This window comes from Drosophila grimshawi, unplaced genomic scaffold, assembly GCF_018153295.1.
Source record: "Drosophila grimshawi isolate 15287-2541.00 unplaced genomic scaffold, ASM1815329v1 contig_44, whole genome shotgun sequence".
NCBI lineage: Eukaryota > Metazoa > Arthropoda > Insecta > Diptera > Drosophilidae > Drosophila > Drosophila grimshawi.
The window spans coordinates 1,188,472-1,241,845 of NW_025063240.1; the positions used below are offsets into that span (position 1 = coordinate 1,188,472).

Here is a 53,374-nt window from a genome sequence, read left to right on the forward strand (position 1 = left end):
TTTAATAATGTGAGTTATTGATTAAAATATTTGTTTGATCATAAAATTCGTCATCGCTCTCTCTCTCTCGCTCTCTCGCTCTCTCTCTCTCATAAAAACTTCAAATTTCAAAAAGAAATGTTATATTTTGTAAACAAATTACATACTTTAGTTTATATACACTTTTTTATTTTATTATGTCTTTTGCTTAATTGCTTGTTTGTTTAGTATTGCCGTATTACCGGATTGAACTAGCGGAAGTCGGAAAAACATTAATATCTTAAGGTAACCAGCTCATTATACATTTTGCCAAAATGTAAAAAAATGATCTGCTGTATGTTAGAGCTCCTCTTTAAAAACTGAGCGCTTAATAACAATCTCTATTAAATATTAGATGCCGGTTAGGGTATTTAAGCTGCGACATTGTAACGGACAACTCTTATTTCATGCTTTTTATTTTTTTATATACGACCTCGTCGCAGCCGTCATTAAAAACGGAAATGTAATGCGTAATTTGTGCGCCGCGGTGTATGCTATACAACAAATATTTGAATAGAGCCAAGCGAAGCGAATTGATAAGGGCTCAACAAAAGGTTCGATGGCTGAAGGAGATGCATCCCTTAATCAGTATGAGCTGGTCTGCTGGGCAAGGCTTCAAGCACTTCTTGAAGCATTTCGTGTTGCAAGCTATCCTCTAAGAAGGACAAGAATTTATTAGTTTCCCTACAGCTGTCTTAGTCAACAGCTCGAATCTTGCAGTAGTAGGTATTTTTGGTATGCAAAGTCATAACATAAATTAGCTGTGCCTTTTCCTGTCGCTCGCCGATGGGCTCGAAGTAAAAGTTTCTCATTAAGTGGGCCATCACCATTTTCATCATGACCATGGCATAACGCTGTCCCACACAACTCCGAGCCCCAGTCATGAAGGGTATGTGGGTGGAGGCTTCTATCTTTGGCTCGGCATCACGCGCCCAGCGTTCCGGCTTAAAGTTTAGCGGGTCCGGAAAATAGTCCTTGCACCGCCCAATGTACATGGGTGAGATGATCACATCGCAGCCCTTGGGTATAAAGAAGTCATCTGCAAAAAATAATCACAATGTTTAAATACTCTCAGGAAAATATCGCCTACAATTTTTATATTCGTTCTAAAATGAAAATCTCCCTAAAAATATAATGTTATTCTATATCCTAAAAATAATTTCTGACTATTAGGAATAAAAAATTTCTACAAATTAGGAATGCTATTTTTCTATTTATTACAAATATTTTCTATTATTTACATAAAGTTAAAAAAGCAAACTCCAATTTTTAGAAATCTTCATTCTAAAATTCAGAAACAAATAATGAAATTTACTGGCTAGGCTTATAAGAGTTGAGCTGTCGTCTAGTGTTTTTCAAATGAAATTATTTGAATATATAAACTATGTAAATTGCTAGTACTAATGTTTAATAATAATAATTATAAGTACCAAAAAGCTATCCTGGAAATTAGATGTATTTCTATTTAAATCTTAGAAAAATTCATGCTGAAATTAGAAATGCAACCCCTAGTTTTTGGAAATCCTCAACCTCAAATTTTAGAAATTTGCTTTCCAATTGTCGCTAAAAATATGTCGACTTACTAAAATGTAGGGCGATTATTTGTATGAGGGTATACATCATTAGAGCAAATGGCTTTACTTACTGATTGTACAGTTGGCAGTGGCACGTCTGGCTAAAATGGGCGCAGAGGGGTACAGGCGCATTGTCTCCTTAATGCACATTTCGAGATATTCGAGATCCCGTAACTGCTCCATGGTTATGGGTGCAGCCGAATCCTTGCCACAAATACGCCAGATTTCCTCGCGGCACAGCTGCTGGCTTGCCATATTTAGGGTCATGTTGTACATGAAAAACTTGAGCGTGGCTGCTGTCAGATCGAAGCCACCAAAGATAATGGTGTCCACTTCCTCGCGGATGTCCTTCACCGTCAGCGGCTGACCATCGGGCGTCCTTGCCAGCAGCAGTGTGTCCAGAAAACTAAGCGTCTGCCGTTGGTTCACCTCGGCATCTTCAGTTGATGCACAGTTGCGGTTGGCTATGTCGGAGTTGAGCTGCTCCACACGGCCAGCGATAATGCCCTCTGTGAAGCCGTGCAGTATTTTGATGAGTTTCCTCTCACGCGCCGCCAACGGGGTAAACGGATAAATGAATGGGATGCGGTACAGCAGATTCTTCAGCCGGTTGTCGAATATGAGCATAACTCTGTGGTAAATATAGTTTAGTATAGATTCGCTCATACACTCGGAGAAAAATTGGAGAGTCAGCTTGCCTTATTTTTAAGAATGTGCGTTGGAAAAAGACTCGGGTTTGGCTATGGTTATCAAAAAAAAAAAAACGAAACTAAAACTAAACTTGAACTAAAATATTCAGCTCTGCTGTTTTTTAATTTCATTTCATTATAGACTAATAAAAAATATGTGTTTTAAAAATATAAAATAAATAAAACAAAAATATAAATAAGATTCTTTGATACTAATTCTTTGAAAACACAAACAAAAAATACTGGGTAGGCTTCATGTAAAATATTCCATATTATAATGCAAAATTGAATTTTCCTGAATGTTTCCAAAGCAGTATAGATTATAAACTTCTCAGAAATATAACATTTATATATATCTAAAATTCTGTGTTGAAATGTTGCGTGGACTGTGAATATTCAATACATACTAATCGAATTAATTATTATATAATATTTGCACAAATTTAAAACAGTACGAAAAACATGTTTGGCAATTTGTTGACTAAATCAATTGAGGTAGGTCAAGACAGTGCAAAGACAAATTGTATGTACACATAAACACAAATGCAGTGTTGAGCAACGCTAAATAATGAAATTCAAACCAAAAACACAAATCTCAAAGGAAATAGGAGTCAACTCAATCCTAAGCCTATCTTATGTGCATACACATAAACAAACACACGGGTTTTTTAAGCCATCTGCTTTGGGCAGATCTGAGAATCAATATATGTGATCGATTTGAATTTATCGGAGGAAGTTAGCACACAAATAACATATAGTTGAGCTGACAGACTGATGTGTCTCTATATATGTATGTATGGTTGAATATATACACTTGATGGCTTGGAGATGCTTCCTTTTGTTAAATATATATGTTGGCACAATTCTATAATACCTATCAAATTTAAATTCATATTCCAAGGTATATGAATAAAATGTGATTTTCTGATCGATGTTTTAAGCTCTTAGGGTACATATATGTATATATATGTCAACTCACTTTCTGACTGCATCAAAATATTCCGACTTTTGACCCGACTGCGAATTTACATTCGCACCCAAGGCCGCCTCGCAAATCGTGTCCAGCGTATAGCACCTGATGTATTGAAGGAAATCCACGGGCTGATTGGTGCCAGCCAGCTTGGACAGCCTGGAGACCAAGATGCGAGCCTGTCTCTCATATACTTGAACATACTGCTTGATCATGCCGTAGCCAAATGCCGGTGTAATCATCTTTCTGCGATGTATCCATTTATCCACGTCGCTGGTGAAGATGCCCTCGCACAACCAGTTCCGGAAAATGCGATAATCCGATGTCTTCTGCAGCAATTGTTGGGCACTACACAGCGCCTGAATATCCTTCGGATTGCAATCCAACACATAGAGCTTGGTGCCCAGCCAAATCTTTGCACGATGTTCCTCCAGATGACAATTGATCAGATCAGCGGCCCGCTTGAATGGCCTGGGACCCACAATCTTTGCCAATATGTGCAAATGCCCAATGATGGGCAGAAAAGGTGGCTCTGGCCATTTGCTGGTCAATCGATTGATACGCGCCTGATACTGATACACACACGACAGATACGTGATCAATGCGATCAACAAAAACCAGATTAATATTAAAAGCACCATAACTCTTTGAGTTCTTACACTCAACTGGTCGAAATTAACGCAGCATTTGCAAATTTAAACACAATCTTAGATGCACAAGTTCTTCACTAATTGCCATAAGAGGAGCAAAAAGTATATTATCGTATATATATATATATAAAAGTCTCTGTAATTGTGTAACTTGTAACACTAATGAACTGCAGGGCGTTTGAATATATATTCAAAGTGCTCGATTAGTCAACATCCCGAACAGTCCCAAAGAGAAGTGAGTCTTTTTGCTAGCCCGCAAGCGTTTAAGTACCCAGTCTGGATTTCTTGACGATCTTTTGTTTTAGTTCTCCGAAAGCGAAATGATCATATGTAAACAAATACTATATACGTATTTGGAATGCTTGGGCATTTGTTATGGTCACATGTGGGATGCCCTACAAGTTAGGTAATATTTACAAATTAGCAGACTAAGAATATTTTTAATCAACTTTGGCGTGGGAGGGCTTTACATAATTTATTAGTATTCTCCTGGCTGGTAGAAATTGTAATAAATTGGTTTACATTTAAAGATGTAATATTTGAAAACAAAATAAATTCATAGTTTAAATTATAATGGTGACATCAGTAGTGATATCCACATTGAAAGTGTATTTTCATTGTGAATAGACAACAAAGTGCTTAGACAGAATTCCACTCGGTGAATAAATATAATATAGATATATTATTCGTACGAAAAGTTCAATATTGTTATGGCGAAATTATCTATTTGATGGTTTGTCGCGCGCTTTGAATACAAATAAATTGCCCGAAGTGAGTGAGATTGACAAACAGATCACTTAATTCACAAAAAAAAATCAAATAATTCGCCATATTCGAAACCACCCAGAAGCCGTTAAAAACGCAGTAATTTATTATTGTATACAACCGATTTGAGATACACTCGATCAACTAAAACAAGTTTCTCAATTATTCCAAACAAACTTCATTTAAATTCAATTTTTGGCGAATGTGTCCACAGTATTTGATGTCATCTAATTGTTTTCTGTTTGTATACTGATCAAATAAACATTGTCAATTGTTGTCAATTTTGGCAAATATTGAATAATGTTGTAAAGGTATTTGTTTTTATACCCTCTTCTTATACACTATAGAAATGCTTAAATGCTTTTGGTTCCATTGTTTGAAAGGATAGTAAATGCGGCTTCATCAAATACCATAAATACTTTTATAATATAAATTGATATTCCACATAAGATTTCCAAAGAGTAAGAGTGTCTTTGAGTCGATGGTTTCTCTGTAGAATATATTTGTTTTCTTGCCCATATATGTACAGAAGAGTTTATTTTTCGAATTATGACATTTATAAAATTTGATACCGGTTCTAATACTGCTTATATAGTAATACTTCATATGGCAAATTCCGGAATTTCCATTTTGAGCATTCAAAATTGATGTTAACATTTTTCAAGGTTGAATGTACTTTCCAAATGGTATGATTGGTGCTAAACAAATGCTTTATAAGCCCACTCATGCATATTTTCTTCCAGTGCTAAAAACAACAGCCCTCGAAGATACGGGAATTTACTTTTGAATTTGACCAACCCGGTGAATACATTTGAATATATTTGTTTCTCTGCTGCGCAATCCTCAAAGAAAGCCGCTTACAGATTTCCTAAGCTTTTTGTGGGATACAATTTTAGATTTTTTATGTTATCGTTTATGTACATAAGTATATAATTTTTTGAACATATTTCATACCGTTCTTATATTCTGTTGCTGAACGTGGAAGAATATAGTGCTTTTAAAAATTAATTAAAAAATATATAAAAATCTCCCACAATTTGTAAGCTGGATTTCATTTGGAAGCCTCCCACCCGCTCCTCTAAAAATAGGAAATGCGTATATTATCCTTTTGTACCAAGGTCATATAACTAGAGTAGTGCAACTCCTTCGCCGAAACTAAGGAAATTCTATAGCTCAAATAATTTTGGATTTAAGTTATCAAACAGGGAATACAGATATTATCTTTCAATGTTTTAAATCAAGAAACTGTTATTAGAGTATTCCTCAATCTGTTTTTCATACTTGTTTAAATTGTTAAGTGTGCTTATGCTTATATAAAATTCTGGTAAACAAATTAAACTGCATAGCTATAGTAAAATGCAGTTTTGAATAAACATGATTTGTTTTTTGCCTAAAGTACATAATTTCATACATTAATTTATTTTAATTTTTTTTCGTTGTTTTACTGCCGTCAGGAATGTGTGCATATTATAGTCTTTATCTAGGTTAATAGGGTTTAAGCTAACTTAGGTGACTATAAAAACGTAAATTATTAAATAGTTTGTTGAATTTTCACTGAATAAATCGTTTGGTCAGATTTTCAATTTATTAAGAAGAGAACATTTTATTTTGTCATAATTATTTTAATTGAACTCATACTAGTTAACGCCATTTGTTTGCTCTTTTCATTAAAAAGAAAAAACTTTGAAAAAAAGAATTGCAGTGCTCTTCATTCACAATGGAAAAGTGTAGGCTGTCTGCATTTTATTTTATTGAATTGAAACAAGTGGCTGTCGAACGTTGACTGAGAGGAAATGTATGTAGTATTAATGACCGGCAAATAATAATTTCAGCATACAAGCAGGAGCAGAACTGTAATAAATGATACGATGATATTATACTATTCATACAAGCGCATTAATTACAATTATTCATATTTATTTGTGCTCTGTAACTTTTGTGTTAATTAGTGTAAATACATAGTCCTGCATGCCAATTTTGTTTCACGCTGCTCTTGTTGCGGCTTCATTGATATGCAAATGTTGAAAAGTCTAAATGAATTGGATGACAGTTGCTCAAAATGGTAATTAACATCAAGCAGCATCAGCACATCAAGGATCTGCTCAGCTGCAGACTTACGTTGAATACATTTCGTATTAAATGATGCCTCTATTTTAGGGCTTTAACTCGATAATTTTGGTTATACGCAACTGAAACGGACTAATCGCAAAGACGACCGAGGTCCAACAAATGTTTGGCATAAATTCCATTATCTAATGGATGACAATAAACAGCGTACACAAATACCCAAACACACTCACACACATAATATCAGATGTAGATACAGATATGCACATGACAGGACCTGAGACCAAGGCACATTGTCTCACATTCAAAATTAAAAGTGATGCGAGAGAATGACAAGACGATAGACAGAGATGCACACATAGAGGTTGACAGAGAGGGGGAGAAGGAGGGAGCGAGCAAGGTAGAAAACCGGTGTAAACTAATTTGAATTTATGCAAAATTGTCGACCTGCCTATAACAATGTCCAATATATGTACCTATCTTTGGGCATATCAGCTTGGCTATCACACTCGTTGAATGAAAATAAAATTAAATTTAGTGCTCTATCATGAATTTGCAATTAATTCATAGAATTTGTATTGTCGATTATTAAATTTTCCAAAAGTTAATTAATGTATTTTAATTTGAATTTTCGATTGATTTTTAAAAAATGTGTGAAAAATTATTACATATCCGAAAACTTTAATTATGTATTTGAAATATGTTTTCGCTGCTTATTTTCTTTTATATATAGTAATTCCGATTCAGGGGAGATTTGCAGCGTCGTTCAGTCAGCTGTGGAGTTTGATTTTTAATTTGTGTAATTATATATCTAAATTTTACTTTACTTTTATTAAAAACAAAGGTATTTATCTTTCGGTGTTTGACAGTTGGCATTGCTTTCTTGTTATTATTGTTGTCTGTCAGCATGTATATCTCCGTAATTAAACTGCACATTATCAGGAGAGCCACACACAGATACTTATACATATGCATTTATACGTATAACAAGCACAGACACAGTCACAGTCATCGTATAATTATGCAAGCATTTCTATCTGTGTATTCTGACCCCGCCCAGCTGTCACTTTGAGCTTTGCCCATGTGCGTCAAATTAAATTTGGCTACATTTAATTATTGTTTATGCAAGACTTGTGGGGTGCTTGTGCCCAAGATTTTACATTATAACAGCGATAATTCGCCAAATGCGTTAGTTAAAAGAGACAGGTATAAACTTGAATAAATGACGGTAATTCAAAATATCAGAAATACGAAATTTGTCAAGACAAAAATATATTTTATTCTCCAACTATTTTAAAATGGGTTTTTTATGTTTGTTTTTAAAAAATTGCAAAAAAATATTAAAGATTATTTCAACATTTTCATGAGCTTAAGTAGAATGCTTGCAGTTTTTTTTTAGGTATTCCTTATTGGTTTATTTAGAATTCCAAACACAGCAATTAGAGCTGCAAGAGAGACGACCACAAGGTTGGCATCTAATCGCGTCTTGTGTCAACATTAATCGCATAAAATGTAATTTCACAATTAAATGCAAAGACGCGATGCGTTTAGCATAAATTAACAGCATGTAAGTAGGCGCCCCAGGGTCTTCAGCTACTAAAGGGTTTGGGGCTTGGGGATTGGTTCGTTGTTCGTTTAGGTGTTGGTGAAGCCAAAATAAGCCGGCAGGCAGCGCTTCCGTTTCCTGCTTACTTCGCATACAGGTGTGGGTAGCAATTTTGCGTTTGTGTATTTATTGCAGAATGTAATTTAATTGACGTCATCGTGTAAGGCATTTAAATTAGGGTCTTAAAGATCTTAAGGTCTGTCGTGTGTTCACCTTATTAAATTCGCAAAACTATTTAGAAAAACAACTTAAAGTGCACCATCAAAAAAAGTGGATAGAAAAAAGCTGTACGCATTTATCAAAGTATATGTAGCAACAGATAAAAATGATTGGAATTAATTTCGGGCTTGTCTGAAACCAGACACAACACTTGTATTGTACTTGTGTTTTACCCTCTCACGTCCAACAATTGATTTGAAAAATTACTCAAGACGTGAGTGCAATAAATTGTGTATTTATTAAATTATATGTCTTATGATAACTCAATGCGCATCTACTTACATTTATGTACAAAATATATTTATTTATGTCTAAGTTCGCACAGTTTAATTTACAAAATAAAAAGTTTTGATAGAGTTTCCAGTAACCTTTCTTCTTTAGTAATTGTAGCTCTTAAATTACGGGATATAGGAGCTTTTGGGAATTTTTCGGGCAGGAGTGGGCACGGCCGTAAAAACTATAGAGAAGGTTCTTAGTAATCTTCCTTCGAAGTTTGGTAATTCCAGCTCTCAAATTGCGGGACATATAGGCTTTTATCGTTTTTGGGAGCAGGAATGGGCGTAGCCATAATAATGTTTTATCGATTATTAAAGGTTACCAGTAATATACCTGCCACATTTTTCGGATCTGACTCAAAAACTGCCGAAGATATAGCCATTGAAGCCATCTGAAGGAGATCACCAATCATCTACCAAGCAAATTTTGTTACTGTAGCCTGAAAATTGTGGGAGATATGTGGCCTTATCGATCTACGATTATCGATTTTATCGATTATCACTCAATTTGACACAGACCTGTATATGTTTCAAGTCTCTATTTCTAAGGGTGTTGAAAAAAGTTGCATGCGTTGCATTCATATGGACGGACAGACAGCATGACGGACATTGCATAAATCAATATGATATCTTCGATATCAGAGTATAAAACAACGCAAGCATATAATTTAAATAAAATGTAAATAAATAAATATAATAATACTTAAAATATTTTAAAGAGTACATGATATTATATTTTATGGTTATGCTTTTATATTTTTATAAATAAATTAAAAAGTAATATATATATATATAAGAATAATTAATAATTAAATAATTATTATTTAAATTTCAAATTAATAGAAACAGTACATAAGCATATAAAATAAATGATAATATAATTTTGATTACCCCTAATTGCTATTGATTTTGGCAGACGAGTTTTGCATTTAGCCATATCTAAACTATGTGATAATAACAGCTTTGGGCCGAAAATGCTAACACTACCGGTTAAGTAATCACAAGACATGCCACAAATCTCAATTAGCTTAATACACACCGGAGGTTCGTGCTTTTTAAAGAAAAAATAATAATTTTAAACGATACTTTTTAAACTCACGCATCGCTGCACAGACAGCAATGAAGTCTTTTTTATCTTTCTTCATTTTAGCGTCGACGACTTTGCCGTTAACCTTCGACGCGAAAATTGTTATTTTGTTTTTTTAATTTTACTTTTTTTCGAGCTGACAGCACAACAAGCTTAAAGGTGTCTCTCTGTTCAGTTTTTTTTTTTAGTTAACTGAGTTTGGTCAGGGCATAGCTGTGTTATGGGAGTACGGGTTTGAATTGAAGGACGTCGGCGGCAGGCAAATGAACTGCTGGAAATCTGTTGCAGTTTCCAGTTTGCATTTATACAACTGCCCAGTTACCCACACTCATGAAAAACATGGCCTAAATTTTAGTAAATCGCCATACATTTGGCGCGAATGGTGGTTCGCCCTATTTTTCAAATAGTAATTTCTAAACTTTATGTGGCTTTCAAATAATCTGGGTCTCCATTTCTAAATTTAAGGGTGGATTTTTTTAAATTTAGAAAATATATTTCTAATTTCCAATGTGTGGTTTTCTATATGAGTGTGCATTGAAGAATTAATTATATTATTATATTATATTATATTATTAATTATATTATTTTTAATCATTAGAATTTTATATAGTTTATAAATTAATATAATTTAACTTGTGTAAGGCAGACGACAGCTGAATTCCAATATAAAAGCGGAGCCACCAAATTTCATTAGTTGTTTTTTTGATTTTTAGAAAGAATTTTTTCTAATAATGGAAAATATTGAAATAAAGTTGTTTTTTGGATGGTCGATTAGGGTAAGCCTGTCTAAATTGTGGAATTTGTTTTCCTAATATTTAGAGACTTTTTCTAAAAACAGGAAAACCTTTATTTTTTTATGGTGATTTTTTGTCTGAGTGTGTCGTTAGTTATCTATTTATTCGTTTTGATGCAATTGAAGTTTAAAATGCGGGCCAATTCAGTTGCGAAGTGTAATTTGCCATTCGCAATTGCAGTTTGCCACTCACAATTTGACTGCAATTTGTTTACTCTGTCGCTGTTTTTTTGTTGTTATTACCTTTAATTGAACTTTTTCGGCTGCGCACAGAGACAAGTCACGTTCCGTTGCATTGAAAGGCGTTTATATCGTCTGTCCGTTTGTCCGCTCCTTAACTTGGATTCTCGTTCTGCACATGTTTTGCAATTGCCGTCACTTAACCACTCCGTCTGTCTGTCGGACAGGGTCAGACTGGTTTTTTTTTGTAATCGCTCAGGTAATGAACGAGTTCAAGAATAAATCTTTGAGCGGCTGTCGCTCAATAAATTTTTACCTGTTGATAGGCGATCAATTTCCAGCTGCCCAAAGACCCAAAAAGACCCGAGAAAAAGATTTGTGTGCCTACGTGACAAAATGCATGCTCGTATCACGCATTCTTTTCCAATATCCTTCAGCTTACATACATATTTTTATTTTTAATATAATTTAATAAATTTTTTACTTTTTGTATATTTTGATTTTGAGTGAAAATAAGTACCATTAATTAATTAATAAATGAAAATTAATATCTTTGACTAGTTTATAGCTAATTCTTAATCATTTTCAGTGTTAACATAAGTGCAATAAATACGTTTTAAGTTAATTATTATTAATGCATCCCAGCTCATCTATCAGTCTATATAAATTCGTTGGCATTGCTCCACTGTACAGATGGACTTGTGGCCCAGCCTGCACTTTACCAATATCAGCGCAGCGGCCATTCGCCTGGAAAAGGTAATCGAACTCGAAAACACTAATTTTGTTTCCGTCCCATATACACACATACACACACACACATACGCATTCACATATGAAACGTACCCACACGAATTATATGCATAAAATGTAAGCACAATTCCAAAATTAAACGCCGTGTTATTTTGGTTTGTTTTGATGAACAGCTGCTAATTAACCCAACACTGAGCGCTAAAAGTAAGCAACAGTCGTTAACAACAGGTAAGTAATCTCTCTCTCTCTCTCTAGTCTCGCTCTCGCTCTCACTCTCTTGATCGCTTGAGCGCTCTCTCTCTCTCTCCTAACTGTCAGCTGTTGTTTGGTTTGCTTGTCTGAGCCGAAGCTGAGCTTGGCTGAGTTGCTGTTGTTTCAGTTCACTTGAAATTCGCCGCCAAGTTGGACGCGTCGATCGATCGCTCGCTCTATTTGGACAGACTCGTCGCGTGTATGCTGCGGATTTACAGTTACATTTTTACTACTAACTTGCTGTGTGCGCTTGAATGCCAAATTTAATTGGCACCGTTGCCACAACAAACGTAAACAACTAGCGTTTAATTTGAAAAATAAAAAACAAGAAAAAAAAAACGCAAATCTTCACTTTCGTTTTTCCAACTTTCATTTTTATTTGTGCTTGCCGCAAAAAGTGTCAATACTGTGCTGTAAGACGGTGCTAAAAATCGACAGTTACAAGAAAAAAATTTAAAGAGACAAAGAAGAAGAGCAAAAATTACAATATGGCCATCATGGACACTGCTTGGCGTTGCCGTCTAATGATCTTCGGAGTGTTTTCGGTGCTGCTCGTCGGCGATCTCTTCGGCTATGGCGGCTATAGTGTGAGGGGCGTCAAATCCGATCACCACGATGAGGTGGGAGGTGTGCGGGTGCGGGCCGGGGCTGGTCCACCAACTGGACCAGCAGCAGCAGCTGGCAAGTTTCAGCAGAAGAATGCCGAAATCGACTTAGGCGAAGGTGAGTTTCAATTCCAATCATTCCAATTTGCGTTGCATTTCGAATTTTGTAAGCGAGTCGATTTTTTTCTTCAAAATGTAGGTTTTAAAACTACACTTTTTATATATACAGTTGAGGAAAAAATAATAGCACCACTATGCCATTTTCTCTTACGAATTAAAAAGCAATGCATTAGCTTTTGCAAGTTTTTAAAATGTGGTTATGTATATCTAATTTGTTTTTGGTTTTGTTTTCTTCGTTCCTCAATTCTCAACCTTTAATTATGTAATTTTAATTAAATTTAAATAAGTTGAAAACAGTGAATAAATTTTTTTTCATTCTCAGTATTTGTCATAAGTTCCTTAAGTTCCTAAATATCACAAGCTTAGAAAATGAAAAGTTTCAAAACATTTCTTGTGAAAGCGGTGCTATTATATTTTTCGAAACTGTATATATTTTTGGGTTTTTTCTTTTTTTTTTTTTTTGCTAAATTTTACACACTTTGCGCATCGCATTGCAAAATAGCTGTCTTTTTTTTGGGGCTTGCTTCATAAATTCAGCTCTGTTGTTGATTTTGCTTTATTTTGGTATTTGTATAAGTGGCGCTTTGTTTGGTCGTATCAAGGTCAGTTTCGATTTCGATTCACAAATGGAGCTTTCGTGATCAGTCGATAAAAAATGCTCTGTAAAATGCTGACAGCACGTGTAAGAAATAAAAAAAATTGCTGTACCGGTTATCCGGAATTGACTTATTTCGAGTGCTCTTATTAATATGGCTTTCGGCCAACTAGTTTAAAATTGTTTTCACAATGTTTCCATTTCGTCATACGAATTAAATGAGCCAAGTGTTGAATTTTTGGCATTTAACTTTGCAAAAGTCGTAAAGTAGCTAGTTGAATGTCTTTTCTTATGACATTATATGATATCATAGCTGAGACACGTTCTTATGTATTTTTTTTTTTCAAAAATTCAGCTCTAAACCTTTTGTTTCCCAATTTTTTTTTACAAACTTTTGTTGCGTTTCTTTATACCAAAGAAAAAAAAAAAAATACAAAAAATTATTCAACATTTTGGCGGACAAAAAAGCGTGCTCAAAAAATATTTGAAGCTATCGTATAATAAAAGAGCTGAAAGCATATTTGTATCCACTTTCCAATATGCATATTTAATGGTCTCTCATATGGGAAAGTGATATAAGAGCCGTAAATTTTATTTGCCTCTTTTTTTGTATTCCGATTCGTGTGTTTGATTATGCAATGCATGCCAATACAGCAATCAGAGGCAACCTCAATGACAAATAGAAATAAAAAAAACCTAATGAAATTCGTCGAAAGACAAAGTGCAGATCAAGTTTTTTTGCATGCAATCGATTAGCCCGATGAATATGTAGACTTTTGACCTGATTTTACAGAGAGAATCAAAGAGAATCTACGCCACGGCAAAGGTTGAATTAATTGCCAAGAGTACACAATTGATAATATGGTAATTGATAATTTTATGCTTTTGTGGCAAAGTCGCAATAAATGCATATAAAAACGGCTTGAGATGGTATTTAACTTAAAGTTGCAACTAAAAGGTCTAACTGGAATTTTACCCAGGTCATTAACATCAACTCATTTCTGGTCGGGTCTCGCTTGATTTATCATTTGGTTTCTATCTTTGTTGTTTGCCTAGGTGAAAGTGGAAATATGACAGGCAAATAAACTTCACGTAATAAAATTGGCAACAACGACAAGTGGGAAACTTGTGGAAACAGTTGCTCTCTGACTTTCCCAACGAACTAACGAGTATTTTCCAATCTTGGGTAAAATTCCGATTGTCTATTCAAAAAACTGCAGAGTAATGCTGATCATCTGAAGTTAACCGGAAATGGAAAAAGTGGGAAAACTTGACTTGATTTTGAGTTATTTATTGAATCGATTTGAGAGCTATAAAAACGCACGAAATTCTGATATATTCTTGACGTATATGCCGGCTGAAACTGGTTCCCAAATGTAAAATCATTCAAGCGCCGGTTTATAACTAATTCATTTGAAACGAGTTCAACGGAAATCGAGAGTGCCCTCGATATAGTTATGCGCTCTTGCATCATATCGATTATGCCACCCATCTAAATGCCTTGTAAATACACTCAGAAAAAAATCACCCTAAAATGCCTTAAAAAATTTGAAAGTTTTTCAATTTCTTAGAAATCATTTCTAAATATTAAGAAAATACACATCAAAAATGTAGAAAGGCTAAATCTAAATCGATAATCTTATCTGATCTAATATGTGCGATTATACCTTTTTTTTTTTTTTTTTTTTTTAGAAATATTGTCTATGATTAATAAAAATATTTTTAAAAAGCAGAAATGCAAACCCAAATTTTTGGAAAACATCCTTTCTAAAATTCAGAAACATGTAATGATGTTTACAGGCTCGACTTTTATTTGCTTTAGAGTTTGGTTATCGTTTGCCTTAGAATGTTTAATAATAATACAAGTAACAAAAAGTTAAAATAATAATTCTTCATTGTACAAATTTCAGAAATATACTTTCTGAATAATATGGTGATTAACCCTTGTCGCCAAAAGTATTTTATTGTATTTAGTCTTGGTGTTTCCTTTACAGGTTGCACTTACTAATGAGGCATCGGTGCAACTTTCGAGATGCCAGCAATGCATTAACAGTTATTGGCATTAACTGCACGTTTCTTGGCCAAGATTAATGCAGTGCGTGATAAACATGCAGAGCTTGAATTTGATTTTGAATGCATTACTTTGAGGGCTAATCAAGCCATTGAGAGTACGTGCATTTCAGCATAAAGTGTGTCATAGTACGCTTAATTGCTTTCTGATAAACACATCCAGTCAACAAATCTTAATTATCCAATATTTTTCGATTTTATATGATTTTATTGTTATTTTCACAATATTTCAGATTTAGTTTCAAGTCATTAGCTCGAGACAAAAAAAATCGAATAAAGTATGCATATGGTCATAAATTAAAAACACCACATCAATTAAAAATCCCTCCGATTATTTTGGTTGGTTTTTTGTTTACAGGTTAGACATTTGTTTTTGATTCTGGGATTTGACCAATTTTGAATGTTTTCCGCGTTGGATGCCTGACTACGTCAGTTGGTCTGGGTGATTTCTCTGATTTCTTGTTAATTGCCAATAACTGCCAGCTGGTTAAGACATCTATTTTTGTTTTTAATATTTATTCAGCACCATAATTAATTAAACTAAGCAGCGACTAAATGACTAAGCGAATATTTGTGTAGAATATTTTTCATTTGGAAAACAATAAAAATCGAAAGTTCAACGCACGGTGTGGCCTTGCTAGGGGCGAATAGTAATCAGTGTGACCAAAGCAACGTTAAGCAAAAACAAAAGTTGCACACAATCCGCAACCAAACTCCAGGCAAATATTTGACTTTGCCAGCCTTTGTCATTGCAAATAAAACAAACACATAAAATATAAAAATATTTACGTAGTTTGTCAACTTTGAATGAGGCCTGAATATATGCAAATATTTTCAATATACGTATGAATTTATTTTACGCATATAAATGATTTGCATCTGCATTTTAAAGTTGTACTCATCATATTTAAATATTTTGTTTTGGTTATTTTTCATGTGTTTCTTTTATTGATTATATTTATAGCATACTAGAAATTCTTATTTAAAAGCAAATGCGCAATATTGCTAATAATATTTATTAGGAATATTTCGATTATGAAGTCGAATTTAATATACACTGGGAAGCTTGGCATTTTGAAGTAATTAAGAGGAGTATTTTGCTGATTAGGCTAGAGGAGGCAGCTGAATATTTAATAAAGTCAATATATTTAAACTGCTTGTTAGGTGAAGTGTAGGTAATATGTGTATTAAATTTTCGGTAAAGCAAAACTTGATTTTCTTCTTGCTACATTTTGGTATTGTAGCCATGAGTTTTTTGTTTTTGTTTTTGTTTTTGTCGCACTTAGAAAGCAGTAATAAAATAAATTAGGCTGTATAAAAACACGCAATGCTAAAATTCGAATGCCAAATTGGAATGTAATGCAAAATTTAACGCATTTTACAATGATTGTTTTTAACAATTACCTACAATTTATGCACAATTTTTTAGAGCACGACTTTGATGAGTTCTCAGCGGCAGCTGCTCTGAAGCCGGCGCCAGGTGGTGTTTTGACGGGAGCCAACCTGAAGACGAAGTCACAGCTGACGGATACGATCAAGGAATCGTGTCTGCCCAAAATGCTATGCGAACTGGCCGCCAAGCCGGACTATCAGCTGAGCGAAAAGGAGAGGGAGCTGCTCAGATTAATAAGGTATGTAAGCAAGTCGTGACTTTCCCCAAAACGAGCAGAAAGATCAAAGATCAGAGTTTATACATTCAGTGTAGACTTTTGACGCCAATTTAAAAGATAAATTTTTACAATTTTTGTACCTCGGTTGGGGCTTTCGAAAAACTACATTTCCGATTTCTAAATTTCACGGTGGATTTTTTTTAAATTTACCAAAAATCTGTCTAATTTCCAGTTTTTTTGTTACTTATATTAGTATTAAATATTCGTATTTTTAGACGCCAAATGTGCACAAACATTTTACATAGCTTACAAATTCATAGCTAATAATAATAATTTAATTTGAAAAAACTCGGCTTAAGACAGACGACTGCTAAAGTCTAATACAAAAGCCTATCCAGTAAATTCAAAATAATTTGTGCTGAATTTTGAATGGATTTTTTTTACAAAAATTAGGTTTGCATAGCTTTTTAGAAATATTTTTCTTAATATTACAAAATATTTCAAAAATTATAAAATTAGATTGTCGATTTAGAGCTTCTATACTTTTTAAAATTTCAAAAAATTAAAAAACTATATATTTCAAAGGGCGATTTTTATTTAGGGGCCACTAACTGAAGTTTATAGCGATTTTTTTTTCTGAGTGTAGCGTTGCTTAACTTTTAACTTGACAGTTGGCACACGACCCCTTTTAACTGCCGTCCACAATTACTAAAAACATTTAATTTGCGTTTGTTGCTTGTCTGTTACTTGTTTGTTGATCTCTGCTGCCTGCTGGGGATGTTCATTGAACTTGTTGCACGTGTGTTGAGATGCGAGAGCTTAACAAGAGCTTTGAGGCTGAACCAAATCGAATGCAAACAATGCCAGCCAGCATCAAGTTGTGCAATATAGGTGTCTATATCAAAACGGGTCTGCTCGTAATTCGAAATCGGCCTCCAGTGAAATATAACCTACCTCACTCACATAACACAGACTCGCTGAGTAAACTCAAATGTTTTGTAACCTCGCACTTGAGTCGAAGGTGAGCGCAGCGACGTAAGAAACTGTTTGACTGACTTGACTACACTGAGTCGTTGTAGTAGTAACATATACAATTCTATTCAGTTGATTTATATCTACAAGGTGTTTCAGAAAAGTGAATTTCCAAAAACCCTGAAAGATGTTGTCTTTATTATGCTAACTTCCGTCTTATTTATGTGCTTATTTTTATTATTTTTTTTGGGCTCTTGCAGATCACCCACGATGCCCTGGATGATGAATATGCCGCCCAGCAAATGGTATTTTGCTGCTCATATGGGCGAGCTAATGCGACACACTGGCGACAATCTGAGCGGACCCATGGGCTGTGCCAATCTCTGGCCGAGTTGTCCCATTAGCTCCAAGAAGCTAATGAAGCTCAGCTACAAGGTTCGCGTTTAGACGTGTGACTGTAAATGTGATCATATATATATGTATATATATATATACAGTAATTTAAGTATTAGTTATATATAAACACACACTGGGCCCTATGCTGAACAGACTCAACTATTGTACTATATATGTTTCAACTGGCCTTCAGTTTTCTTTTGCATAATGGAGCAGCGTGTGGCAGCATGACTGATGTGACAATTTGCAACTTGAATCTATTAGCTGTAAGTCCTAAGTAGTCATTTAAGTGTGGCTAGTCTGTCTCTGAATAATATGTTAGCTTAGCATTATGCCTAAGGTTAGTTCGACTCGCGTCTAATTGTAAATAAATGCATATCGTTATTTTTAGCTTAAATCCATTTTGTTTTTGTGTTTTTCATTGTATTCTTACTAATGATCGTTTTAAATAACGCTGTGTCATCGTTGGGCATTATAATGGAATGTTTTCGAAATTGTTTTCTTAAGTGCTTTTAAGTGCTAGGAAATGTCGAATTGTAATTCGTGTGACGAATTTTCATACCTCTGATTAAAATCAAGTTTGTAACGTTAACAAATCTGAAAATCACGCTTTTTAAAGAGTGAGTTAACATTTAACTTTGATTTCAATCATGCCATCCACATAATGATTGGTTTTTTTTTGCAGCACTATCTTAATAATAGTATTTAAAACTGACTTCCTCATCAAAATTATAATACTTTATTTTATTTCACATGATTTGTGCTTTGAATCTCCTTATAATTGTAAGTTTAATGGATGGAAAATTTGTAAGAGATGTTTTGAGTGGTTGGTTTATTTATTATTTGCGCCTTGATGATACACCTGGTTATCATCTGTTGAATTCGTTTGTACAATTATAAAAGGGTACAATACAATAAATACTGACAATATAAATACTGAGGGTCAGTTAAAAAGTCGGAAAACGTTCTTGTCAAATATGGTTGTTATTTAACTCTCCTATTTTATATTACTTGACATAAAATGATTGTTGACATGTTAACAATTCATCATGAACATTTATTTTCATATACATACAAATTATAATACACTTTGAATTTCAGCATATTAATTTTAATTGAAATTTGCAATGTGTCAAATATCAAATAAACGTTGAGTTCGATCAGATCTTTCGATTTTGTACAAGCTTTTTTATTTCAATATCAAGTTGACTTGATGGCAATAAGAGTTCATGGCATTTTTGCACAAATGCAAAAACAAAGCTCTTCTACTGAATATATAGAATGTTCACTGATATATTTTGATGATATCACACAGCCAGAACGATGAAATGTGTTTTTATTATTTAGATATCTCTGCTAAGCAAACCAAACCAAACCAAACTTGTTATGCATGAGTTTTATAGTTTAATATTGAAAATGTCTGAGGACTAATAATTTTCGAGTTATATATTAGCATTAGAGCATTTGTGAACTCATATTTAACTGCAAAAAAGGTACAATTCACAAATGAGCAAAAGGAATAAATAATGATAACAAGTTATTCATTTTAATGCTTCGTAACTAATTTGCGGTGTTTAGTTGGCTGACGTAGATGTGAGTAACACTCTACGAAAAGCAATTACACTTGCTTATTTTTGTTACACACAAAGCATTTGGGAACAACAGCAAAAAGCTTTAAAATCAATATTTAAGAGATATTGGTCTTTGTTTTCCATTTAACACATTCATCAGTGTTCATTTCTGTTTGTTTCATTTTCTCAAAGTAAACATATTGCATATTGTTGAGTAAATATATTTTATTAACAAAATTCGCGAAACGACGTTAGTTATCGTTAACTCTTAATTAGACTTGTTACGAGAACTTTGAATTTTTCACCTTTTTTTCCAATGCATTATTCGACATTATTTGCTTTGTTATTTGCTTATTAATATATTAAATCATAAATATTATAATTCTATTTTATTATAGTATATTAAAATAAATTCGAGTGATTTAAGATTTATTAATTATGGCCAGTAATTTTAATGGTAACACTTTAATTAAAATGTATGTTGGGATTGTTTTCATCAGTTCAAGTGTGATGTCAAAGTGAATCTCTATGTTTGCAGATATGTAAATCCTTTTTTCCAGTGCATACTTTTTGGCGCCATGCCAAAAAAAACAACGACCCACAAAAAACGATATCTATTAATATGCAAATCATTCGCTGGAATGCTCGCTGGCATTGCACACTTCCAATGCAAATGTACTAAAAAGCCAAAGCAATAATTGCTTATGATGTTTGCCTCATTGGACATGCCAAAGCCGTCAATACGACCACACACCAAATCAGAAGAAGTTGAGCGAAATTGCTGGGTTGTGTTAAACATATTTAATTGCAAATTAAGTTGTTGATCAACAGGCAAATATAGCTAGAAAGTAAACAACTCGTTTCGAGGAACAATTCTAATGGCCAAGTCATAAATAAGTCAGCGACACGCGTTTGTTTTTCATTTTTTGCTCTTTTGCTCGTAAATATGGTATAATAATTAACTCACTGGTTGGAAGCATTGGACATGTTGATGCACGTATATATAATATAATAATTATCATGGCTCCTCGAAGTCGTTGCATTTAGCAAAGTGTTTCGATGGCTGTTGCAAAAGCCCAAATGAAAATGGGTCAGAAACAAAAGCGAAAACGAAAACAATTATGAAATAACAGTTTTTGCCTTCATTGGATGGCTTAACAAAAACAATAAAAGTAAACAATTTGTAATATCAATGGAATTGGGTCAGTTTGCCAGTAGTTGTTACGCTCGTTGCGTGCCAAAAGTGGACCCCGGCGCACTTTCATTGTTTTTTACCCGGCGGTCCGATTTTGGGATAGACCAGCACTTTAAAATTTTGCCTGATGTTTGACAAGTTGTTTGTTGTTGTTTCGTTGTCTGTTGCTCGTTGTTCACGGTTTGTTGTGCAATGGCAGACAAGTGCAGCTTTTGGGCAGAGCGTACTCGTAAAATCATTTTCAACAGCAGCAAATGCCGGCACTCAAACTTCTATCAATTTGTCAGGTTGCCTAACATTTCCGCATTGCATTTGCCAAAAAAAAGACAAAAACAAATGCATTAAAAAACAACAAACAAAAGAAAGGCGAACGCTCTCTAACCAAACATCACAGTTCCCCGCCAAATCCGGGTCTGCGAGCGTGCAACCAAAACGGCAACAAGTGCCACGCAACTGGAAAAACTTGAAAATTATACGGGCAGTAGTCTAGTAGAAAACGCAAAAAGAATGCTGATCGAATTTGAAATACACTTTCAGCAGACAAAATGCCACATTTAATGCTAAATCGATGCTTCCCCAAATGGGTATGTTTAATACAACTTTAACTCACTGCTTGGCAGCATTGGACATATTGATGCAGTTTCTAGGAGAATACATAAAAGACCCAGACCAAGTCACTACAGGTAACTATGACTGTTTCTAGAAAACCACACACTTAATATCATCCCCGAAGCTATTCTTTGATTTATGTTTAGACTGTAAATGATCACTATTAACTTAAATTCTGATTATTCAAAAAAATTAATTAAACGTATTATTTATTATTATTTAAATTTAATTCTAATGACTAATCTTAGTTCTTATCTACGCATGTGCTTTTTATTACAACATTAAAAATAGCCCGTAAAATGCTAAAATGGTAAAAAAAAAAAAAATAAATAAAACATTTTCATGTTATTGTTAATTTTCGTATTTATTTTTTTTGTATTGATTGAATATCAGTCAACACAGAAAACTACCAAAAGTAAAAAAACTAACTAAATTAAATTAAAAATAAAAAGTAATATTTAACTTTGATATAAAAACTCGTGCAAAATTTTTTGCACAGATTGGGGAAGACCCAGAGAAATTATATATAAGTAAATAAATTTTGAAGGTAATTTTTAACTAATTTTAGAAGCTATAGTTTTCCAAGTTGATAAGTTAGACGAGTTTTTGAAAGGGTATGCGAGAGTCGCTCTTACAATACCTATATTAGTAGGAGTAGATGCAAATCGACGGCAATGTGTGCAGCAAATGTAAGCCAGTCTAAGAGTGGGAGCTAAGAGCTGTTGCAGAGTTGCAGCTGTGTAATTGCGGCTTTATGAGGCGCCGCCTTTCGTAACCGGGCAACCGTCGACTAAGTGAAAGAACCGCCGACTTGTCGGTCAAGACTAGGCTTGGTAAACTTATCGACCCACTGATTGAATCGGTATTGTGACTGTTCTTTGTTTATGCTGTTAATGGACTCAATTGTCGTGCTAACTGTAAGCACTGCTAGCTGGCCAACTGACTTAACTGATTGCTCATTTTCTTGCAGTCTTTATAAACTGGGTTCTCACAAGCCGTAACTTGTTTTACTTGTTCTTTTCCACCTTATGCGTCCAGTTTATTATGGTTTATTATCGTTTATTATACATGTTATAAATGAGTTTGTAATTGAAAGTCGTGGGGCACATTAATACAACAAGTTACTCGCAGCAGTAAGCGTGGACAATGGCACGTGCTCCAAAGATCTGACCACGCACCTGACAAATGGTTGGGCAAACAATGGCTTAAGTTGTCTTACTAAAATTATCGACGAATTGTGTTAAATGGCCAAATAAACACAATTGTCAAATACATTTTTTGCTGCTCAGGTGCCGAAATTTAAGTTGAATGCTGTTGCGAGTCGCGGCACTTGCTGCAGATTGGGAATTACTTGATAAGATATATTAAAAAAATAGTTATTATTATTATAAGTAGTGGTCAATAAATTCGAGATTCCTCTTTGTTTATCTATTAAGTATATGTAAAAAAATACAAATAGTTAAATTGTAAGTACTTATGAGCTACATTTGACTATTATTGCAAGTGTTGCAACAATATTGTGTTTGAAAAAAGTGACAAGCCAACAATGTATTAGAGACTAATATGAGAAGTATTGGAATATCTTTTAGCACATCTCCCCTTAAGCATTAGTAAACCACTTAATTTATTTATTAATTCAGCATTAGTAAACCACTTAATTTATTTATTAATTCAAGTCGAAAGAAATTTAAGTTCTGGGACGTTAAGTAGATGCATTTAAATCTTATCAATATTTCTTATTTTGATAATTCAAATTCACTACTAAATTTTATTACTGAAATAATTTAATAAATAAACAAATAAATAAAGTAATGTATTTATCCGATTCCATTTCCGGTTTGTTAAACCTGACGCACTGATTTATTTAATGTCGATTAATATCAGTCGATACAGAAGAATACATAAGATAAATGACAAAATGCATTTGTTTTTAATGAAACAAAAACAATTGTTATTAATAGAAATGCCTGTTTTTGACTCGTCGCGCAGTAGATCACTTAACCAGCTAACGGAAACGAGCCGGGGTCTGGTCATTTTGTGGCTGTAACGAATGCAAATTGAGTAACTGATATGCAAAGCCAACTGTAACGCATACCAGACGGTAGACACTCCAAATGCCTTAATCAAAAGGAAATCACAAGTGCAAAAGTAACGGCCACAAAAATGGAAAATTTCATAACTTTTCATAATTGCAGCCAGACAAAAGAGAGAGGTAGCTAAATACAAAAGAGCCAGATAGAGAGAGAGACTGGGCAAACAGCTGAGCAGCAGCTTGTTTGTCTGCTTTTTTTTTTTTGAGGTGTTGTTGTTTACACACAGTTACACACACACGCACACACACACACACACATCCGTACACACCCATGCATAAGTAAGTAGGCTCGTCCGGCACCCTCCACTTGACCACATTGCCTCACTTTCACTTGTCTTTGGCTTCTTTTGCTTCCGCACGAAACTTGGTCAAAATGCAAAGCAAACTTGGCCGCCAAGTTTACACAGCGCGAAGAGAGCATTTTTCTTCTTTTTTTTTTGCTATGAATTGTTTATTTTTTGTTGCTGTAGTTTACACTTAAGTTTTGTCATCCTCTCTCTCTTTGGTTTAGTTATTTTTGTTTGTGTCTGCTGCGCTTTGGCGGCTCGAAGCGGACCCAAGTCGCTTCAGTCACTCAAAGACCTGAAGCGCACCAAGTTGTTGCCTCGGCTTCCATTTCGATTGTCTGGATAGTATATACATATATATAGAGTAAACAGTATGAATCTACGTTACATTTGCACATTGTCACTGCTGCCCACACTCTATGTGCTGCTTGTCCTGCTGCTGGAGTATGTGGAGGAGGGTCTCGCCCAGAATCCGGATCCGTTGTTCGAGCTGCCCGTGCAGTTGGTCGGTTTTCCGGTGATTGTCCTCTCCGTGCGTCTGTCGCAGTTTGCCAAAAAGTTGGCCTACTCCCTCAATCCAAGTAAGTCCCCAAATGGCGACCCTTTGTCTTTGGTGTGAAAGTGCAACTGCCGCCTTGTGGCATGATTCAGCTTATTGGGCGTTTAATTTCTTTTCGTTAAGTGAAAGTCAAAACTTGTGCATAAATTAATAATTTGGCATTGTTAAAATCGGGTTGTGTGTGTTGCGAAACTTTAAAGAAAACTCACTGGACAATCATAATAATGATATCAAAAAAGAAATTTATTTAAATGCTCTTTAAAAATAAGCTATTCATTTGTGTGGAATCTTAAATGCACAGCAACAAAAACTTTCATACAGAAAAATTGTCTCATAGACAACTCCATATTGACTCTGCCATTGATACTGATCAAGATTACTTTATACTTTGTGTAGGATTAGACAAAAGTATATATATTAAAACTATGAGCTAATTTTTTTTAAGAAATAACAATTATAACAAAAACCAGACCCTTGAAATTTCGGTCGCTTTAAAGACTCTGTTAATTATATATCTCGTTTATAAAAGTCATTGAGCCATAAAAAAACTTACTGTAAGTTCGTAAAACAATTTTAAAATGATCTGTCGGTTATAACACATAAAACATTATGTTGAAAATAATTGAAAATACAAAAATAAAAAATAAATAACGATTATCGTAGCGGAGTTAACCTGCTGACATCTAAATTATAGTTCAAAGTTTGAAATATTATTAAACGCACTTAGGTTCTTAAACAAATTTTATTTATAGTTGAAATAAACTTTTTTCACGTTATTTTTTTATTTTATTTTTATTACAAGAATTTTAGTCTTACAAAATATTTAAGAGAAATTCGTTCAAAATAAATAGTTTTGTGAAGATCATGTATCATTTAGGTATCCGACACTTAATACCTTTATGTTTTGGCATTGTGATTGTTCTTATGGTCAGCTCCGATCTATACACTTCATACAGACAGTTGGGCGATGCTGATCCAAAATATATTTACAATATACAATATAATATTCCAACGAGACAATAAATTTATAATACCTTCAGCAAGATTATAAATAAATAAGAGAAGTTCAACTAAAATAAAATTAAACTTAAGCACTTATGACATTTATTATTTAACTGCCTAACTAACTAACTGTAACAACATAACACGATCGCACACAGCACGAGTCTGTCTTACAACATTTGTTGACAAAAGCCAAGTTCCTCAGTTGACTCTGGTCTCAACTTGGCAGTCAGCGCATCGCTGAAAACCAGACCCAAAAGTGTGACAAAAAAGGCGGGCGAGCGGCTCAAATGCCAGAGGCTGGCTTGCTGGCTGGTTGGTTGGATGGCCGCTTGGCTGGTTGGCTGGCGAATTGGCTAGCCTCGTGCACGTCCACTTAGCCAGACCAAAATGGGGTCAAGGCTGGCAACGCGACAACTGAAGTCAGCCAAGTGTATGTTAGCCGGAATATTTTACAATCAGACGTGTAGCTAAATTGTGAGTTGAATTGCTGCCAACAATTTATTTGGGCAAATCCATTACGAAGTGCCTGATGACAAGCAATGATGAGCAGCAGGGAAAAAACCAAAGCTACACTCACAAAAACAATCGCCCCAAATTGTAGTAAATTGTCTTACTTTTGGCGCCAATGGCTAGTCACCTTATTATTCAGAATGTAAATTTCTGAGATTTATGTTGTAGCTTTCTAAAAAACACGGTTTTGATTTTTAAATTTTCAGGATGGATTTTTATAAAATTTGGAAAAGTGTCTAATTTTCATGTTGTGTTTTCTAAATTTTTTTTGGTACTTATATTATAATTAAACATATTTTAAGACTTCACATATAAAGTAAATTTCATTAATTGCTTCTGAATTTTAGAAAGGATTTTTTCTGAGAAATTTTTTTAATAAGAGAAAATATTTCTAAAAAAAGATTCAATAGCCATATTTTTTTATTATCGTTTTAAGGCAAGCTTTTCTTAATTTTAGAATTTTTTTTTTCAATATATAAGAGTTGTTTCATTTCAAAGCGATTATTTTTCTGAGTGTACTCATTTGGCTGAGTTGCACTCTCAACTCCTCCGGCAAACTTGTGCAATCAGCCACGCATCAGACGCTGGCAAACTTTGGCATTCCCATCTGCTGCCACTTTGACTAATTTCGCGTTCTATAAGCAAACAGTCAACTCCTAAGTACGACTATAAAACTTCTCCTTTTCGCCACTCTTTGCAGATACGTACCGTGCGCGGAGTAAACGTGACGCAGCCCATCCGCTGGCCCTCGACGCGGAGCTGGCCCAGAAGCAGATCCAGCTCGAATTCGGTCTACAGGCTTGCATCCTCGAGGAGCCTTGTCGCGTGCACGCCTCCCGTTCAGCCAGTCAACGGCGTCCGGGCAACGAGGGCAAGGCTGCCGCACATGCACCCTGGTCAGAGGTCTTGAGGTAGGTCAAAGTCTTTACTACTTGTAAAGGGTATGCAACATGTTGGTGATGGTGATTTTGTAACTGAAGTTAGCGCTAACTCTGACTAAAGTGTGACTTTAAAGTGTTGGAGACTCGTCTATAATGGTTTCGATAAATCATAGCAATAAATATAAAATACTCGGGGGGAATTTCTAGCACATATTTTACGAATATTGAACAGAATGTTGTCAATTATGGGAAATTATACAGGCAATATAATTTACAAACTATAGACATTTAATGTTGATAGTGGAATCATACTATCAATTATAATTTTGATCTCAATAATCTTTTATTTGAATTTGTAGTATCTGCAAAATATTTCATCATAATTTTTGGTGCATTCTTATTCAAATAAAATTTTTAGCCATTTCCTTGTGCTTTAAGTATTAAACGTATTAAATCTTCAAAGAAACACTTAAAGCTAATTGAGATTAGTATATTTCTAATTAGTTTATTACTAATACGTTTCTCTTCAGAGTCGAATGCATAGAGCATCTGAACTGCGGCTTTGGAAGAACTTGTTTAATTTTCTTAGTTATTTCTTGTTCGAGTGGAACGCTGACTTTATGGCTTCCCAACTGGCAACTGGCAACTGGCAACTGGCAGACAGTAACAACTTGAACTTTTCTCTCTTCTCTCACCCTATTCTCTTGGTTCTCCTTCTCTTGCGCATTTGGCTCATTCCCGTGGTTGACGTTCTCCTCCATTTGAAGCATCTCAGATTGCATTTGTTATTGCAACGTTGCAATTTGGCGCTGCTGTTGTTGTTCTTGTCATTTGGCAAATGAATGACTTGTTTTTAGCTCAAAATGTTTTCCAATCAATTTTTATTGTTGTATGTATTCCTCTATTGCCCTGTACAGTGTTCAGTTCATTGTCATTGTCATTGGCAATGCTAACTCATCTGCGCATAATTTAATGTCTTCTCCCATTCTGGCAGTCTGCAGCTGAATTCACGTACTTGTTACTCGCAAAGTTTAAATGTGCATGTCATCATTGGCTTTGGATTTCAATTTGTAAGTTTACATAAATTTGTGAGTTCCTAATGAGTTAGTTGCCCTTGCTGCATTCGCTATTGTCATGGTAATGCAATGCAACTTGTTGTTTGCACGACGTTTTTCAACTTGAGGAAATTATTCTTTTCCGCACTGGTTTTCATTTGCGTCTTCCCTCTTTTATCTTGGCACTTTGAAAACCCGTCTCGCTTTGCTCTGATTCATAATTAATTCTTTTTGCTTCTTTTATTACAATTCCCATAATAATAAAGGAAGTCTTAAAGTTTCGGACTGGCTGCTGCTCAGCTGAGATACTAAATATTTACTAATATCTGCAGTAGCCAACTCTTTGAAATATTTAATACTTGTTTATTTTTGGCAAACAAAAGATAGTTTAAAAGCGTTAGCATAGAAATCTATAGCATACGTGTCGTATGCGCAACATTTGGCATTCATAGTTTCGGCCATTGTTGTAAATTTCATTTAATATTGTGTCATATCGCACTCGCCTCAGCCCCAAATGTGTTGCACATGCATCTGACATTTTCACACTTAACATGCAAAATTTTCAACACTCAAAGTTTCTTTGCCACACCCCGTTTGGTCTCTGACCAGACCCAGACCCAGACCCAGACCCCGTGGCAGCTATCCTGGCAAGACCCAAGTGCTATGCCCCAACGTGTCAAGAGCAAATATTCAAAATTATTTTTGAAATGTGCTCAACGTCTGTCGTTTGTCGGTTTGTTGGTTTGTTTCTCCTGTCCCCCCTGTCCCTGCACCTCTGCCTTCACCTTCCTTCTTGTTTGTTTAGTTTTGCGTTGCGCTGCAAATGTAATTGGCATTAGAAGTTTTGTTCGTTTGCCCACGACGTGTTTTGTAATAATAAAATATGATTAAAGTTTTTGATTAAATTTATGCAAGCACACAGCGGGGAACGCTTTCAGCTCTGTTTCTCAGTTTGTGCATTGGTCAGTTATATTTTCGATGCTGTTGCACCTTTTGCGCTTGCCACACTCGTCTCTCTCTCCTTCATATCTGTGCCCGGGGGCACTGCAGATGTGTTTGTTACTGAGTTGATTAAATTATCCCATGGCAGACGTGTGAAATTTGAGTGTGTGTCTGCTGACCAAAGGATCGCACAACAAAGTAATCAGCAAACAAATTTTGATACACTGGGATGCTGATACCTAAAGATGTGTCTAATTGACGAAAAACAAAATATAATTACAAAAAAATGAAAGAAATGAAAAGCTGACCTTTGTTCAAAAAATCATATATGTTAATCAAATTAATTAAATTTCCCGAGTTGATGAATTTCTTCACAAATATTGGTACTTTAAAAACTTAGTTACTTGACTTGATTTCAATGGGTGATTAACTTTTGTTGCAGGTATTTTGTGCTTGCATTTATTTGACATTTTTATATACATTTTTTCTACTAAAGTATTTGTAAATATTTTTTGGTGCCTAATCAATTTTTAATGTGGTTTAAGAAATAAAAACATAGAAAGTGAGCGTCATCAAATGTGCTCAAAAATAATTACTTTTGAGTATTGTAAAGTTCTCAGTATTTGCATATTATAAATTTATTGACAATAACTAATGTTATGATTTATGTACAGTTGCGTAAAAACAATAGCACCACTCTCACAAGAAGTGTTTTCAAAGATGACTTAGTTTAGGGAACTTATGAATATGTTTTTAGAAGTCGAAGAGGGTTAAAAAAAAATAACATAAATAACTCTAATTTTATTCACCGTTTTCAACTTTTTATTTTTTATTTAATTAAAATTAAAATTAAAAAAAATTTAATTTTATGAAGGAGGAAGAAAATGAATGAAAAGTATAATTGCACTATTTATCAAATGTGCAGGTATAATTATGAAAATTATAAGTAAATAATCGATGCAATATATATATTGTTTAATATTCCCACTTTAAATTAAAGTTAGTACTGCTCCTGGAATTATTTTCAATAAATATATAAATATATAATTTGGGGGGAATACTAAACATTAAACGAAAAATCAACCTCTGAAAATATTGCAAAACAAATGGCTTGTTTTTTTTCAATCATAAGGTAGAAAAATATAATCATTGTTCGCAACTGTAATAGATAGCTTTAAGTAAACGGATATCATGATATGCAAACTGATTAACAAAAAAACATATTCATAATACAACACAAGTCTCTAACATGTCATTCACTTCAACCCATACCGTAAAATCTGTGAGTCTTGGTGCTGTCCCAAAAGGCATCTCAACCCACTTGCTGCCCTGCAAGAGTGAAGTGCAAATTACTTTGGTTTTTAATATGGTCCTGGACCAGGACTTGGATTGGGTTTTGGTGGTGGAGCCTTGTGTATTTTACTCGCTACTTATAAGTAATTATTTTTGTAATCCGCTTTCGTTGCCGACTATTGTGCCCGATGATGATGATGATGATGATGATGATGATGATGATGGCTGACTGGAAACAACTCCTCTGTGCAAACATGCTACATGCCACTCAGGAACTACAAAGTGCAATCAACCGGAGGCATGAAACAATGGTATCTGCTCTCGCTCTTCATCGGCGATGCTGTGCGGGATGTGCCGCTCTGCAAGCACCTGGCCAAAAGGATGCCATGTCCAGGAGCTGGACCACTGCCGCCTCCACAGCCACGATAAGGACTATCTAGCACTCCAAAAATGGGCGGGCTTTCGTTTTTTTTTAGTTGTAGGGGGGCTCTCTCTGCATCATCGCATCGTGTAGTCAGTCACAGTCAACTGCATGGACATCTTTGTTACATACTTTCCAACTCCAACTACGTCTATCTTCACTCTTCATCAATTCGTACTGTTAGTTGTTTTTAGGGGTTATAATTTAAACGACAGACAGCATAGGCTTAGACTTAAGTAAGTATGTATGAAGAATAAGCAAATAAATCAACAAACAAAAATCAACCGAAAATTTTATGTGCATATGCTGTGGCATGCCTGCGCTTTTAAGAGCACATCCTCCCTCCATCGCAGTCCAGTTCGAAATGTTGCTCGGACAATGCATTTTACGCCCCACACCACAACACACACTACATCCACTCTCAAACACACACACACTTCACTTGCTAGCCATTATTCTGGGTTGCAGGCAAAAATTGATACGCCAAAAAGCATGCAACGTGCAACGGAAAAAAACAGTTGCATACTTTTCAGCGGCCCTCACAAATTGTTGACGCAAGGCATTAAGCCACAGACTTGTTCCGAATACCCTTTAAACTTGCTGAGGTGCCATGATGAACTGCCACATAATTGAAATAAACCTAAGATTTAAATAAAAATATAATGTCATTAAGTAAACAAAATAGAATATGGCAAATCATTCCAAAATAAAAAAAATGAACTTAATATTAAAGTAAAGCTTATAAAATGGAATTATCGATTTTAATATTGAATATGGGAGCTAGTCCTTTAAAACTCAAAAATACAACAGTAGAATTGAGTGATTAAGTAAATATATTGAATTATGGTATTTAATTAAGAAAATATGAGATCATTCCAAAATAAAAATGGAATTTAATACTAATAATAGATTATGGGAGCTCATGCAACAATAAATAAGTTAGAGCTTAATTTTGTGGAAGTCATTCCCTGATTAGGGAGTATTCCATAGTCTACCCCTTTCAGTTGTGTTACAGCTCAACTTCTTGCTTTATTTGTGGCTCTCGTTTGTTGCGCTACGCGTACAGCAACTACAGCTTTTGGTGAAATACACAACGCTAACCATAACCCGTGCCCCCAATGGGGGCAACTCCGACCACCAGGCGCTTTGCTTTGCTATTTATTAACTCGTTGCATATGTTTGCAGGCACTATTGAGAGTGCTGTAAATAAAGCGACACGACAGCGTCGCAATGTAGACAAGGGCAACAACAACAACAAGCGCTGCTTTGAGCTTTGGTGACGTTGACAACCCTGCTCTGTGTGCTGGCGCACAAAAATATGCTGCACTTTTTTGCACTTTGCATATTTGTGTGATTTGGCTGTGGCTCTCCATGAAGTCGGAGCCTGGCAAAACGTTCGCCCCATTTGGGGAAAGAAAAAACGAAAACGAATCTGAAATTGTGTGCGGGTTATTTTATTTGTATTTTTTTTTGGTTGTTTGTTCCGCGTTTTATCACATTTAATTTTTCAAACGTATTCCCAGCGATGACGCCGTTTGTCTCTGGATTTATGTGCCATTTCTTTTGCATATTTCATTTGATCGCTCTGCTTGTTGATTTGCTGAACAAACAATGCCAGTCAGATTGAAGATTTCTCGTTTTGTGTATTCTTTCGGTTTTTTTATTATTTAAAAACGAATTTAATAAATATTTTAAAGCATTGAAGCGATAACAATTATGTACAATACTAAAATTAATGGGAACTGCCTGGCGACTGTTAATAGTTAGTAGTGTATATATATAAATATATATATGCTAGATATACCCTAGAAAATTCATCCACTACCCAGATACACTTTGCGTCCATCGGGTTTAATATAATACTCCGTCACGCCCTTTGAGTTGTTCACATATATATTCTTATCATCCTCGTGCTTGGGTCTCCTCGTCGAGGTCGTCTGATAGGCGCTGCTATATCGGTTATCGCTAATGTAGTTTGCATTGGGATAGTTGTAATGGGGATTGTAATGTGGATTGTAGGTGGGCGTGTCATTCGAATCGGAGAATCGCACAGTATTCCCTGGCATGTACTCCCCGTAGTTCATAAAACTGTGCTGGGCACTCGTCTGATAGTCTGTCGACGTCTCCTCCAGGCGATAATAGGAACTGGGTCGATGCTCGTCGCTGACCACAAAGCGCTGCTCCTTCTCCTCGGCACGATTATTGTAGTCGTAGGTGGGTGCATAGGTGGGTCGATTGAGGATCTTGCCACGGCGTATGTGTCTCTCGTAGTGATCGGGAAAGAGGACTCGAGCACCGCGTTGAGGTGGTGCTGACTCCTCATAGACAGCATTCAGTGGTGCATGTTGTTCCCTTTGATCCTGTTGCTCTTCTCTCAATCTTGCCTCTCTGACTTGCTCCTCCCTTAATTGTTCCTCTCTCACACTTTGTTGCTCTTCTCTAAGCCATGCTTCCCTCAATTGTTCTTCCCTCAATCGATCTGCTTCTTCAGCTATTTGCTCTTCTCGGAGACGTTCGTCACTCAACTCGTCGAGGTGCTGATTGGTGTCCTTGAACACAATACGCTTGCCACGCCTCTTTTCCACGCTATAATCCTCGAGGGCTAATCCATTTGGCAGCACAGCTGCCCATCCCTCAGTCAGTTGTTGTCTTTTGGCCTCGTCTTGGTCCTGGGGAAATCTCAATTTACGTTGAGCTGCAACCCGATTGAATTCATAGATAACTTTGCTCTGGCTGTCATTCTGATCTTCCGGAAATCGCACAGCTCCATTGTCATTGTTGTTGTTGTGTTCCTCGCTTTCAATGTTCTTGAAGTGCAGTATTCGACCCTCACCAGCATCTTCGGGAAATTGCAGCACACCTATCAGTTCGGTGTGTGCCTGGGCTGCCTCCGCCTCGTCATCATCTTGAAACCTGACTGGTGTCTGCGTATCCAAGTCGTCTTCTTCATCGTGAAAATCCAGGGGCATCAAGCGACCATTATCCGTTTGAATGCTGCGTTTAATTTCCGTTGGCAACAGACTCCTTCGCCTCCGTCTCCTTTGATACTCGACGCCATTCAAATACTCGGACAGCACTTGGGTAAAGAAACTGCCAATGCCATTCGCGATGTCCGTGCTCGGTCTTTGCGTGGGTCGCGCCACTGGACGTGGTGTTGTACGCGTCACTTGCCCTTGCCCCTGCCCCAGCCCCAGTCCCTGGCCGCCGCCTGTCAGCGCTGAGAGTATGCTGAACAATGAGCTGCCGCCAGAATCGCCAGATTGTTGTGCCAGAGTTGCTGGTTGCTCTTCCGGTTCGCTGAAGAACTTAAAGAAACCGCCGCGATGATTGTTCAGATAGTGAATGATTTCCATCTATTTAAGAGCCAGACAGTTTGAAGTTTTTAATAATCATTAAACACCCCTGATTGGTATGCCAACAGCCAGCTTACCTCATTCTTTGGACATTTCTCGTAGGTCTGGACGCAGCTTCGTTCGCCGCCGCTAATTCCTAGCAGCGCAGCTCGTCCATAAATCAGAGCAGGTGAGGCGACTGGGAACCCAGCGAGGAAGCTGTCCGCAATGAAACGAAAATGAACAGATTAGAAAAACTTTCACAGAATACAAGAATTAAGTATTTATAATTAATTATTTATTAATAATAAATTGAAAAGGGGCAAAGCCGAAAAGAGTTGTACGCATCTATCCTTAGCTTAAATTTAATTTAAGACTATTAGATTTGTGCAACATTTTACAGCTACTTTGTTTTAACACTATCTTTCACTAAGTGGAACCTAATATTTTAAATGCTTTATTGCTTCATTATACGGTTGGTAATTAGGGTTCATGAGAGAGTTATAGGCTCAGAACTGGGCATAATAAATCGAATAATAATATTAATTACTACTTACTTTCTTTAAAATACTTCCTTATGAAACTTTGCCAATTGTAATTGCTGAGGAGTCAGCCGGATCTGATTTCCATATTTATTCAAAAAGCTGCCCAAGAAACTATCGCTTAAGTTACTTATTTGTTTTTTATTTATTTAATTTATTTAATTTAATATCTTGAGATAGTTTGATAGTTGGTGAGTGTGGAGAAAATAGCTGTTTTTTTTTTTTATATTTAAATATTTTTTCTTGAAGTATTTAAGAATATTTAACATTATTTGAGGAAATGCCCTGAGCAAATGTGCTTATTTATATTCGATCACATCTGTCGAGCAGCCTTCCACCTTAAATTCAGGCCTACTAATTATTATATTTCCCATTAGCTAACCAATGTTGCCCAGCTGCCTTTTAGGCGGCTTATAAGACTTAATTGAGTAAAGCGAGAAGCCAAACAATATCAATTTACAGACAAACTGCTGCAGACACACAGCCTGCCGTCCCTTCCACCCTTCCACCTTGGTGGCAACACTGTTTAACTCAATCAGAGCCTGCCTCATTTCAAAGAACAATCAATATATATTCGGTCGGCGCCAGATCGACTTGCATAATGAAGCCTAATCCCAGTTAACGCTTGCTTGAAATTAGACGGGCCAGTTGCCAGTTGGATGGGATGGGGGCATGTAAATTTAATAATATTTACTTACAAGTAAAGCCCCTGGCCACATTATTCCTAATGGTAAATGCGGCAGCTCTGGTACACTGAGCAAAAAAAAAAAACTTTATAAAACGTAGGAATTTTAGACAGATGCTGTTTTGTTATTTAAATCATCTAAATAAATTCATGATTGATTGCTTGACTTGCTTAACTTAAGCTACTTTTAATTTAGAAAGCGTTTCAGTTATAGTCTATTCTTTTCAAAACATAACTCTCAACTTAGGATTGATTTTTACTCGAGTCAAGATGTTTCTTTGCTTAACTTAAGAAAATTTGAAAGCAGTTTGTGAATTTGTATTTTTTCAGTGTTCAGAGAAAAGGTTAATACAGTTGCGAAACAAATTATAGCACCACTATGATATATTTTCTTCCGAATGCAAAAACACATTTATTTTTTGAATATTTTTAAATGTTGATTTTTAATATATTATTTAGTATTCCCCCTATAAATTGCAGTACTGCTTCTGGAATTCTTTTAAATAATTTTAAATTAAAAAAATATATATTTAAATTTAATTTCTTCGTTTGAGTGGATAAGTGTAAAAAAGTAGCGAAAAAATAATAGCACCACCTACGCATTTTCATTTAATTTTTTAATTATAATAAAATTTAAATAAGTAGAAACAAGTTAAGTAAATAAAATTATGTTTTTTTTTTTCATTTCCACTTTTAAAATCGTATTCAAATGTTTCTTTAGCTTACAAATTTCAGAGGGATACCTTTGAAATCATTTCTTGTGAGAGTGGTGATATAATTTTTATCGCAAGTGTATATCAGTGTACTCACTTTGTTATTGCTGGAGACGTCATAAAGCCCGGCAGTTGGCCACGTAACGTTTGACCGGCAATCATCTGGCAGAGCACCTTGGGCACGCACTGCAAGTCGTCGTTGCGTGCGATGTTCTCCAAGGCTCTAATGAGCTGTGTGTTGGGCGGCCGGCTGTGTTGTTGTGTGTGTTGTTGTGCGCCTGTGAAAGCCCCCAAGAGGCTGCCCAATGGACTGCTGGAGGTGGATGCAGTGCCACCACCCAAGAGTAGATTCGTAAATTGTGGCGCATAGAGCGAAGCCAAAGTGGCCAAGCCACCAGACCCAAGTCCAGATGAAGGCTGCTGCTGAGTTTGCTGCTGGGGATGTTGCTGGTATTGATAAGGTGGTCGATATGTGGCTTGTAGAGCTGGTCGATAGTTGAACTGTTGCTGTTGATGTTGTTGTTGTGTTTGGGGTGGTATTTCACCAATCTGATACTCATAGTAATTGTGACCAGGTCGCTGCTGATGCTGCTGCTGCTGATGCTGCTGCTGATGCTGCTGCTGCTGATGCTGCTGCTGCTGATGCTGCTGCTGATGCTGCTGCTGATGCTGCTGCTGCTGCTGCTGCTGCTGCTGCTGATGCTGCTGCTGCTGAGGCTCATACTGATAGTGTGGGGGACTCGAGGGCGACTGGGAGTTGGAGCTGAAGCTGGAGCTGGGGCTGGAGTGGCTGGCATAACTTGGCTGTGGTCGCTGCAAATAATTACCCAAGTTGTTTGCATAATTAGACGATGTGGCATATTGTGGTCTATGTCCACTTATGTCCTGTCGCTGGTAAATCGGTCGCTGTAAACTCTGCTGTGGCTTGAAATTGGATGTGTGCTGTGAGGCATAACTGGGCGGCGGATAATCATGTGAATCGTATGAGATCTTATTCGAACTGGGTGTTGTTGCAGCTGCCGCAGGTCGGCGATAAAATGTCGATGGACTCTCGTCGAAGACGTAGCCGGGCCGCTTCAGATACACCTCATCCTGGGGGGGTCGCTGTGGCGCATGGCTGCCCACGAGTAGCGATGATTGCACCGTATACGTCTGATCATTTTGAATGTAGCTGTGCGTTGGAGGCGTGGCTGTGTATCGATATGGATCTAGATAGCTGACCACGGGTGTTGTGGGTATTTGTGTGCTTCCATAGCTGTGGAAGGTGTTTGTCTCATCCGGAAAGGAGAACTGCTTATCGAAGGCTGACTGTTGTTGTTGAAGACTGGCCGAGGTGCTGGACACTTGATATTTGTAGTCGGGCTCCAGATAGCTGGGTGGATAACGGTGCTGGATATCGCCTTGCATCACATCCGACGGTGTAAACTCCACCATTTGCGAGGGTCGAAATCCGCCGTTTGTCACCCGTGCCGAGATCTCCGCTTTCTGTCGACGGCTGGGGCTCACTTCCGGCAGCGGCTCGGAGGGGAAAAAGTTTTTGAGCTTTGCGGAAATGTGTTTCTGCCTGTCGAAAAGTGGGCGTAAATTTGCATTTGCATTTGAGTTGTTGAGTTCAATGAAATTTGCATAAATTAAGTTGGAAGTGGACTCAACTCACTCGTCATTTCCGTCCGCATTTCTTATGCACGACACGTCGCCGACTAACGCGATAATTAGAAATGCAATTTTCCATTGCATACTTTGTGGCTGTTGTGCAAACTGCATTCTTTCAACTGTGGGTGGCTGATGTTGGTGTTGGTGTTGGTGTTGCTGTCGTTTTGTGTGGTGTCTCTTGGAATCAGTGAAAATCCCCAGCTAACGTCAGCAATTCATAAGCTTAAGCCACTTTTCGCACGTCGCCTGCAATAATAACATAAAAACTTGCTGTCACCTCCATCTCCTTTACTACACTCAGAAAAAGAAATTGCCCTACATTTCAGTAAATCGCCAGTTTCCGTTTAAAAATGTTTGTCTTAATAGTTCGAAATATTTCTAAAAGTAGATAAAATCGCAATTTTTTTGGAATTGTCGCTTTTTCAGAAATTTAATTGTAACAAATGGAAATATTTTCTATATTTTAGAGCGATTTTCTGAGTGTACAAACTGAAAAAGATTGCGAATTTCTCTAGAGTCCTCGTGGCAAATTTCTCGCAACATTTGCACATAAATTTATAGATTTACCCCCCGAAACGAGGAATGTGGGCAATTTTGGGGAATGCAGCGCATTTGCATTCATATTAATGCAATTCTCACGTGCTCGTTGAGATCTCGACTGCGACTGCGACAACTTGACATTTGTTTAATTCCATTTTTTATGATTGCGCCGTGTTTATGCAGCCACATGCCGCATGCCACATCTCGAGTCGACTCTACTCGGCGCCGTAATCATCAGCTTTATTTCGACGATGACTACGCCGTATTATCATATCCATAATCTTTAGCTCTTTTGGGTGCTCAACTCGACTCTGTCTCAGTCTTTGTCTGCATCTTCTTTTTGGCTTTTGTCTGGTGCGATTTGAGCCCTGTGCTAAATTATTCATATTATTGTGACGTTTTATTTGTCGCCATTTGTTGCCACTGAGCGTTGGCAGGCCTTAAAAGTTTAATACGCATTCAGACTGGCTGCTGCTCTTGATGTTTAATAGCTAAACTTGACTTGATAGCTGGAGAAGTTGCCGGCCTACACTTAAAAACTCTTTCTTACAACGAGAACACTCAGAAAAATATCGGCCTAATAAAGTTTTTATATTTTTACAAGTAATTACTAAATATTGGTAAAAACATTTCTACAATTTAGAAAAGTTTACACAAAATCGACTATTCTAAAAGTATGGCGATATTTTTTTATAAATATTTTATATTGTTAAGAAAAACATTTCTAAATAATTGGAATTTTATAATTTTTGTGTGTATGTGAAGTCTAAAAATACTAATTTTGCATAAGTAACAATAAATATATAAGAATTCTTCAATGTACACACATAAAAAACAAACACCCTGAAAATTAGACGAATGTTTTCTAAATTTTAGAAAAAGCGCTTAAATTTAGAAATGCAACCCATGTTTTTTAAAAATTTACTTTATGTGTAATATGGTGATTAACCATTAGCGCCTTAAGTATTTCGATTTACTAAAATCGAATGCAATTTTATTCTGAATGTACCCAAAACACGTGAGTTGAACGTGTAATAATAAACTTTATCATAGTACATCTCAAGATTAATAAAAAATCTTGTACATCGTATGTTAATATTTTTGCCATAAGATAATAAATTAAATTAAATTAATCTTTTGCCAATCTACTAAACTATTTTAAAACAAGAAAAAATAGCTATTCGAAGTTAAGCTGCTGAAATTTACATCTTAGTCAGGAATTCAAAATAGTATTATGTTTTAATCCCCTTTATTCATTAAAATTGGGAAAAATTAAGTTTTTTTTTGCAAAAAGTATGTCTCAAGCAGAAGGCATCATATCTGACCACATTATATATATATATATTCTTGATTTAGCCGTGTCCATCTGTATTAAAAAGCTGATGTTGAAATTTGGAATATTGGTTCTTGCACACCTTACGCAAAAAAATCTATCAAATTTATTTTATTTTATCGATAACTCGAAACGTGGTCGAGAATATCGATAGATATTGATATCTGGCCATAATTATAAAGGCAGGTCCTTAAAAGCCACAATAAAAAGTAGGACTTAAAATTGACATCTAATATAACTTGACATATTAAGGATTTGATCAAGATTGGATGAAAACGTATATGTTTATCAGTTCGGTGCAGGGTGTGTCTTAGTCGACTTCTCTCGAATATTCATTTGTGTGGTTATATCGTATTATAAAAAGTCAAATGTATATATGTCAACGCCTATTTCGATCCCATTATTTTAAACTCATATTTCGAGCTATTTCTTCTATGGCAGATATATGATATAGCTGTCTTATCAGTCACCATTGCATTATAGTATCCTACTTAAAAATTATGGAGTTTGCTTATATGAAAAAAATATATATACAAATACCGATAGACTGACAGACAGTCGACTTGATTAGTGCTGAGAGATCATGAATATATATTAACATGTAGAGTCAGAGACGTTTCCTTCAATGCGTTACAAATGTGACGACAATATTATCATAATTAAATAGTATTGAATACTATATACATTAATATAATTTCACTATATTTTCATTGCGTTCATTATGTGAATGAATTAAAAATTCAGTGAAAGTCATACATATATCAATATAGCATCTTCGCATTGTCAACTGATATAAATTCGATTATTGGTCTATTGATTGTTTGGCTATTAGTTTCTGTTTAGCAGTCGTTTCATTCATTAATCTTGCCAAACTGATTGTGGACTTGCCACTTTTTTCTGCCATAAATTTCACCACAAATGTTTTATGCACAAAGCGTGCTTTTTGTTTTGTTTTTGGACTCATTCGATTTGCATATAAATGAAGTCAAGGTTGTCTCTCAGAGAGAGATGACGCACAAAGTGTTCAAAAATTGTCGTGCAAGACTTAAAGTTGTTTTGGAAACCGCTGGAAAACCAGCAGAAATTTATTATTTATGCTTGTCGTAATAAAAAATGAAGCGACTATGCCAAATGTGTTGTGCTCGCATATAAAATTTAAATTTAATGCAATTACACACACACAGACACCCGCATGAATGACGGACTGACGGACTGACTAGCTGGCGACAGACTTGCCACAGCAGCTGTAGCTGTAACTGTAATTGCCCCAAAATTTTATGGTCCAAGCAACGAGCGCAACTACGAGAAAATTGCATTTGCAGTTCGAACGGGCGACAGGCGACAGAGGGCGCTGCACTAAAACAGGAAGACAGCCTGCAACGAGACACGGTCGACCCGGAGGTGGGGTGCTTACAGCAAGAAGAAGAAGCGACGACAGCAGGTGTTAGGATCACAAAATGCTTCGAGTACAACTCTGGCACAACATGCATCGAATTGGTCTAGGGTTGCCACCCACACCCCCACACACCCCGTGAACTACACGAAACGACACTTAACGCTTGAGATGGGCTCCAATTTGAGGCTAAAGACGGAACATGGAACATGGAACATGCAAAACGTACGTGTTGTGCATTCTTTAGTGCAGCTGACAGCCGGCAGATGGCAGTGCTGCTTAATTTACTACGAGTACGTCAAACTATGCCCCACCCCCACCTTTTGGCAGAGCTTCGATTTGTTGAATGACTCAGCTGTTTGTTTATTTTTATTTTTTTGTTGGTTAATTTTTACGCAATGTTTAATGCTTTATACACTTGCACAACAATTCAAACAAGTTAAACTTTCTTTTAATTTCTTGGCTGGTTGAACTTAAAAATTGGTCGATTCGCATTTATGTTTGTCACAATTGCCACGCTTTGTTTAACACTCAACAACACCCAAATTGTTTAGCCCGCCTTTGATTTTGCACACTTTCGGCTTTTAATTCCACTTACTGGCTGCACTTCTTCGTCTTCGTCGTATTTTTTTTACTTGCGCACATAAAAAAGAAACCGAAACACGAACAAAATCGAAACAAAATTTTTGTGTTTGGCTTTTTTTTGTTTTTTAGCATGCGCCAACGAGACGTCTTTCCGGCTTTGAGTGCGGCGATCGTTTGACACGCGACGCCGACGCTGAGCATGCGCCAAGTCAAAGTCGTGTCTTGAGCCGAACCTCTGAGTCGGGTCTTTAACTGGCTAAACGAGGATGAGCAAAGGTAAAGGGGGTGAGGGGTAGGGGGATACTCGTGAGCTCCGTTACGAATGATGCAGAGAGTGAAATTATTGCCGAAACTTTGAAATTAAAGCAGCTACTTATGGAGTTGCACAAAGAGAAGAAATGGAGAAAGAGCTGAGCTGATGGAGAGAGTAACTGAGTAATTATATTGAAATGTAAAGAGAGTAGATAGCTAGAAGAGGGCTAAAATGAATTGAAATGTAAAGAGTGCTATTAAATATAAAAGGACGTAAACAGCTTGTGGAACATCATTTTTTTACCTTTGTATGTAAATAATGGTTTACACAACACCTCAAACGTAATGTACAAATTATGTTAAATTAAGAGGGCAATTCATAATGGGAAACGTCAAAGGCCTTATACGATGATGATAGATATATCGTGCTGTCCGTCTGGCCCTCCAACGCATTTTTGTTTCGATGCCCTTGAAGCAAGAGTCTTGAAAACGGGGAATTTACCCCGGTACGAAACTGCGTCAAGAAAAAGTGTTAAGGTCAACGATCTACGTCAATCGATAAATAATCGATACATTTACAAATGGGCAAAACCCAAACATTGGCGAACATCTTAAAGCTAAAGTCCACAAATTTGAAAACTACCTTTAAAATTTGTTTTAATAAGTAAAGGAATCTATAACAAAATGTAAAATATTGGGTCCTAAAAGATTTGTTTAGTTAAGAAAAAAATCTATCAAAAAAATGAAAAATCATGTTTTTAAACATTTTTTAGCAAGAAAATCTATAAATAAATTTGAAAAATTTGGGTTTCTTGTGATTTGTTTAGAAATGAAAGATTTCTGTAACAAAAAGGGAAAAATTTGGATTTTTCAATATTTGTTTACTTAGGAAAGAAAATTGTAAAAAAAAAATGGGAAGATTGGGCTTTTAAAGATTTGTTAAGTAAGGTAAGAAATCTATCACAACATGTGCAAAATTGGGTTTTTAAAGATTGGTTCAGTAAGCAAAGCAAAGTATAATAAAATGGGGAAAATTTGGATTTTTCAAATCACTTTCAATTTCATTGACATTAAAAAAAAATACAAATGAATACAAAGACTGATTACTATTTGAAATTTGTTTCTCATAAAGGGTTCGTTGATAGATGTAGTAACTCGGATAGAGTTCATTCACCCCAATGTGAGTGCATGTTTCAATTAACATCACACAGAGGTGCATTACATGTTGATCAATCAGTTGTTACACATTTGTCGTAAGTCTCATAAGTAGCCAGGTAAGTAATTGTACAATACTCGTAGCGAATCTGGGTGCCACCGAGTCAGTTAGCCAGCCAAATGGCTTAATTATAATTAGCCAAGAGCTGCAGTCAACAAGCAGCGAGCAGCGAGCAGCAAGCAAATTAGTCACTAAAGCAAATCATCGCTCGAAGAGTGAAAGTTGAAACCGGGCTGAGGCTGAATGAGCAGCCAGCCATATACTTGACTCCGCAGAGCTGCAAGAAGACAGCAAACAAGACAAAACGGTGGCATTTACCAGCAGCAGCCAACTTAAGCGACATTGAGTAATTTTCTAGTCTACACTCAGAAAAAAAAAATATTTTAATTTTAGTAAATCGACCAAAAATTAAATTTTTTCGAAAATACTTCTAAATATTACGAAAAAAGACTAAGAAAATGTTAAAGTATTCCGATTTTTTTTTATTGTTTTTTTTTTTTAAGAAATAAAAATGCCAATTATAATAAAGTAATGAAATTTAAGAGCTCTGCTTTTATATTAGAGTTTATCTGGCAGATTTTTTGTTTTCAAATTAAATTATATGAATTTATAAACTATGTTAAATGTTTGTGTATATGTTAAATCACAAAATGCTAATATTTGATAATAAGATATAACAGAATAACTAATATAAACTGTTTCAATGTACACACACAGAAAACAACATCTATTTATAGAATTTATTTTTCCTAAATTTTATAAATACCCATCCTGAAATTTAGAAATGCAAACCAGAGTTTTTAGAAAGTCGCTCCCTTAAATATTAGAAGGTTACATTCTGAATAATAGGGTGACTAGGTTTAGTAAAATGTATCACGACTTTTTTCCCTGAGTGTGGTCAGAGACCCCAAAGACCCCAGAGCGTCCCCCACGCTGCTTTCTTTTCCAAAGTAGTAAAGCAGGAGAGCAACGTAATAATAATTTACACTTTTTTTCTTCGTTTTTCTATTGACTTTGAAGCTGAGCTGTGAGGTAACCAAAAAGCAGCAGTTGGCTCTTGACTCGTTTTGGCGGTCACATTGAAAGCGATACCGAAATCTCCAGATTGTGGGTTGTGCCACTGACGTCTTTCCTTTCATGAGCTAAGCGTGGCTTGCTGTCTTGTTGCCAATTTCGAATCTATGCCATTGCCTGTCATTCAATTAGACGCTTCACAATTTATGAGTATACACTTGCAGAGGTTACTATAATTCTGTCACAAAATGTGTGACATTGAATAAGATATCTCAGTTTACATTTAATAAATGACAAGCTAATTAGCCTCTCAGACGAAGGTCAACAATTTGTATTTTATTTGTTATGTTTCATAGAAAAATCAAAAAAGAAAAGAAAAAACAGAAGAAAAGAAAAACCAAAAATCAAAAGTTACGGAATAATATTTCTCAAATATTTCAGGTCAGATTAAAATTAATTTCAAATTGCACAGGAAAACTGATTAAAAGTCGATTAAAAACCGAGTTCAAGTTATTAATTTATTTCAAAATATATTTATTATATTATAAAAAAAAAGCTAGTACAACTCTCTTTATAAAGGGTATCTTTTCTTCGGCGTGCCAAAATTGAATGATTTTTGTTTGTTTTTGTTGCCGTCTTTGGTTGCCTTTTAATTTGTTTAGTTTGTTTTGGTCTTGCTTTATTTCGTTTTGGGGAAGTTTCGCAAAGTCAAAGTCGAGTCAGTGGGATCACATTGATCAATTATAGGCCATCAGTCTTGTATCCGCTTATGAGTGATTGAACCAAAGAGGTCATAAATTGGGTACGACTGCATATTATGTAAATAAACATTCATGAATTGTTCCCTATTTCTCTACTTTTATCATTAAAATTAGCTTATTATTGAAAAGTATACTAAATTAATTTTAAAAATATCAATTTTTTGATTCTCATTTTAGTGTAATTGAGCAAAATGCGTCTCAAGGATTATCCCGAAATTGTTTTGGATGATATACCAAAGCTGTATGAGAGCCACATTAAAGTATTCATAACGCATCTTTATGGCTTAGAGGAGAAAGTGGACAGACTGCCCAAACAGTTCTGCAAGATGTATACACTGCAACCAATTGCAACTCAGTTGCTGCATTATTTGCGTTCCCGTTCGGCCAACATTTCGGAGCAGGATTTTCACATAGTCAAAAATTCGGAACCGTTTACGGTGCGCCTCAGCGATGGCAAACGCTTGGAGATGATGCTCTGTGCCGGGAATGAGCTGGAAAATGCTTTAATGCTGCTAATCCGTAAATTGCATGGAGAAAGATTGCTCTACTACTATTCTGCTGTGCAGCAGGATGATCTCTGTAAGCTGATGGGCAATGCTAGCTACCAGAAATGGATAGCACAGGGCACCGAGGTGCTCTTCCTAAATCTTCAGGCTGTGGATCAGACATTTAAACATATTGATTTTGAAGAAGTAGCCAAAGCAATCACCAAAAATGAACAAACCGTGCTCAAGATACCCCTCCTTGGCTATGAGTATCTGATCCGAAGACTCGCCCAAACTGCGACACTCTATGGTCACATCAGTCTTAAAGGAAACTATCTGGAGAGTTACAAAAGTTTGAGTCCAGATCTGCGACACTTTGAGCAGCCCGGCTATAAAGTGACTGTCCTTGTCAAGTCTCCCTTCGATGGACCAGATAAGCTATACCCACTGGAGAAGCTTCAGTGGTCCCCGGTGCCGAATCGCATAAATCTCATCCAGCTTTGCAGCCTGCTCCGTCCGTTGCATATTCACGGAATTGTCACTTTTCATGCCAATGGAATTGTGCCACCAGCTCCGCAGTATTTGAAACGCTTCCGTTTCAACTACTCACCCAGAAGTGTTGTGCCGGAAATGGAGGTTCATGTGCCAGAGACCCAGTTAATTGAATTGTCAACTGAGAAAGCTGCCCAATCTCCAGCCAAATCTCAGCAAGGAGGAACAACTCCAAGTAAGGATCCAATTGTGCTTTCCAAGCAAAGGAAGCTCGTCTTTGTTGATTACGATGATGATGATGAGGACCTCTAACAATTTACTAGTATTTATTTACCTTGTATTTAATATTAATTTATATTTTATATTATCAATTCTTTCACAGTTTTTATTACTGTTACTGATATTGATTCTCCAATCACGAGTTTATTTGGAACATAAATTTTCTTATATTTAATATTAATTTATATTTTACATAATTATTTCTTACACGTATTTGATTTATTTATTTATTTACTGGTATTAATTCTCTAAATGCGAGTTTATTTGGAACACAATTTTGAATGCTACTTTAAACTATTTCTATGCAACGACTGAGTGTTGTAAAATTTTGAAATGTAGTGTTGTAATGTGCCGCTATTAGTGCTGTTGGTCGTCGCAAACTTAACACTTCACGAATTTGGCTTAAAAATAGATTTAGGTATAATTGCATTTTCAACAAAGCTTTGTCATTTTGATTAATTTTTGTTTTACTAACTCTAAATTTAATTAAATTAATAAATGAATGCTGTTGAAATACTTATCATTTATTTATTTTATTTGAAGTGAGTTTCTGTCTGGGCACCACTTGTTAAATTTCAACTTTGATTTCGCTTTGTGAAATCTCTCAGCACAGCTCACGCTGCTAGTCATTCATTCATTATACTATTTGAATAGAAATGCGAATATGAATTTGAGCACGGGGCATAAACCAGTTAATGCAGAGTCCAACTGGCGCATTTAATATTAATATCAGGTTCAGACTGAAGTCCGCTTCATGTTTGCGTAAAAAAGGTTGTTAAAATTATTATGAAATGCCTGTTGGCATGCAAGGAGCCGAAACTCCAATTGCCACATCCCTGTGTGGCATGTCCTATCCCAACCGGGTGGACAAATGACCACTTATCAACGTGTAATGAAATATGGCACATGTGTGCCCCATCTACACTCAGAAAAAAATCGACGTATGTTTGTTCAGATCAGTTTCCAATTCAGAAAGTACATTTTCACAATTTTATGGTTTTGGCTTTCTAAGCAATACAGTTTCGTTAGTTTAGTTTTATAAAAATATGTATAATTCGTAGGGTGTTGTTTCCTATTTGTTGAAGAATTCTTATTTTAACTTTTCTGTTACTTTTTTTAATATTAAACATTAGTATTTTTTGACTTCACATACACACAACCATTTAACATATTTTAGAAGGAAGCTGTTTCTTCTTTATAGAAATATTTTTCTTAATAACAGAGAATATATATTCAAAATATAAATATTTGCATATTTTTGGAATTGTCGATTTATGGCAAGCCTTTCTAAATTTTAGACTTTCTTTTATTTATATTTTATAGAAACACTTTATTATTATTTATTTACTAACATTTTTTTCCTGAGTGTAGTATGTACGTATGTGGGTATTTATGTATGAAAGGCATCCTTTTTGGCATCAGTCGCAGTAGTTGGCGCCTTTGTCCAGTTGGAAGGCTTTAGTCGTGCTCTGGCATGTTATATGAATTATGTTGATGGCCAGCATGATGACACTGGATAGCGCTGCCTTTGTATGGTTTGGGGTGTGTGTGTGTCTCTGTCTCATTTATTACATTTTGGCTTTTTGACAGATTGCTAAGCGTAGTAACCGTTTCCGCACTAATTTCCGTGTCCAGCAACTATTCCGACATCGTTGTCGTTGCCGTTGTCGTTATCGTTCTACTCCTACTCATCAGCATCAGCTTCAGCATCAGCTTCAGCACCATCGTCATCGTCATCTTCTGGCGTATTAAAAGCCAAAAGCAAATTACTCATCACATCAACGGTCAGTTGCGATGCTTTTTATATATGCCATACACAGGGATTTTAATAAATCGTTTTGTCCAAGTTCTTGCTCCCTTACTTTGCTCCTCAGTGTTGCTTCCTTTGCGCTGCCTTTATTAGTTTGTCAATAAAGTGGCAAAAGACGTTGATTATGATCGCTATTGGCCCTGGCCAGCATTGCCTTATGAGTTTTGCTTATGACCCGCAGGCTGAGACCCTTTTAGGTCTCAGCAGACACACGAGTATTCTTTACTCTTTGCTGTAGTCCTCAAATAGATGCTCAGACTCTGAAGTTAAAGTCAGAAATTACTCAACTCAACATTTTGCACAACTTTAAATAGTGATGCTTTTTGAAGAGTAGCTTAAATACTTACGGCAAAATTGTTGCATACAACAGGGTTGGGGTTAGAGATGCGAAGGACTAAAGACAAGTTTCTTGCATTTACTTGCCCTCCGTGTGCACTTTGTAATGAATTTTTAATGCATTTTTGCTGCCAGCAGTGCATTTTGCAACATATCCGTGTCTCTACTTAGTTGAAGGGCGCTTGTGGCTTTTATCCCGCGTGTAACAAAATTAATTTTTTGCTACTTTATGCTGAAAGCCAATTAGCTAGCATTACACACACTTTTATACCCCAAACACATGCGACCATGATTCTGTTTAATTTATAATTGAATTGCTTTTAAGTGGCTCTCAAGTTTCGCAAAGCATCTTTTAATTGAAACATAACTCTCATCATTTTCATATCCAAGTAAGAGAAGGGGTCGATTTTAGATAACTTATATTTTACTTAAAAATAAAAATTCAACAAAATTGCCAGCTCTTTGAAAACATTGCAAACATTAATAAATACCATAACTAAAAAAAATATATTAAATTGTAATAAAATTATTAGCATTAATAAATACTATAAATAAAATATGTTAAATTGTAACAAAATTATAATATTAATAATATATATTAAATAATCTTTTGTTATAAGATATGTGTTATATGTATTCATTTTTTAATAAGCAACCTATTGTCACAAATCACACCCACATCAAAATAAAATTCTATCATTTCTAATCTATAAGAACTTTCAACTATTTTTATTTATTTTGCTTTAATTAATGGACTCGCTGTTGAAAAATTAAAATACCATAAATAGCTTGTATTTTAAAATGTGCGTAAAATTGATTAACCCCGATGGAAAATAAATACACAAGAAAAAAGTTCAAACAACAAATAAATTAAATAGTTAATATGAATTTCATAATAATAAATCCATAATAATTAGTTTATTTAAATATGCTTTGTCAAAAGATCTCTTTTAAGTTAATTTATACGCTTTAATTCTACTTGTTGGCTCCAAAAACCGCAGGAAGTTAATTAACTTTAATTTACGGGAAACTGCGGGGCGGAAATGTTGCCTGCTTGAATAATGTTAATAATTAGAATTGGCGGGCGGAAGGGGCGCTTGTAGTTGTTGCTCTTGTTGCTGTTGTGGTAAAGTTGGCAAATGTGTAAGTGGATGGGTTAATAATAAAATTGCGAATATATGACAAAGGCAGGCCCCCAATCGATTGGCCCCCACTCGCCTGCTTTGCAACTGGCAGGTGTTGAACCAAAATGTAATTATCATAAACTAGGCGCACAGGCTCTGGAGTAGTTTGGGCAGCCTATTGATTAGTTTAGCTTAAAATTTAATTGAAAACTTGTAAGTATTCAGTTAACGGACACATTGCCGAACTACAACCAAATCAACAATAAACAAAATGCGACACGCACTGACACTCAAATGTCAAATTAGTCTCTGCTTTGTATAAGCGATAACCAGTCAGACGTGGAGGCGGCATGCGTTCAGATTTACAAAACGCAATCCAAATTAAATATGCCAGCAATTGAGGCTCGATTTGATTGACAGCTGCATGGTGCATGCAGCATGTTGCATGGTGCGATTGAAGGCGGAAGCGGATATGTCACAGGTTGCCATTATAACTGGCACAGCCAGCATAGCCGTGTCCCGTCGTCATTATCATCGCCTGCTTAAGCTGCTAATAACATATCATTTTTGTGACATGCTGCCCCGTTTGTCGTGCCACGTATCCTGTTACCACCGAGTGCCGCGTGCTGCCGTGCGGCAATTATGAGTATTATGAGCATTTAATCCGCGACCACAAAAAAATAAACTACAAATTGGTTTAGGTTGCATAATTCGTTGGTTAAATGGCCAGCAGTCGTACCACCCCACCACCCCAAACTCAAACGCAAGGGTTGCAAATCGACATTAGAATTTTGAATTCTGATTGAGAGCCAGCAAATAGTATTTAAGATTTTATTCAACATAAGGAGTTGGCAAAACCAGCGGCAATATGGTTTTTCAGTTTTTGACCACTACATATTGCTGTTAATATATTTTAATTAATTTTTTAAATCGTCGGCCTACTTTTAGGATGCAATTAATTTACAGCCCAATAGTATGCAACTAAAAATGAATATTTTTGAATAAGTTACAAAACTGACAGCTAGATGGCGACACTCGAACAACAAACTAAACACTGCTGAAATTTTTAAAAATTTGTTGCAATTAAGTAATATTAAAATGTTTAAATTATATTTGGTATTTAAGGAAGACGTATCGCTATATACAACCAAATCGAACGGGATTATTAAGAATCAAAGGCAATTTGGCGATCGCATTTTGAGAAGTCGGTTCAAGAAAAATTGGTAAATTCTCAACTGAAGCGATATCTGTTTGAGAAAACAGTTGAACGAGTTCAAACAAAATGGTTTCATGACCAAATTTCATCTTCATTGATGCGATACAAAATTCATCCAAAATTGTTACATTCTCGTGTTTCATCTCCATTGAATGAATCCTTGCTTGAGCAGTTTGTTCATCGCATAACTTATCTAATACTGCTTCATTCCCCATTTCCATATATATAGAAGTGGTATCCTCTCGCGAAATCGGTACAACGCATAATTCGAAAAAAATTGGTCGTTAATCAAAATGCAGTTTGGTCGGTTCTATACATAGTTAATTTAAAATTGTTTCATTGTCAAGTTGTATTCATTTTATTAATTAATTCTCTTGATTGGCGAACAACGGATGAGGAGCATAACATCATAGGCGAAACTTACTAAAGGGATTTAAAGAGATTGACATTTGAAAAGTTGGGAAATCCGTTTCAGTGCCTTTTGGATCTATATTTTGTAACTCCTTCTTTCGTAATATCCAAAATAACAATTTTAGTCTATAAAAATTTTTAAGTCAAATGGCTTATTGATGTTAAAACTTTCAAGACAATAAAAAAAAGACTGATAGAAATAAGTCGAATTTAAATAATTATTTTAAATAATTCTAGCAATAAAAAAAATATATATTTTTAAATCCAAATTAGTATTCTGCAATAAGTTTCATAATTGCAAATAAAATGTGAGGTTTATGGTTTTAAAATTTTTATTTGTTTTTCATATAATAATAATAATAATAATTCTTACATCTCTTTATGCGTATTTATTTCATTTACATATATACTTTTGTCTTATGAACATATTCATGAGATCATAGTGATATTATATATATCCTCATACATGTACATGTATGTCTTAAAATATATATATACTAAAATATTACAGCATAAGATAAAATGTACAAGTTATATGTCATGTTCGCTGGAGCTTTAAACAAAGAAAAATTCATTTTGATTCATATATGCAAGTTAATGAATATGTAATTGAAAATAATGGGATTTTTTTTTGTTTTTAATTTTTTTTTTTTTAATTCTAATCCTAATTGAAGTTATGTAAGTTCGAACATGTGCTCAACGCGGCTTTCAATTTGAAAAGTTGGCAGCGCATTTTTGACACACATTTTCACTGTTTTGGCACCAACAATCTTTACAAAATGGCATTTGATTTTTGCGCTATATACAAATTACGAATTACTTAATTTTAACACGGAAGTCGCATGGGTAAAAAATAAACAAATTTTAGCTATTTTTGTTTCTTGCTTTTCTGCCTTGTTTCAGTTTATGGCAACCAAAAATCTTGTCGACTTCTGGGCGCGCGGCCACAAAACTTTACCGAGATCATTGTGAAAACTAATTAGAATGAACTAGCGCAAAGGTTTCCATAATCCACAAAACGAATTCTGTTGGAAAATGTCAAGGATGCGACTAGTTCATTTTAGAAAAATTTACAAAAATTTTCATTGATTTTTTTTTTTCATTTTTGTTTTGTGTGGTTTTGTTTTTGTTGTATGTGGATGTGGATGTGTGGAATAGTTGATTACAAATTATGTGTATGTAAGTATGTATAAAAAATAAGTAAGAAAAAAATTATAAACAACAAATTCGTTCTACTTTTGTTGCTTTCTTGCTGTTATATTAACTAGTGTGTATATATGTGTTTGTGTGTGTGGACAACTCTCTCCCTCTCACTCTCTCTCTCTCTCTCTCTCTCTCTCTATCTGCCTCTCTGTCTCTCTCTCTCTGTCTGTCTCTCTGTTGTGAACTGAAAACCTCTTAAGCTAAAAAAAATATTGCGCTACTTACAGGCATTTAATACATAATATTTGTATATATAAACTTAGGTTCGATAAATGTTTGTCAAATGACAAGCAGAAAACTTTAAACAAAAAACTTAAGGCTATAAATATGTAAACTAAGACGCTTGGCGATTCTAACTCTAAACTTTTACATAATTATGCCTAATTTACATATTTCTCATCGCGTTTTATGCAAGTAAAGAATTGTTGATGTAAATGGTAAAAAAAATCCATGAGATCAATGCGATTTTTGGGAATAGTTTTTTGTTATTTTCTTTTTGTTTTGTTGTTGCTTGTTTCTTATGTTTTTGTTTTTGTTTTTGTTTTTAAATTCCTTACTATTTTTCACTGTTCGATTAGCATTGAAACGTCAAGAAATTTGACAAAAATGTTTTGAAACTTTGCCAAAACTGACAATAATTTGATTTTTTGCTGCGTGTTGACTTTTGACTTTGGCTAGCTGTGGAGATCAATTGAGTGGCGCCCTTGCTGTTCTATAAATTTTCCAGTTAAGAGATCATTCAACGTTGGCTTTGAGGGTTAACCAAAGGTATACTTGAAAACTTGTCGGAGCTTTGGCAAATTTCAATAGACTTTTTGATCAAATTTCTTGTGCACTGCGCTTACAACTAAATTGTGAGACCAATTTGAAGAATGAACAAAATAATCCTCATGAATAAGCTGCTTAATGACTACTAAATTTAACTAAAAACATGTGTGCACAATTATAATAAACCATAGATAAAATCATCACAAAAATGGCATATAAGCTATATACAAAAACATTTTTCTTTCTCTCTCTCTCTCTCTCTCTCTCTCTGTCTCTCTCTCTCTCTCTCTGTCTCTCTCTTGTATGGGATTTTTTCTCTGATCTTCGTGTATAACAATTAAAGCTAAATATTTAGAATTTTTACTACTTTAAAGCAACATTCAATTAAGTTGGGTAATTGCTACAAATGTTTAAGATATTTTTTCTTGTAATTAATATTACAAATCGAAGACATTGAAAATTTGTTGTTTGACAATCAAAAATATATACAATTAAAATATTGCAAATATTTTGGAAGCAAGATTTTTTTGTTTTGTTTTGTTTTTTGT

The 53,374-nt window shown here is 35.3% G+C and overlaps 5 protein-coding genes across 5 annotated transcripts; 3 read left to right on the top strand and 2 right to left on the bottom strand.

Annotated features, from left to right (window-relative positions):
- Positions 1–314: 314 nt before the first annotated feature.
- Positions 315–3,892, bottom strand: LOC6558152 (probable cytochrome P450 312a1). The gene is made up of 3 exons (XM_001985502.2): positions 3,261–3,892; positions 1,664–2,223; positions 315–1,057 (listed from the first exon to the last, which is right to left on the bottom strand). The coding sequence occupies exons 1-3, from the start codon at positions 3,890–3,892 to the stop codon at positions 714–716; spliced, it is 1,536 nt and encodes a 511-aa protein (XP_001985538.1). The 3' UTR covers positions 315–713.
- Positions 3,893–12,042: 8,150 nt separating this feature from the next.
- On the top strand, positions 12,043–18,664 carry LOC6558033. Its single transcript, XM_001985501.3, has 3 exons — positions 12,043–12,618; positions 16,715–16,916; positions 18,128–18,664. Exons 1-3 carry the CDS (start codon positions 12,384–12,386, stop codon positions 18,312–18,314), a joined length of 624 nt encoding a protein of 207 aa, XP_001985537.1. The 5' UTR covers positions 12,043–12,383; the 3' UTR covers positions 18,315–18,664.
- A 5,671-nt stretch (positions 18,665–24,335) lies between these two features.
- Positions 24,336–30,933, top strand: LOC6558480. The gene is made up of 3 exons (XM_001985500.3): positions 24,336–24,598; positions 26,792–27,002; positions 30,535–30,933. The coding sequence occupies exons 1-3, from the start codon at positions 24,391–24,393 to the stop codon at positions 30,689–30,691; spliced, it is 576 nt and encodes a 191-aa protein (XP_001985536.1). The 5' UTR covers positions 24,336–24,390; the 3' UTR covers positions 30,692–30,933.
- LOC6558070 lies at positions 26,949–46,024 on the top strand. The gene is made up of 2 exons (XM_001985498.2): positions 26,949–27,002; positions 44,880–46,024. The coding sequence occupies exon 2, from the start codon at positions 44,894–44,896 to the stop codon at positions 45,989–45,991; it is 1,098 nt and encodes a 365-aa protein (XP_001985534.1). The 5' UTR covers positions 26,949–27,002; positions 44,880–44,893; the 3' UTR covers positions 45,992–46,024.
- LOC6558437 lies at positions 32,425–37,845 on the bottom strand. Its single transcript, XM_032743561.1, has 5 exons — positions 37,613–37,845; positions 36,643–37,519; positions 36,053–36,549; positions 34,114–34,234; positions 32,425–34,036 (listed from the first exon to the last, which is right to left on the bottom strand). Exons 1-5 carry the CDS (start codon positions 37,717–37,719, stop codon positions 32,498–32,500), a joined length of 3,141 nt encoding a protein of 1,046 aa, XP_032599452.1. The 5' UTR covers positions 37,720–37,845; the 3' UTR covers positions 32,425–32,497.
- Positions 46,025–53,374: the final 7,350 nt, after the last annotated feature.

Coding starts and splice junctions, on each gene's coding strand:
- LOC6558152 (XM_001985502.2), bottom strand. CDS start 3,892: ATGGTGCTTTTAATATTAATCTGGTTTTTGTTGATCGCATTGATCACG. Junction 2,224..3,260: donor TATTTTGATGCAGTCAGAAA/GTGAGTTGACAT, acceptor TATTTACCACAG/AGTTATGCTCATATTCGACA. Junction 1,058..1,663: donor CACTGCCAACTGTACAATCA/GTAAGTAAAGCC, acceptor TATTTTTTGCAG/ATGACTTCTTTATACCCAAG.
- LOC6558070 (XM_001985498.2), top strand. CDS start 44,894: ATGCGTCTCAAGGATTATCCCGAAATTGTTTTGGATGATATACCAAAG.
- LOC6558480 (XM_001985500.3), top strand. CDS start 24,391: ATGAATCTACGTTACATTTGCACATTGTCACTGCTGCCCACACTCTAT. Junction 24,599..26,791: donor GGCCTACTCCCTCAATCCAA/GTAAGTCCCCAA, acceptor CACTCTTTGCAG/ATACGTACCGTGCGCGGAGT. Junction 27,003..30,534: donor CCCTGGTCAGAGGTCTTGAG/GTAGGTCAAAGT, acceptor CATGCCACTCAG/GAACTACAAAGTGCAATCAA.
- LOC6558437 (XM_032743561.1), bottom strand. CDS start 37,719: ATGCAGTTTGCACAACAGCCACAAAGTATGCAATGGAAAATTGCATTT. Junction 36,550..36,642: donor AGCAGCATCAGCAGCAGCAG/CAGCAGCAGCAG, acceptor CAGCATCAGCAG/CAGCAGCATCAGCAGCGACC. Junction 34,037..34,113: donor AGAAATGTCCAAAGAATGAG/GTAAGCTGGCTG, acceptor GCTCTTAAATAG/ATGGAAATCATTCACTATCT.
- LOC6558033 (XM_001985501.3), top strand. CDS start 12,384: ATGGCCATCATGGACACTGCTTGGCGTTGCCGTCTAATGATCTTCGGA. Junction 12,619..16,714: donor CGAAATCGACTTAGGCGAAG/GTGAGTTTCAAT, acceptor ACAATTTTTTAG/AGCACGACTTTGATGAGTTC. Junction 16,917..18,127: donor GAGCTGCTCAGATTAATAAG/GTATGTAAGCAA, acceptor GGGCTCTTGCAG/ATCACCCACGATGCCCTGGA.